Source organism: Salvia splendens, chromosome 17 (genome assembly GCF_004379255.2).
Source record: "Salvia splendens isolate huo1 chromosome 17, SspV2, whole genome shotgun sequence".
Classification (NCBI taxonomy): domain Eukaryota; kingdom Viridiplantae; phylum Streptophyta; class Magnoliopsida; order Lamiales; family Lamiaceae; genus Salvia; species Salvia splendens.
The window spans coordinates 21,035,167-21,106,667 of record NC_056048.1 but is presented as its reverse complement, the minus strand read 5'-3'; the positions used below and the strand labels follow the sequence as shown (position 1 = coordinate 21,106,667).

The window sequence follows — 71,501 nt, the reverse complement described above, 5'->3', positions numbered from 1 at the left end:
ATTTCCATACAGGGAAGAACAAGTAAAGTGATTGGGAGATGCACCCTCCTGGTCCGTGGTTCTGACCAGGAGGGTAACTCAGAATTTGACGGATATGTTCCATATAAGGGAAAAAGGACAGTGTTGGCATGGCTTATTGATCGTGGAACGGCAAAGTTAAGTGAAAAGGTGCAGTATATGAACCGCAGAAGGACAAAGGTTATGTTAGAAGGTTGGATTACAAGAGAAGGAATCCACTGTGGTTGCTGCAGTAAAATCCTTACAGTCTCAAAGTTTGAGATACATGCTGGTAGCAAGCTGCGTCAGCCTTTCCAGAATATATTTTTGGAGTCTGGATCCTCCCTTTTGCAGTGCCAAATTGATGCGTGGAACAGTCAAGAGGAGTCCTTTCGTCGGGATTTCGTCACTGTTAATGTCAATGTAGATGATCCAGATGATGATACATGTGGTATTTGTGGTGATGGAGGGGACTTGATCTGTTGTGATGGTTGCCCATCAACTTTTCATCAAATCTGTTTAGGAATACAGGTACTCATTATATTTGTTTTGGGCTCATGGTACTCTATAGTTTATAGTATAACATTCTCTTGGAACTTGAACATGATAGTTATTTCATTTTCCTTTTATTTGTGAAATCATTCTTGCTTGTGCTTTCTGATATGTAATATACTTGTATAATTGTGATATCGAGCACCGTCCATGGGTGGTCTACAAGCGTGGGAGTCGGGCGGGTTATCATTAGCTGCTGCAGATTTTCTTTAGTTGTTTATTCTTTATTTTGAGGAGTAGTGTGTTAGTATCCCTTTACGAATGAGTCCGTTCAGGAGTAGGAGTCTTTAGCAGTCTTTATATATATAGTTTCTTGATGATTGAGAGGGCATGCTTGCAATTTGTGCCTATGAACAGGTTTTCTGTCGGCCACGTTGAGGATTTCTATTTTTCTTATTTCTTTTATTCGATTGTTTTCCATCCTCTCGGCTTTACTCTATCAAATTGATGGTTTGCAGTCTCCTCGTAAAGTATCATTATTTCCTTATCCGTGTTTACAACTCTTAGATTTGTTTTTCTATACAGTTCAGGTTCTTATTTCCCTTTTTATTGCAGATGCTTCCTTCAGGTGATTGGCACTGTCCAAACTGTATATGCAAGTATTGCGGGCTAGCCAATGAAAATACAGCTGAAGAAATTGATATCAGTGATGGTGAACTTAATAGATGCAACTTCTGTGACAAAAAATGTAATTGTGTTTCTCTTAGGCTGCAGCTCTCATTCAAGCACCCACCCCCTGCCTTACAATCCTTTTCGCCAATAATCTGTGCTTAAGTTTCCTTTATATATTACTTTGTACAGATCACAACTCATGCAGTGAGAGGGCACACCCGCAACCAAATTCTTGCATTACATCTTTTTGTGGGCTGAAGTGCCAAGAGGTATTTAATAAATGTTTCTTTTCAGAATCAATAGTTAGAATCATGACACAGTGGTGTCTTATATTGCTGTTTCTGCATAAGGGTTTGAAATGCCACAGGTTGAAACAAAAATCTAACACTTAGTAGAAATAGTTTACACTCTGAAAGATGCAGTCTCATCATTAGCTTGAAATATGAAGATACTGTACTTTTTAATTTGATTTAACGATGTCATTCATTTTATTGTTATTATTAATATGGTGGAATAGAATCACCAAACTGCAGTTCCTTGCTCAATAAAACTATTCATTTAACCTTGACTATGTGTATTGGATAGAAATTTTAATCAGATTCCCATAACATCAACTTTATCCATTAAAGCTTCATTGTATTCTATCCTTGTTCTACTAAGTGGACCTGTTTGGGAAAACGGATCTTTGCTGAAATCAGCAACAACTTCTCTATCTTCTTTTTTAGTTATGTAATTGCACAAGTTGAAAGGAAAACTGATATTCATTGATCAGCACATGAGATTCTTCAGCATGATTATTTCATATTTTCATGAAATTTTGCAGGCAGTATACTACACTGAATTCAATATATTATTTTGATGTTTGAATGTTTCATATATAATGTCATATGCAGTAAAGATCAGTTTCCTCTATGTTCTTTGTTATCCTTATGGAATAGGAGTAAATTATAAGCTTCCTAATGTCTTTCCTTTTTTTGGTTTTGTAGATATATGATCGCTTACAGAAAATTCTTGGAACCAAACATGAATTGGAAGCTGGAATATCATGGTCCATTATTCAACGATCAGATGTCTCAGATGCATCGCAGCGTGGATTTCCTTCAAGGGTTGAGTGCAACTCTAAGTTAGCTGTTGCATTATCTGTTATGGATGAGTGCTTTTTGCCTATCATTGACACGAGAAGTGGGATAAATATAATCCATAATGTAGTCTATAATTGCGGGTAAGAAATTTGTAACCGTGCTAATTCAGATATACACAACCATTTTCTTCATCATCTCGTACTGTCCCACCTGGATCTTATTGGTTCTAACTAGTGCTTGCAAAAGTTTGTTTGGGTATTTATAACCTTGCACAGATTGCAACCATAGGGGAGCACAAAAATTTATTAGTCAACTGCTACATGTGGATAGTGTTGACTGTTGTCTGATTAAGTGTTTTTTGGTAACTTAGTAGATTTAGGATTGTGTTTCTTTCATAGTTCAGCCAACTTTTGCTTATTTTTGTATCAAATTAGAGCTTATACTGAGCAAGCAAAACAACATGCAATTACTATGATCTTTATATGTTAACTTAAGCATTTACAGTTGTGCTTTTAAATCTCTACTTTATTTTATAAAAGTCCTTTTCTTTCATCCCCATCTCCAAATAGTTCATTCGCTTTCCTGTCATCCCTATTCTTTCAATTTTTTCTCATTTCCTCTCCCCACCTCCACCTCAAAAAATATTCAATACATCCAATTCTTTACCCTGGGGAACAGCATATTGATGATTATATGACTCTTATCCTGCAGATCAAATTTCATTCGGCTGAATTATCGTGGCTTTTATACAGCAATAATGGAACGTGGTGATGAAATATTAGCCGCAGCGTCAATCAGGTATTGAAACAGCACTTCTGATATGGACTGTGCGTCCGTGTTTATTACCGTAAATACTATTGTCTCCTTGAAGACACAAAATATGTTTGTGGACAGCTTTCTTTGATCCTCCTGATAATGCGAATTGGACAACCAATCGATTTCCAGAACATAGCATGTAGTTGAGCAAGTAATGTGTTTGGGTTAAAGTGAATGGCTTAGTTTTCTCCTCTCTCGTAACAAGCATTCAGACAACATTGCGCTACCACCATCTATTATAGGGCTTTTATTATGTAATCAAAATCTTATTTTCAACTTTAGGTTTATATGCAAAACAATTCATTGCTACTGAGATCTATATTGGCCCATAAATTGAATTTTTCATGTCCCTGTTAGGCTCCATGGAGATCGTCTTGCTGAGATGCCATTTATTGGGACTCGCGAGATCTATAGGCATCAAGGAATGTGCCGGCGACTTTTGTCTTCAATTGAAACTGTAAGAATCATACTCACTTTTGCAGTCTGTTATGCTCATACCATCGAATAATGCTTCTCTCCGGTGTTAATGTGAATGAATGCTGCTAAAAATCACTTGAAGAAACTTCAATTTCACTGGGCACGAGCTATTCCGCACCTCCTATATTTTTGCTTTCAGGGATTCTGCAATTGTTGCTGAAATACTTGCATCAATTCTTGTCATTCTAGGAACTTGGTTCTCTCAATGTCAAGCAATTGATTATTCCTGCCATTTCGGAGCGCATGAACACATGGACTGATGTATTTGGTTTCCACGAACTTGAGGGCGCCCTTAAGAAAGAAATCAAGTCCATGAATATGTTGGTATTTCCGGGAACGGATATGCTGCAGAAACAGTTGGCTAAGAAAGAAAAATTCGATGGTAAACAGTTTTCTATATTTTCTTCGGCTTATCCTTCCCTTCTATCTGCAGCTAGCAATAATTGAATGATTTTATTTTATCAACTCCAATACACTTTTTTCTTCTATGTTGTCCGAGCTGTGTTTTAACTATATTTTTCGTGTAAGTAGGCGCCATGGTATCTGAACCAACTATGAACCAGCCTCCATTGCTTTCTTTGGTTGAGAAATCTGAGGCTAGTTTGTCCGAGGATCAGAATACACGGGTGAGCAGCGACTCTGGGGGGTGCCCGACGTCCAAGAGCTATGATGAAGTTGATGCTCTGGATTCCGAGTCTCCCATACCATCTATTCCTTCGGACTCTGTTAGTGAAAAAAAGCAGAAAGAGTCCTCTGATAATCTGAAGTGTTCTCCCATCCCTGCCGACGAGGGGCACAGATCATTAGAACCTCCTTCAGATGGTGATTCTTTCCCACCACCGGTGGAGGCCGCAGAAGAAGATGCATGCAAAATTGAAGATTCTACGGCTCCAACTTGCTCGGAGAAGGCTTCTGAAGATGCCCCCCTGTCGAAAACTGCAAGTAATGGTTGTGTCGGATCCTTGCCTGCCTCTGTTTCTGATATTTCTGTGGAGGTCAACAATGGAGCTTCAAATGGTGATGACGAAGAAAGTGTTGTGCCATCGATTGCCCATTTGGATATTGAGGCATTTGATGCAAAAACCGATGGTGTAGATCCAGGTGTCGTCCAGGACACCCCTGATCATGCTGAAAGTGATGAACCCGATATAGATGCAACAAATGATGGTGTCAGTCCAGAAGTCATTCAGGACACCCCTGATCACGCTGAAAGTGATAAACCTGATAGCAATGCGAAAAATGATGGTGTCAGTCCAGATGTCGTTCAGGACACTCCTGATCTGGCTGAAAGTGATGCAAAAACCAATGGTGTCGATGCCCAGGATGCTCATGATCGCGATGAAAGTGATAAAGCTGAGACAGATGCCAAAGCTGATCGCGCTGAAAGTGATCAACCCGACCGAGATGCAAAAACTGATGGTGTCGATCGAGGTTCCGTCCAGGACGCTGCTGATCACGCTGAAAGTAATAAACCCACCGGAGATGCAAAGTCCGATCCAGGTGTCGTTGAGGACACTCCTGATCGAGATGAAAAAACAGATTGCGTCGATCCAGGCATTGTCGAGGGCACACCTGATCGAGATGAAAAAACGGATTGTGTCGATCCAGGTATTGTCGAGGACACTCCTGATTACGCTGAAACTGATGAACACGGCTCAGAAAGCTAGATATCAGCTAAGGATATTGCAGCCACTCTGGAATCATAGACGGTTTCAGATGACATAAGAAGATGATGATTGGAGCACGAGCTTCGATTTCAGAGAGCTTTGCAACCATTTTTATAATAATTACATGATAATAGGGACTGAATATTGTGGCCTTAACTAATTTTGTGATAATTTTAGTTGTATTAGTAAGTAGTACTCCTACTAGTGTAGTGTGTGCATATGTGTAGATGATTTTTTTGGGGGAAACTCATTTTTAAACCTGATTTTCTCATACCCCTTACATTTTTTCTGTTACATCTCCACTTTTTACTTAGTTTTCCATTATAAATACAAACTTGACCAGTTTATTTTGTGTTTATTTTAGCTATGCAATGCTCATATTCAATGGCATGGTTTATAAGAGCATCCTTAAAGAGGAAAGGTAAGTAAAAGAGGTTAATGAAAGATTACCATCTATTTACCTTTTCAAAAAATGAAATACTCTTATATCTTTTTAAAAAATAACAAATTAAAAAAATAAAATACTTTCATATAATATATAATATAATACTTCTCAAAAAGTAAATTATTTGTCTTTTGTACAATTATTCAAATAAGTACTCCCTCTATTTTATTTTGCAGAAGTAGAATCTTTGACATTTTAATACTACATTTTATATTGAAGCTATTTCCTTTATCCGGCAAAATAATACATTTATTCTTATTTATTTTATTCTCTCTTAATTTATTCTTACTTCATCTCACTATCTTTTTCATTTCATATTTAATCTAATTTTTTTTAATCGTGAGTCGAAAAGAAACCCTTCATTAAATTCTTAAATGCGACTACAGTTTAAAAATAGAGTAAAGGCCAAAATTGGTCCTGAACATATGCTCATTTTATCATTTTGGTCCTAAACATTATCTTTTGAATTTTTTGGTCCTAGACATTTCAAATCGGATCACAATTGATCCTCCGTTAACAATTCCGTTAATATTTAACGGTCAACGATTCCAATCACAATTTTGACCAACTTAAATAATTTTTAATTATTTAATCATCAAAAATATTTTTTTAAATAAAATCATAAATAATTTGATTATTTAAAAATTGTTTAAGTTGTAAAAAATAATTTATGATTTTTTGATGATAAACACAATTTTGACCAACTTAAACAAATTTTAAGTATTTAATCATCAAAATTATTATTTTTAAATAAAATCATAAATAATTTAATTATTTAAAAATTGTTTAAGTTGTAATCAATAATTTATGATTTTTTTATGATAAACACAATTTTGACCAACTTAAATAATTTTTAATTATTTAATCATCAAAATTATATTTTTAAATAAAATCATAAATAATTTTGTTATTTAAAAATTGTTTAAGTTGGAATAAATAATTTAATTATTTAAAAATTATTTAATTATTTCTAATAAATAATTTATGGTTTTATTTAAAAAAATAATTTTGATGATTAAATAATTAAAAATTGTTTAAGTTGGTCAAAATTGTGATTAAAATCGTTGACCATTAAATATTAACGGAATTGTTGACGGAGGACCAATTGTGATCCGATTTGAAATGTCCAGGACCAAAAAATTCAAAAGATAAAGTTTAGGACCAAAATGATAAAATGGGCATATGTTTAGAACCAATTTTGGCATTTACTCTTAAAAATATAAAAACGTTGAACCTAAATATATATCCCTGCCACCGCGCTCCACCAGTTGCCGACGCTCTCCGCCGTCGATTCTGTTAAGATTCCACCCTCACCGTTCCCTCAAGCATTCCAATTGCTCGCACTCGCGCCTTCGTACCTCACCAGCTCACTCCTTGCAGCGCGTTCTCCCCCCCGCACACCTTCTGCAGCGCAAGGTACACATCCTCTCCACTCACCTTCCATCGTCTTCAATGGATCCCTCGGTCACTCGCGCGTCCGAAACTAACGGCTCGCCGGCGGTAACTACAGCGCAAGATTTATTTTTAGTTTTTTTAACATGACTTATTATTTGGGGTAAATTCTTTTGTAGTTCTAGACTACAGTTAACATTCCATAAGTGTACTAGATTTTTTTTTTGTTCCTGCAATTAACGCATGACGGAGATGCGTCTTTCAGTAAGACGCATGAGTGAGATGCGTCGTTTGTTTTTTTATTTTTTTTAGGAGACGCATTAGCGTCGACGAAGCATGACCGTCATGCGTCTTAGGGAGAGACGCATGAGGCTCATGCGTCGCTAATTTGCATAAATCAGACGCGAGAGGCAGTAGCTCCCATTTCTGCGGGAGAGAAAGAGAGAGACGTGAAACTCAAGCGATTTCTTGGTGAAATTGGCAATTTCCCGTCATATTCCGGTAAGTTTTCTTCAATAGACGCGAAACTCAAGCGATTTCTTGGTGAAATTGGCAATTTCCCGTCATATTCCGGTAAGTTTTCTTCAATCTATCAACATTTCTCCCTTATTTATAGTTTATTTGCATAATATTAAGGTTTCTAATAAATTTATCTTAAATTTACTAAATTAGGGCTTATAGAAAAAAAATTATCTCTAATTGTTGTTGGTTTGTATATATATTTTTGCAGAAATCATGCAAGTATTTGTGAGTTAATATTTGGGTGGTAGAATAGTTCAACTTCCTCAAGTGGGTATTTGTTATGATCCTCCTCGTGTGAGAGCCTCCATCGTATTGAATTCGTGTGTTTCATTCTCTGAATTAGTTGCAATGATATCTGCTAAGATAAGAATAGATTCATATCAACACTCCATCGAAATATCATGGAGGCATTGTCTCTTTGGTACCAGTACGAGTTATATATGTACTGAGGTTGACAGTGATGATAGTGTGATGTTTATGTTCAATGAGGCTCTAAATTCTACTCGTCATATTGAATTATTTGTTGAGTATTTGTCTGTTGGAAATTTAGAAATCCCACCAGTTGTTGATTATGGTGTTGGATCATCTACGAGGGTTGAACATATGAGCTTTGAGTGTGGTATGAATGAGCAAACAGATGTTGCAGATGCTGCAGATACTGCAGATGCTGCTGATGTTGGATTGAATACTCAAGTGAATGTTTAAGATAATGTTCAAAAAATTGTTGCTTTATTTTAACAAAAAATTAGACACTACCTCGACAGATTACCCTTTAACAAAAAATTAGACACTACCTCGACAGATTACCCAAAAACATTGATTTTCCTAAACATTGATTCATCTTAAGGTCTCAACAGATTACCCAAATTTTTTTTGCAAGAATTCATCTTAAAATATGTCACCATAAACCTGTTAATCAAGTATCAAAATATCAATATATCATGACAAATGAGCTACTTATACGACGATGGAGTGTATTTCGACGGTTCAATCCCCTTATTCTTCCTGGTTGACAATCTCTTGTACACCTTGCTCATGATCTTCCCAACCCCGCCGAGTGATGAACCCTCCGCAACTGGTCGAGGTTGGACATGGATGTTCTGAACAACTTCTTCTTCCTCATTTTCCTCTTCTCTTTCATCATTTTCTTCTTCTCCTTCATCATTTTCTTCTTCTCCTTCGTCATCTTCTTCTTCTTCTACTTGTACAGGAGGCACAAACTGATAATTTTGGAAGAATGAATCGACTGATGCTCGGGCTCCACTCCATTGCGGCACATCTTGGCTTTGTGAATAGGGGCGACGATTCCAATCAGGCTAACGTGAGTATCAAGATTAATCTGGATGATGACGCCGTTGCTGAAATAATACGGGCATTCCCTTTCTCGATCACATGCTAGATGTAAGTTTATGGAGTAATAATTATGTTTCATAACTAAAAGAAATTATATTTTTGGGACAATTTATCGTGAGTATGATATCGTTTCAATTTGAAGCATTTTATGCAACTGTGATTATGGAATTGTTGTTTGGTTTGGATGTTGAGGGTTGATTTTTATATTTGTGTCAGCAACTTGTTTCACATGGATTATTCGATGTTCACGTGAAGGCTGTTGGGGATATTCATATCGATGATCATCACACAAACGAAGATGTTGCCCTTGCAACTGGGACAGTAAGATTCCAAAAAAACAGTTTCCAGTGTTTTAGTTGAATCATTGTTGACCTTACAAGAGATTCTTAGACTGCGTTCTTTTGTTCCGGTTGTTGTGTATGATGTTTGCTCAAACTTTTAGAATCCTCTCACTGTTTGTCTTTTCATTTTTGTTCATGCAGGCTATCCCAATCAACCGTTTTGGGGACTTCTCAGCTCCTCTTCATGAAGCTCTTGTACATGTTTCACTGGTATGATACTGTTATGGTTCCAACACTGAAAGCACACAACAATGGAAGTACTTTATGGTGATGTTCGGTTGCAACAATGAACATAGTTGTGATTTGTACATCTGGTACAGGAGCACATCTTAAGGGTTAAAATGAATAATCAGTGGTTCGTTATTTACCAAGTTCTAACAATTCTGTTTCCGTCTCAGTTGGATTATAGTATTATAGGCATTCTACCATTTTGATTTGAGAATATTTTGGTAGGATCTATCTGGAAGGCCACATTTGGGTTATGATCTGCACATACCGACACAAAGAGTAGGAACTTATGACACACAGGTATCCTTTGCTCTGTATGTACTTGAATTCCCCTACCCTTCCATCACTCTCTTATGCACTCTGATATTGCCTTAAACCCTTGCTTTCCACTATGTTCTTAATGGCTTTCATTTTTTACCTTTATATTCACCTGATTCGAACATTTTTCTTTCTTTCAGTCCTTGCTCATTACTTCCGGAATGACACTACACATACGACAGGTAAACTATTCCTCCTAAGTTTTTTTTATTTTTGTCTAGATTTTAATTGCCAAATTATGTTTCACGACATTCTTGCCAGAAAACTAAATGCAATTACAGTAGCTCCTTAGGTTTAGTGGATTTTATGAACCAGATACTTTAGTTCTGTTAGGTTCTCTTAATTATGCAACAGTTTGTGGGCCGGCCAATCTCAACTCTTCATTTTATCTGTTTGTAGCTCGAAAGGCGTTCTCTCATCATCGACCGTGCCAAAAGCTTGATTAATCTTTTTTTCCAGAAAGGAAACTGCTTTAAGGTTTTTGTGTCTGCATCTGTATCTCATCTTTTGCAGCCTTTTTTCTCTAAGTATTGTTGTAATATAAAATCAATCCTTTAGCAAAATGATTTAGCCCTATATGTGGCCAGTTTCAAATGTTGGCCACTTATTGTATTGTAGTAACTGATTGGGCATAGAATTTGTTGAATAAATAAGAAAGCAATAATCTGGAGTGAGGTGTTGGTAGGCATGCACAACAGCACAAGGGTCGAAAACCGCCGGTTCAGGGTCATGAACCGGCGGTTCAAGGGTCGGGGAATGTATGAACCTGAACCGGCCCGCCTAGCTCCCGGCGGTTCCGGTTCCGGTTCAAAAAACCGGCGGGTTACGGGGCGGTTCAAAACCGCCGGTTTTCGGCTTGAACCGCCGGTTCCGGGCCGGTTCGACGGTTCGACGAATTGTTTTTTTTTTTTTTGCATTTTTCAACTTTTCAATTTTAATCAACTTACATTACACTTTTTCAAGTTTGTTTTTTGTATGAAATGTGAGTAAATAAAATTGAAAAAAATACGGATAAAGTTGCAATTTTATTGAAATTGCATGTTTACAAATTACACGTTACAAGTTACAACAATTACAAATTGAAAACATATGGCGGTCTTAAAGTCTTAAACAAAATTTAAATACAAATGAGACTACTAGTGAAGAACTAATTACAAATGACAAGAAACGATGTTGAAGTTCTTAAACGTATAAGTGTATTATATATATACTCTTAACCGGCGAAGAAGATCTTTCTACATAACTAAATTAAGGACATCTTTAGCAATTCAACTTTAAATGTTGAGTTTCGTCTAACAATCAACAAATATAGTAGAATTGTCAAAAGTTTCCCTCATTTAGCCGTATAGAGAAATATACTTCATCGACTAGAGTATATACAAATACAATTATGTAATTGTTTTTGCATATACAAAAACATATGGCGGTTCAACCCTAAACCGGCGGGTTGTCCACGGTTTCTGTCAGAAAACCGACGGTTTCTGACCGAAAACCGGCGGTTTCTGACCGGTTTTGCAGGCCTACACACTGACCCTACGACCTAGCCTCTGAAAAGTTGCCGGAACCGTCAGAAACCGGCTCCCGAACCGGCGGTTTACCCGACAAACCGGCGGTTTACCCCTCAAACCGGCGGTTTACCCCGCGAACCGCCGGTTCCAACGGCTATACTAAACCCCTACGCGAACCCTACGAACCCCTAACCTACGAAACACTATTTAACCCTTTGAACCGGCGGTTCGAACCGCCGAACCGCCGGTTTTGAACCGCCGGTTCAGGTTCAATATATTGCCGAACCTGAACCGGCCCTTCCGACCCTTCAACCCTTCTGCCGGTTCAACCCGCCGGTTCCGGGCCCGGTTCCGGTTCATGAACCGGCGGGCCCGAACCGACGGTTAACCGCCTGGCCGGGTCGGTTTGTTCATGCCTAGGTGTTGGTAGATTTCAATTCTAGTTTAAATTTTAGAATCAAATCAAGTTATAAAGAAAAGTCAAATACACGCCTTTATTAGCTGGATTGAATTTGGCAGATTTAGACGTGATACTATGAACCAGTCAGTCTGGGTGTTTGTTGTAATCATAAATGCCTGAAAATATAAGTAGATAATCATGATTAATGATAAAAAAAAAAAAAAAAAACTACTCCCTCCGTCCCATAAAGATTGTCTCACTTTACCTGACACAAGTTTTAAAAAATTAATGAAAAATGAGTTAAAAAATTTAGGGGAATGTGAGTCATATTTTTATATATTAGTTTTATAATAAATATGTGAGTAAGAATAAGTTAGTGGAATATGAGGTCCATTACCAAAAATAGTAAAAATTGAAATGAGATAAATTTTATGGGACGGACGAAAATAGAAAAATGGAACAATCTTTACGGGAGGGAGAGTATTTTGAACTCACCTAACCGATTTACGGAAAATTTTCGAATTTAGGGTGATTTGTATAGAATGAAAACAAAATTCCCTATTAGAGATGTTTTTTTTTCTATATTCATTCCAAATTCGAATTTTTCCGAATTATGCCTAGGGAGCTCTATTCGTATCGATGCCCCGCATAACTTTCCCCGCAGTCTCATACAATACTTATTTTCCATAAATTTTACCCTGCTTTAGTGTAAAAGACACGTCTAATTTGAATTTAAAAAAAAACAACTGGTTCGGTCTATATTGCTCAAAAGCAAATTAACCTGTGTTAGAACAAAATGCTAGTTCATTTCAATTCACTTTTTTCTTAAGTTTTGCTTATTGTTTTTTTTAATTTAGTTTGGTTATATACCAGATAAACAAATATAGTGTTTTTTGTATTTTCTCCAATTGAAGTAGTACATAGAGAATAATTGAAAAAAAAAACAAATATTGATTACAGTTCATATTTACGTGCATTTGAACTGCTAAAAATACTAAAGTAGATTGAATGACAAAGACTTGCACTTGCAAAGAATTTTGTATTTTTGTGTTTATTGTGACATTGATTTTGTGGAAGGCGTATTTCTAAGAAATGGACAAGAGGAAGGGTGGAAAGTATATAATAACTAGTGAACTACATAAATGGTATCTGATATTTCACTTTTGTACGCACGCAAATGGTACTTGATCTTTATTTTATATCGTTTTTGGTACCCAGTGACAAAAATAACCATAGGTATCAAACATTTTATATCGTTTTTGGTACTCAGTGACAAAAATAACCATATGTATCAAACATGTGATTTTTTTCGTTATGGAGGATATTTTTGGAAATTTCAATTAAATAGTAGCAAACATGTGATTAATTTTTTCTTCTTTAATTTATTATTCTTTCTTTTTTCTTCATTTTCTTCTTTGTTTTTAGTATTTTATCTTCCTTTCTTCTTTCTTTTTCTCCTTAGTGTATTTTTCCTCTTTTCTCTTCTTTTTCTTCTTTCTTTTTAGTGTTTCATACATACATCTAATTGCATTCATAATATAAATCAAGAACAAAACACCTAATTAAATTAATTATTTAAAATAATTAAATCAATTAAATATTTTTATTAAATTATTTTATACTCATTTTAGGATTGAAAAACCTAACTAAAAATATTCAACTCTTAATATCATTATGAATACAATTAACAATTTTAAATTTTTATTAAGACTATATTAATTCGTTATTAATTTAATGTAAAATAATAATAATTATTATTACTATATAATATTGTGTGATTCATAATTTCAATAACTATACTATAATTATTTATTAATTACAACTAATTTTTAGTGTTATAACAATAATATTATTACAATAATTAAATATAATTATACCTATAATTATAATTAAGTATATTTGAATGATATTAAAAATAAATTAATTATTAATTTATAACATCAAAATAATAATATTAATATTGATTAATAATAATAGTATAAAGAGTGAGAAGAATGAGAGAAGATATTATAATATCACATTTGCTACTTAGTTTTTTTATGCCCAAAATAACCTTAATGACACAAATGGAAAAATGTATTTGTTTAAAGGGCATTTTGGGGTGAAAATTACATCAGGTACCAAAAATGTGATTTATAGGTACCAAAAACGATATAAAATAAAGATCAAGTATAATTTATGTGCGAAAGTGAAAGATCGCGTCTCATTTTTGTAGTTCACTCTATAATAATAGGGCTACAAACAAAATATTTTCAAAAGTTGGATATTTAAGATTTGGGGTAGAATCAAATATATGCAAATAGTTTATTATCTTCCAAAACAATAATGACAATGTTAATGACTCATCTTACGATAAGGTTTGTCATTAGTTTTCTTGCATAATTGTACTTATATTATCTTAGATTTTGTTTAAATTGGTTGATTAGGTTGGGTGGTTTCACAGTGTGGGAGGTTTGAGTAATTTATGGGGATCCAAACCCGTAATTTAATGATGGCATCAAATTTAGTAGTATTAATATTTTTCTGTTTATCCTAAAGTAAGTGGAGTAGTACATCAAATTAGCCTTATTAATGCATATAACTATTAAGTTTAAATTGAATTTGTTTCATAAATATTGCTTTTACTTTTTTCATGTCGATATTTCATATTTAGGCATAATTCTTATAAAAGCATATTTGTTTTCATCTTTAATCTTTGTTACTACTACTATTTTGTCGTATCATAATCTTATCAACCACGTAATTAATTTTGCAAATTGAGGCCTCCACTCTCAGGTCATTATCATTGTATCCACCAAGAGTGGTGAATTGTAAAAAAGTTGAGAAAGAGAGCACGTGCAACTGTACAGCTTGTCCAAATTCAAGTAATTCCCCCTAAATTGAAATGGCATCCAATGATGGATTCTCCAATGTAAGTATAGTACTTCCTCCGTCCCACTTCGTCCCACTTTAGAAGTTTCATTTGAGTTTGGTACGAGTTTTAAGAAATATAAAGAAAAGTTGGTGAAAAAAATAGTGGAACGTGAGTCCTACTTTTATATACTCCCTCCGTCCGCTATTAAGAGTCTCATTTCTTGGCGGCACGGGTTTTAAGAAATGTTAAGAAAAGTGGGTGAAAAAAATTAGTGGAATAAAAGTCTCACTTGTATATATTAGTTTTAAATGAAATGTGAGTGAAATGAGTTAGTGGAAGGTGAGACCCTATTACCATTTATGGTAAAAGTGAACCGGGACTCCTATTCGCGGACGGACTAAAATGGAAAACGGGACTCCTATTCGCGGACGAATGGAGTATTAATTTTATAATAAAATGGAGTGAGAAAAAGTGAATGGAATGTGAGGCCTATTACCATTTATGAAATATTCTAATCGGGACTCCTAAGGTGGAACACCTAAAAATTGGTAAACTGAAACACCTAAAGTGGGATAGAGAGTACTAAATTTTATTGTAAAAATACATAGTTCATCGATTCATTTGTAGCCATAAATTATGCCTTCATTTCTGAATTACACTAGCAATGAGAGGAAATTGAGTAAACATCCTAAATGATGGACAAAATTGAGCAAATGCCCTAAAAATTTGGACAAAATCAAATACGCTAACACTTTTACATGCATATTACACGTTTCTACTCGTACAGGAAAAATTCTATTTTTTTCTTGCATACTAATAGAATTCCATTTTAATGAAGGGCTTTAGTTTTATTCCGACTCAGGGAGTGAGGCATAACCGTTATGAGTCTTTATTAATGAAATGTATTACAGTTATGCGTCTTTGGGTAATGACGCACAAATCTTATGCGTCTTTCTGTAATGACGCACAAACATTTGGCATTTTTTAATGACGCACAACTCTTATGCGTCTTCAGTTAATAACGCACAACTATTATGTGTCTTTGTAGAATGACGCATAAGAGTTATGTGTCTTCCAGTCGGGTTTTAAGGGGGCAGAACGCTCACAACAACAGAAGCAGCGGAGCACTCAGCAGCGGCGATTTTCAACCGTTTCCAACCGTTTTCCGGTGGATTCCAACCGTTTCCCGGTGGATTTCAACCGTTTCCAAACATATCTCGGTAATTATCCTTCAATTTGGCTACATTCATCCTTTATTGCTTAATTTGTGCAGGTCTTCCCTAATTTAGCAAAGTTAGGGTTTATGATGAAATTGATTAATTTACGGTCGATTTTTGTTGTTTTGTTGCCTATTTGTGTGTTTCACATGTATATAATTCAATGGGTAGAAGTAAGTGATTCAATTTTTGTAATTGCGCCCCTTTTTACTAAGATAAAATTTGAATCTTGATTATGTTTTCAAATTGGAATATAGCTTGTTGTTTTTCAATTGATGTTGCAATTTAAGTTGGATTGTTGAGTTTTTATGATAAAAATTGAATCTTGGTTATGCTTTACAATATTTTTCAAAAAAAAATTGGGTGAATGTTTTGAAGCAGATGGCTTCTTCAAGTTCCCAAGAACAGTTATGTTATGGACCTGAGGATCCATCATTACTCTTTCATCAAAACGAACACATTTCAGGCTCATTGTTGGCAAATGGCACATCAAATGTTTTTAGAGTTCGTCAGACGGAAAGTAAGGTTTGGGTAGTGCAAATACATGAAAATGTGAAGTATTGGCTCCTCGCACGAGGTGGTTCATAACCAATACCCATATGTGGTAATTGAACTACTCTACCACCACAATACAAACTCACAAATACTTGCATGATTTCTGCATCAAAAACTTTTTAAAAAAACAACAAGTAGGAACATTTTTCCTACAAGCCCTAATTTAATAAATTGGGAAACTAACAAATGAAAGCAAAATAAACATGAATAATGATGAATGTAGCTAAATTGAAGAACAATTACCGGAACTTATGGAGAAAACGTTGGAAATCGATCGAAATCGCCGGACATCACACGAAATCGCATACACCCGAGAGAGGAATTGAAAGTGTATTCTGCTTTTGTGCACTGCTTCTGCCTTCTGCCTTCTGTTAAAACCCGAAGGAAAGACGCATAAGGGTTATGCGTCATTACACTAAGACGCATAAGGGTTATGCGTCATTACACTAAGACGCATAAGGGTTATGCGTCTTTAAAAACGCATAATGGTTGTGCGTCATTACGTAAAGACGCATGATGGTTATGCGTTTTATTAATAAAGACGCATGATGGTTATGCGTCACTCCCTAAGTTGGAATAAAACTAAACTCCTTCATTAAAATGGAATTCTGTTAGCGACTTAGAACAAAAATAGAAAAAGCTTATACATATTACACGTCAGATATTCATTACCACGTAAATAAATTATGCAAAAAATCGATTGCCATGTCAATATTCCGATCACTGAAAAAAATAGCGGCACATTGTAGTTGTGAAAATGGTGGTAGGATACTTAATGGAGATTACCTAAATGGTGGGACATTTTAGACTAAACTTCTCAAACAATTGGACAAAATTGACTATTTAGTACCTTTGAATATATTTTTATTGCAATAAGAGATAAATTTTCAAATTCTCAAATATAGCTAATTCAATAGTAGTAATATGTATTTAAATTTATAATTAAAAATAAATATTATTAAAAAATATCCCTAATTATTTGCCAAAATTATACTGTTAAGGGTCCATGGTCTTTATGATTAATTTAGACCAATATCATCCGAAAATCAAGACTAGTTTTTTATACTCCTTATGTTTATAAAAAATAGTTTTCATTTTACTATTTTGAGATGTTTATCTAAAAATAAAAATTTTATTTTTCATATTTTACTCACTTTTTTTCATCTCTCATATTTTACAATTTTTTTTCACCATCTTTCTTACTTTATGCTCTCATTAACGGGGAGTCTAATATAATAATACTAGTATAATTTAAAGGAACAACCAAGATTCGTTTGGCATAACAAATTCTACGTGGCAATATCCGATATTTAATCTCGGTCAAATCCGCCTAACTGAAAATGTACGTATCATCAAACCGATTTGTCTATTTTTTTTACCAAATCGAAACCCCCCAAAAAATATAATCACATACTATGCTTATATGTACAGTTACAAATTTATGATAGAGGCAATGCGCTATTATTATCTACATTATAAAAGTGACAAAATTCTAGTTTGGACCAAATATATATCCATTAATTAATATTTATAATTTGATAAATGTGATGATTTTTAAAATTGGATCTCGACTTGTCCCATTACGTATCCATGAAATATTGAATGTATTGTCCAAACACATGCTTTCTATGCTATTATCATTTTAGGATGTCCAAACACATGCTTTCTACGCTATTATCATTTTAGGATATTTACTTGTATTAAATATTTCATTTCACTTCTATTATATTCAATAAATAAATAACATATTTTATATAATTCATTTCATTCATATTTTAATAAGTTTCTCCGCCAATTTTAATTACATTTTTAAAAACCAAATTAAAGTGTTATATTAATTCATGAATGGGGAGTATAGGATTTTTTGCCCACACATTCAAAAAAATTATTTGATTTCTCTGTTGAGACACAAGTCAGATTTGCAGGTGCGCATGCTCTTCCAAAATAAGTTTCGTCTTTGGATTAGTAGTGCAAGGACACCAAAAATTATTGCATCAACACTTAATTTTTGTTGTGGATTTAGAAAGTGAAAAATACTCCATATTCTAGATATTTATAAAGTATGTTGAGTTTTAATTTTGGTATGCTACGAATTGAATATCTCAAGTTATGAAAAGTGATAAATTATTACATCACCACTTAGTTTTGTTGTGGATTTGGAAAGTGAATATTACTCCATATTGTAGATTTTAAAAGATATGTTGAGTTTTGGTTTGGATAAAGTACCAAATGAATATCTCAATTCATGAAAAGTAAGAAAAGTGGAGTACCTATTATCTATCTAATGGATATTTATTTTGCCATGTTATGTAAATTTGAAACAAACTTTTATAGTATTTCATATTATCTTATTTAATCGAAATAACTAATGGAGTAATATTCTTATGTGTATACACTAATATCAAGTTTGCAAAACTATTAGTACTATTCAATTCAGGAAATAGTTACGAACATATTTTTGTGATTTGTGTTTTGAGCTTGGATTTAAATATGATTACCATCATTAGGAGCTTTTTTCACTTTTATTGCAATTAATTTTCTCACCGGATGATACCATTGTTACAATTTTTTTTTATTGAGCCACACATTCTTAGGTTGAAAGTGATTCATTTCTATTAGAGATATCCTATTACTTTTAAAATCATAAATAATTCTAACAACTTGAGGATTGTCCAGCCAATAGTAGCACACATAAAATAATTTCAGTGCTAACAACTTTTTCATTTCGTTTATCCGTATCTTATAAAGAAGATATGTAATTTAACCTAATAAGTAATAACATTAGTTTATAAAAATACTTTGCGCAGTATATATTTGAATGATACAGTGTTTATTGATAAAACTCTCGGAACTATATGAATTATTGATAAAACTCTCGGAACTATACGAAGTAGTATACTCTCTCTATCCCATAATAATAGTCTCTCTTTTTCATTTCGGTCCGTCCCACAGTAATTATCAAACGCCATTTTTTACCATAAATGATAAGTAGGTCTCATATTCCACTAATTCACTTCACTCACATTTTAATAAAAAATTAATATAAAAAATAGGTCTCACGTTCTACTAACTTTTCTAGCCAATTTTTTTTTCATTTTTAAAAACCCGTGGCCATAATAAGAGTGACAATTGTTGTGGGACGGAGGCAGTATCACTCACAGTTAAAAGAGTTTTTTTTTTATCTATTTTAATTATTTATTCTTTTGATTAAATATATAGTAGTACTACCTCCGTCCCACAATAAGCGTCGCATTTCGCCATTTTGGTTTGTTCCACAATAAGAGTCACATTTCACTTTTACCATAAATAGTAAGTAGACCCTACATTCTACTAACCAATTCTACTTACATTTTATTATAAAACTAATATTTATAAGTAGGACCTATAATCTACTAACTTATTCAACCCACTTTTCTTTACATTTCTTAAAACTCCTGTTCACACTGAATGTGATACTTCGTGGGACGGAGATAGTACTCACTCCGTCCCAAGATAAGTGAGCCAAAACTTTTTGACACGAGATTTAAGAAAATGGGGTTTTGTTAGTAAAGTAAATAACGTAAGAGAGTTAATAAAGTAGAGAGAAAAAGTAAGAGATAGAATACCAAAAGAGAAAATGAATCACTTATCTTGAGACATCCCAAAAGAAATGTGAGTCGCTTATCTTGGGACGGAGGAAGTAAAAGAATATTACTACTCCCTCCGTTTCTTCATAGTTGAGGCAAAACTTTTCGGTACGGGGTTTAAGAAATGAATGTTGAATGTGTTAAATAAATAGATAAAAAAAAGTAAGAGAGGGAAAAAAGTAGAGAGAATAAAGTAGAAAGTGAATAAAGTAGAGAGAATAAAGTAAGAGAGAGTAAAGTAAGAAAGAGAAAAAAGTTACTATATAGGAAAATGACTCAACTATGAGGGAACTTCGTAAAATGAAAAAATGACTCAACTATGGAGAAACGGAGGGAGTACTAGATTTGAATAATAGAAATCAAAATTACATGCATTGATTAGATGCTGTACTGCAGCCATTACTTTATTTGGCTGTACTGCAGCCATGTGGAGGTCAGTGAATGAGTGGGCCACCACACTACCGCCACGCCCTATCCACCTTTGCAGCCTTTCATTGCTTTTATTCTTCGATTGTCGCGAAATCCTTTTATTATTTTGGTCGTACTTCAAATATTGTCCACTTTGTTCCATCAACTAGTTACACTCAGATTTTATTATTACTTTCGTCTTATAATAATAGTCAACTTTTATCATTTTAGTTCGCCACGTAATAAGAGTTCATTTTCACTTTTATTATATAGGGTAAGTAGGCCTACATTCCACCCACATTTCATTATAAAACTAATACTTCATCCATTCCAAGGAAGATGACCACTTCCTTGGGTGACACGAGATTTTATGTAGTTTTATTTTGTGTGTTAAGTTGAGAGAATAAAGTAAGAGAGATAGAATAAAGTAGAGATAAAAGTGTTTCCATTTTAAGTAATGAATCATCTTGATTGGGACAAAGCAAAAAGGAAAATGAGTCATCATAATGAGACAGAAGAAGTATATAAAAGTGGGACTCTTACTTCACTAATATTTACAACTCACTTTCATTTACGTTTCTTAAAACTCGTGTCAAGTCAAATATGGACTCCTATTATGGGACGGAGGTAGTATAAACTAATACTCTCTCTGTTTTCTAAAAATAACAACTATTTCCATTTTGGGTCGTTACTTAAAAATATAAACTTTAAAATCTTTCCATTTTAGGACATGGACCTCACAATCCACTTACTCTATTTTCACTATTTTTTTCTCTCCTTCTCCCTTACTTTACTCATTTTTCTTTTCCTCTCTCCTACTTTACCAATTTTTGTCACTTACATTACTAATTGTGCATTAAAACCCATGTCGTTTCAAATGTTTCTATTTTTTGAATACGGAGGGAGTATATAAATATGAGACATATGAATCACTAACTTTTTCCACTCATTTTTCTTCAAATTTCTTAAAATCCGTGCTAAGTCAAACATGTATTTCGCGGACGGAGGGAGTAGGACTTGGATCCCTGTAGAGATGTTGTGCAGTCCCATCCTAATTTTTACTCTATCCGTCCCACAAGAATATGCACTCTTTCCTTTTTAATCCGTCTCATAAGAATATTGACTTTCTAATTTGGGAACTCTTTTCTCTATAATGAGGTGAGACTCATTCTCCACTAACAATACTTTATTTACCTCTTTCTCTACCTCTTTCCTACTTTACTAATTTTGCATTAAAACCAGTGTTGAACCCAAAGTGCATATTCTATCGGGACGAAAGGAGTATATATAATATTAAAATCTTAATTCCTTTAAATGGTTACGTGAGTGCATAAGGGCATCCACAACGCGTGCCTTCACGGTGCCGCGTTCCGTATCTGCGGAATGAAACCGCGGAGGCACGCGTTGTGGATGCCCGTGTCGTCCCCATGCCGTGCCGTGAGTCGTCGCCGCGAGACGCGGCACGACACGTCTCGGCACGCGCCGAGGCGACGTGGCGAGCTCCCAGCGCATGCGTGACGCCCACTCGCTGCCCTCGCGAGTGGGTTTCGTCACGGTGACGCAATAATTCATTTTTTTTAAATCGAATTACTTTTTTTAAAAAAAATTGTTTTTGCAACGGTAATGTTACCGTTTTTTTATCCATATTTTAATTTTTTTAATTTTTTTACTCTATAAATATTCCTATTTCATACTCATTTCACTCACAAACACACATCTATTCCTCTAAAATCCTCTTTATTTCCACCCTAATTTTCATCTCAAATCAACTTTGTTTTTCTTCTCCCAAATTTAATCAAACTAATGGATCCTTTTGAACAAATACGTCAAATAATGGAACAATCACTTTAAGAAGATCGACGACGGGAGGCGGAAGAAGCTGCGCCGTCCCAACGACGCTCCCGTACGTACATCCATCGTAACCGGGAAGAAGCCGCCGCAAGGTTAGTACGCGACTACTTCTGCGATAACCCGGTTTGGAGAGATACCTACTTCCGTCGCCATTTCCGCATGGGGAAACCGCTGTTTCTCCATATCGCGAATACTTTTGCAGCCCGAGAAGAGTTCTTCCAGGAAGGGGCGATCGGCCGTCCCAGCCACACGACGCTGCAGAAATGTACTGCAGCAATCCGCCAGCTTGCGACTGGACAAACGGCCGATATCTTCGACGAATACCTCCACATCGGAGACACCACTGGGCGAATGTGCTTGCTCAAATTCTGCAAAGGCGTCTGGGCATCCTTCACCGACGAATTTCTCCGGAGGCCAAGCACGACCGATTGTCAGTTCCTGCTCGACCTTCACGAAACAGTGCACGGATTCCCCGGGATGCTCGGCAGCTTCGATTGCATGCACTGGCAATGGAAGAATTGCCCGGTGGCATGGAGGGGGTCCTACACGAGCGGCCACAAAGGCACCCACCCAACCGTTATACTCGAGGCCGTTGCCGACTACCGGCTTTGGATCTGACACGCTTACTTCGGGGTCCCCGGGTCGAACAACGACGTGAACGTGCTCCACCAATCCGACCTCTTAACCGAAGTTTTGGATGGTAAAGCGCCGACCATCAACTTCGTCGCCAACAACCGGCTTTATAAAATGGGGTACTATCTCGCCGACGACATTTACCCGAAGTGGTCTACCTTCGTGAAGACGTGCAGCAGGCCTGCGAACCCAAAGCAAGCTCTTTTTGCGCAGAAGCAGGAGGCTGCTCGCAAGGATGTTGAGAGGGAGAACGCGCTTCAACATCATCAAAGCCCCGACTCGTACGTGGTTCATGGAGAGCATGGTCGTCATTATGTATACGTGCATAATCTTGCACAACATGATTGTCCAAGACGAAGGACCCGAGGCGGGAAATTGGTTCGACCCCGAATCCCCCGGAAGCTCAACCGCAAATAGTCCGCCTCGAAGTGGAGCGCATCCGTCTATACAAGAACGGTTATCTATTCGTGCAAGGACACACGACTTTAGCGCCCACACCCAACTCCAAGAGGATCTAATTGAGCACATTTGGGCCAACTTTGGGGGATGAAATTATTAAATTGTGTACTTTTATTTTTTAGGAAATTATTAAATTATGTTTTTTTTTATGAATTTTATGTTGTAAGTTTATTTTATGTAATGAAGTGTGTTTGTTTTAATTGAATTGGGTTGGAAATAAAAATTAAAAATGAAATTGAATGAATAGTAATTTAAGGAACAGTTAAGGAACGGATAAGAAACGGAGGGTTGCAGGTTCCGTTCCTTAGTTAAGGAATGGAGTAAAAAAGTACAGTGGGGCCCGCAAATAGTAGTTTAAGGAACGATTGAGGAACGGTATAGGAACAACGTTCTGGATGGCCTAACACCCCTTCCGTGATTCCTCCGTAGCAAGATATCCAAGTCCTTTAGATTTCTTCTTTTGTTTTTTATTTTTATTTTTATTTTTTATACTACTTAAAAATAAGGTGGAAGCAATGTTAGTGGATTATGAGATTCACATTTAGATTGATTTGTAATGCTGGTATCGATTTAAAACTTTTCATTTTTAGAATTAGGCTAATTTTAATGGGCGACGCAAAATACTACTAAAATTTATTTATTTTTTTATGAACGGAGGTAATATATAAACATGACAAAACAACGACTACGAATCATTGAATTCTCAATAGTTTAGATTATTTACTGGATATATATCCAACAATCAAAGCTTGCAATTAACTTATAAGAGCATCTACAACTGTGCTCTTTGCTAAGAGCATGATTGTCGACCAATCATACTCTTCTCCTAGAGTATGCTCCTCACTATTTATGGGTCCCACGATTCTATTATTCAATTTAAAAACTACAATTACTAAAAATATTTTATAATAATAAAAACTTCATTTATAAATCCGAAAATAGCATTACAAATTCCTATAAAATTAAAATTTATAAAATTTAAATCCTAAAATTTAAAATCATGTTAAAAAATTAGATAATTTCAAACCATAGTTAAATAAATACTCCCTCCGTCCCACTTTATGAGTCCCAGTTAAAATCTTCCATAAATGGTAATAGACTACACATTCAACTAACCCCATTCCACTCACATTTATAGTAAAACTAGTACTCCCTATGTCCACCATTAGGAGTCTCGGTCACTTTTGGGCATTCGTTTTGTAAAAATGATAATAAATAGTTAAAGTGGGGTAATGGTAAAGTAAGAGAGAGAATAATGTTGAGAAGAGTCTTCTCAATATTATTCTTTATCTTACTTTACCATTTCTCCACTTTAACCATTTATTATCATTTTTATAATACGAGTGCGCAAAAGTGACCGGGACTCCTAATGGCGGACGGAGGGAGTATATAAAAATGAGAGTCACATTCCACTATCTTTTTTCACCAAATTTCCTTTACATTTCTTAAAACTCATGCCGAACTCAATTCGGACTTCTAAAGTGGGGTAGAGTGAGTAAAAATTACTTTTTTGGTGGCGACATGTTCAAATGTGACATGAGGAGTGCAATTGTTTATTGATGTGTCGCTCGTTCTGATGGGAACATACGGGAAGTGTCAGCCATTGTAGCGACGTGCAACATTCCAAATAAAATAGATGTGGAAGAATCGGGGATAGTTTGGTTTGGCATGTTGATAAGTCGTGTTTTAAGCCTTGGTTACTGGTCAGGATAACTTGCTTAATTGGATAATATCTGCAAAAATAGTTGCTAAAGTGTGCAGGGTGAGGTACTAGTCAGGAGGAAAGGGTCGGAAGAGATTTAGGTGAAAAGAACGCAGAAAGGGTGCATACTGGTCAAGATGCACGCCATGAAGCTTGAGCCCAAGAGGGAGTGGATTGCTGAAAATGATCATTTATATAGAAGGGGCAGAATCGTCAACTTCACTTGAAGTTTACGGCCACCTACCGGGAGAAGGAGTCTACCGGCCGTTTCAGCCAGTTTGCCGCCGTAGTTTCAGAAGTTTCATCGCTCCGAGGAGCATAACACCCTTTTACTTGCTTTGTTTTATGCTTTCTTAGTTTAATTACTTGTTTTTACTCGCATTTGACTTGGATTCTAGTAGCTGCTCAGTTTGAACATCTTTTGGTTTGATAATCTTAAATGAAATGAAGTTTTTGTGGTTTTGCTTTGAGTTCCAGCTTGCCTTAGGTTTTATTCGCCTAGTTAGATAGATCTGGTAGTTTTACGTGATGTTCTGATGTCTTCAAGTTTAAATCTGCATAGTTAAGTTAGATCTAGTGTTTCTTCAAGTTTCTCAAGGTTTCAATCGGTCGTTTATTCTAAAATGCATAGATCTGAGTTTTCCGCCCCTTGCATGTTGATATGTTTGCACGTCTGCTGATTTTTGCCAGATTAGTTGCTGTATCTTAAGTTTCTAGCCTGGACCTGGATTTTTGATTGGAATTTGTGTTAGATCTGATTTGTTTGAGTCTGATTTCAAGCATTCATCATGGAGGTTTAGTTTTTCGATCATTTTTCTTTGCTTGGTAAAGAAGAGAACGTCGTAATCTAGTCTGGGACAACCCTGTTGCTTTTGTTGTTTTTTTTTTACTTTTATCCTTTGCTTTTTCAGCTTTTTCTGCATGTCCAGATAGTAGTTAGCCAGTGCGTCTGTTATTCCTTTTTACTTTTGTCTATCAATTTAGGGTAAGTTTTCACTTTTCAGATACACACTAGCAGTCCAGTTTTCACCTTCACGTACGCATCCCTCTACATGAGCATTAAGTTACTTACTGGTCAGGATAAGTAGTCCCATTTCATTTAATCTCCTAGGTAAACTCTACCCCAAAGCGTGGTAGCTAACCACCTTCCAGAGTGTCATCACAAGTGTATAACGCCTACATCCATCTCTGTGGGATCAATCCTTTACTCCACTATACTAGCCAGTAGAAGTGGGTGGAGATTTTTGATAGGGAAGATAGACATGGACCCAACGACACAACTAGGTCTAAGTACCATTCGGGCCAGTTGAAGCGCACACACGTATCTAGTCTAATATTCGTTCATCACCTATCTGGTCCTCTTTCTCTAGACATACTTGAATTGAGAAAAATATTTGAGAGATAGTTTGGTTTGATGTAAAAAATCGGGTAATGAATGAAGGTATTTATACATAAGTTTGGAATATAAAAAATGATTTTTTTTAAATAAAAGGGTCATAAAAGGTTCTATTTTGGGAAGAGGGAAAATATGTGATTTTTTTTTTGGATTTTTTCAGATTTTTTATGAATTTTTTTAAAATATGTATTAAATCGACGCTGACTCGGGGGGAGTGAGGGGGATTGGGTGTCACGCCACGTGGGCTGAGCGCGTGGTCCTTCTGCAAGAGCACATCTGTGCCGTCGGCGCTCTGCTGTGCGTGCTCTTGTGCAAGACAACTTGTGCATGTTCTAATCATTCTAGCAAAATTACAATTAAGTTAAAAGTATATAAAAAAATATTAATTTTTCTTACTATGCTGATAAACTTTTGTTTTTATATAAAGTACTCTCTTCGTCTTATACTAAATGATATAGTAGTATGATATATTCGTTGGTAGAACCATTTACTCGTTCACAAATATTTCTTGAACACCTTTAGAAGAAGGACAAATAGTCAATTTTGGAAGATTTCATTTTTTTTATATCTCATTCTTATTGCATGATTTTTTTAAATGGAACCGTCATTTATCTTTACTTTAAATCATTTACAACTCCAGGCTTCTCTTCAGATTAGTTCTTTCATTTCTATCACAGTATACAACTCCTACAATATCCGCTCTCTTGCCACATCCTTGCATAGTCCAAAACATTTAACTTATACTACTCTCTCCATCCCGGCTAAGATGACACATTTCTTGATCGGCACGGGATTCAAGGAGTTATTGGTTTAATTGTTTAAGAGCATCCACAATAGTGGACAAGCGCACGGACGTGCGACCAACGAGCCGCTCGCCCGTCGCACTCGTCCACTATTGCGACCGGCGAGCGCGCGACGGATGAGAGGTCGTCCATCGGATAATGCGGTCATCCGTCTGCTCGTCCGTTATTGTGGGTGCTCGACGGACGAGAGCATTTTTCAATTTTTTTTTCAAAACTCTATGTATATGGCTCGTTGCACTTCATTTTCATTTGCACCACTTGTATTTACGAGTTTCTCTCTCTACTCTCATTTCTATTCAAGATTAATGGAGCACAACCGCGACTCTTCAGCCACGAGCAAATCGCAAACTCCGACGTTCCCCGTTGGAGGTGGAATGGGCGGGAACGACGCCGGGATGGCCGGACTGATGCCCCAAGTGCCGCTATGACAGGGATGAGTCGGATGATGCCCCAAATGGCGGGCATGAGCGGGATGATGGGGAGCAGGATGATGCAGGGGAAGCCTGCCGCTGCGGGGGGTAGTAGAGTGGGGGTCCCCGAATTGCCCGGGGACAATGTCTATCGGCCCACTTTTGATTTTTTGACAGGTGGTTCCCAAACCTGTACTGCCCTGGAGTCTCAATTCACTTGTGCGGAGACTTTTTCACTAGAAAAGTTGGGTTAATCACCGATGAGGGAGCCTCCCACTCACAGTCCACCGGCGGGAGGACGTCGGGGTGCTTCGAATAAGAAGGGAAAGGGCCGCAGCAAGGGCAAGGGGGTGGCAAGTGAGTCTTCACAGGCGGGGGCGTGGGACGATGGGGAGGAGGAACGGAGGACCGTCTGGTGTGAGGAGCAGTGCGTGGCTCTATCCAAGGTTTGGATCAATGTTTGCGATGATCCCATTAAGGCGAATAATAAGAAAATCGATAATAATCAGTAAGTATTAAAATAGAGAAAGAAAGAAAGATAAACATATTTAATACTAGTGAGAAAAAGTGGTTGAGTGTATTAATTGGAAAGAGAAAGTTTCCAAAAATGGAAATGTATCATCTTAGTTGGGATAAACTAAAAAGAAAAACATGTCATATTAACCGAGACGGAGGGAGTAGTATAAGGGCACCCGCAATGGGGCGCCCGATGGCACGCCCGATGGCATCCATCGTCCTCGGGCGCGGACGATGGCCTATCGTCCGCGCCATTGTGGGCTCGGCGGACGATGGCACGGACGATAGGCCATCATCCGCGCCATCGGGTGCCCCATTGCGGGATCCGCGGACGATGACATGCATTTTTTATTTTTTGTATAAATACCCCTACCCCACCTTCATTTGTAACGTTTCATTTCACGATTTCACTCTCGAAACTCACATTTTTATTATTACTACGAAATAGATTCAAGTCCCAAGAGTCCGATGTTTGGGGAGGCGCGTCGGCCGTTCGACGCCAACACGCAGTACGATCCCGAATTCAGCCCGGAATCGTACGGTTTGTCTGACATGGAGCCGTCACCTAACCGACCCGTCGCACCCTCCCGCCGCGCCGCCGCCGAGACCGCCGCCGCCTACGCCACCCCTTCCGCCGCTGCCAAAAAGAACCCAGCACCGCGCGCAGAAGTTGCCACCTCCAGGAAATTGTGAAGAGTACGCCCCCGGCCGTACGAACTACCAGCCGGATGAAACCCTCATATTGGCGAGGTGTTGGGTGGACATATCGGAGGACCCGATATTCTCGAACAACCAGAGGCAGGTGGCGTACTGGGAGCGCATCACCGAGCGCTACAATGCGGCGAAGCCGCCGAGCGCGTACAAGCTGCAACGGGAGCAGCTCCGCAAGCACTGGGACCAGGTGAAGAAGCAAATCAACATGTTCTCGTCGGATTACGAGAAGTGCTCGAGGGAGCAGGGGAACGGCGAGAGCTTGAGCGACGTGCGCTCCAAAGCGCTGTTGTCGTACCAGTCCCTGTATGGTGAGTTCAAACACGAAGCCATCTGGGCGCTCTCGAGGGACAAGCAGAAGTTTCAAGGCGGGATTCTGCACACCGGGGCGACAAAGAGGACGAAGACCACCGAAGCTGGTGGTTACACGAGCAGCGAAAGCGAAACTCATCCGGTGGACCTCAACCGGATGTACGAGGACATTGAGAGTTCCGGCACACCGATGTCCTCCCTGCGTCCCATAGGCGTCAAGGCTGCGAAGGCCAAGGGGAAGGCGACGGCGACATCATCCTCGACCGCCGCCGCCCCATTGCTGATCCCGGTCCCGCTCCCGACCTCGAACCCGACGGCCGCCACGTACGAGCAATTGGCAACAACCTCGATGTAGAAGACGTTGTTGCAGACGCACAAGGCCCTCAAGAAGTGTACGGACCCCGCTGAAGCTGAATATCTCTGGGGGTTGATCGATGAGCTGCGCCGAAAGTTGGGAATTGCGTAGATTAGCCAACTTGAATCGTGTAACTTTTGTATAATGAATGCAATCTTCGCCGGTTTTTAGTTAATCGTTGTGTTTTTTAATTTAGTTTGCATTACATATTTGAAAACATTTAAATTAATTAACAAAACAATAGTATAACATATATGGCGCACCTTAGGGCGCCCCATTGCAGGTGGAGAGGTAGGAGTATAAAACTGATGACGTGGCGCGCCATAGGGCGCCCCATTGCTAATGGCCTAAGAGCATCCACAATGGCGGCGAGCGGACCGGCTAGCTGATCTCCGGCGCTCGCCGGTTCGCTCGCTGAACCATTGTAACCGGCAAGCTCCATTTCGGCGTAAAAATCGGCGAGCACACGCTGATCTGCGAGCGCTAGCCGATGCGCTCGCCGGTCCGCTCGCCGCCATTGCAGGCTCCGGACCGGCGAGCGAAATTTTCTTTTCTTTTTTAATTTTCGAAACACTATATATACGCGCTTTGCACGTCATTTTCATTCGCACCACTTGTTTTACGAGTACTCTCTCTATCTTAATTTCTCTACAAGATCAACAACGTGAAATGGAGAACAACAACGAAGGTACTCCAATGACGAGCGGGTCTCAAACTCCCCCGGTACCCGTGGGAGGTGTATGGGGTCCGATGCCCGGGTACTACAATATGTACCCGAGGCAGCAGATGATGTCCGGGATGGCAGCCGGGGGGGAGTATGCCGGGGGGGTTACAGGCGATGCCGAGGTGGGCACCCGGTATGCAGATGATGCCGGGGTGGGCACCCGGGATGCAGACGATGCTGGGGGTACCGGCGATGCAGGGGACGCCGGGGGGGGGTACCGGCGACGCATGGAACACCGGGGGGGACAATGTCTATTGCCCCAGTTTTGATTTTTCGACTGCTTCTTCGCACACGTCGACCCCAACGGAGGCGCAGTTCACGCAATATGAGACTTTCTCCTTAGATGAGTTGGGGTTTGATCTTCTCGGTGTTCTGGAAACTCCTGTTCAAATGGGTGGAATAGGGCGGGGTCGGGGCCCCCCAAAGAAGAAGGGGAAGGGCAAGAGGGTTGGCGAGACGTCGCAGCCAAGTGAGGCCGACTGCTCGGTACGGAAGAAGTGGACGGATGCGGAGAACGTCGCGCTGTCCAAGGCGTGGGTGAGTGTTTGCGACGATCCCCTCACTTCGAACAATCAGAGGATCGTCAACATGTGGGCCAAAATAGCAGAGCCTACAAGGCATTTAGCCCGGAGGGGAGGCCGCGTAACGGGGAGGAGTGCCGAAAGGCGTGGGACCGAATCAAGGCTGGGGTCTCTCGATTTTCGGGCTTGTACGCCAACGCCCTCCGCATGCAGAGCAGTGGCCAAACGGAGGATGACTGCAGGAGGATAGCGGAGAAAGCCTTCCCCCAGCCCGGGTTGTATAAGGAGTTCACCTACTGGAACTGCTATGAGGTGCTGAACGACTCCGAGAAGTTCCGGGCAGGTGTCGACGCTGGCTGGCCGAAGAAGCAACGACTGAACTATACCGGTGATTACAGCGGCAGCAGCGGCGGTTCCCACGACCTCCCCGAGGGTGCTCAGGAGCTTCCGTCCCTTCCATCGTTCGTTCGCCGAACTCGCCCGGTTGGTCAAAGGCGGGCGCAACGGGAGGCGAGGGGTGCCGAGGGTCCCAGGAGGTCCAGTCGGCATCCCCCCTTGGCCAGTCGACAAAGGATCTCAAATTCTTCGCGCGTCAACAAACGCGTGCTCAGATGGTCAAGATCTTAGCCGATTGGAAGGCGGCAGAGGACCCCGAGGAGAAGAGCTTTCTTCACGCATTGCTCGTGAGTATGCGTGACGATTTGAAGGCCACCGCGGCAAAGGGGGGGTACCGGCGGCGACGGAGGCGGCAGCGACGAGGGCGACGGAGACGAGGAGTGAGGCGGAGGTTGGGGATTTTTTAACTAATGTAATTTTTTTAAAATTAATGTATTTTTTTAATGCACTTTTTTAAAAAATTAATGTATTTTTTTAATGTACTTTTTTTTTAAATTTAAATAATATTATTGAATTTTCCCGTATCTGTGTCGTAAATTTAATTCTGTATTTTGTGTGATTGTCAATTATTATTTGTTTTATATAATTAGGAGTGATGTGACTAAGCTATTACTAGGCTATTGCTGGACTATTTGCTTGTCCTGATGATGTGACAGGAGGATTTTTTAGTGCTGATGATGTGGCAAGAGGAGGTTGTGGCTGGACTATGACTGTGCGAAAACCATTGTGGATGCTCTAACACAAAAGTTTATAATTTCAATTTGATTAGTTCAATTTTAGATCAAATTAACTGAATGGAAATATGAATACCGGTTTGCCACGAAATTCCCACACCGTACAAATCAAGCATCCAAAATCAACAGCTATACTTTATGGTTTATACTTTATACTATTATAGAATCAGTATGCGTAGCCAATGAATCATAACTTAAATGGCAAATATCACAACTTTCTTTTTAGAAATGGTATTCAACTCAATTTCATTTAATTATATATACAAATATATTTTCCACATTACATCTCTTGTGCCATTCCCTCAAAGGGTATTATGAATTTATGATCATGCTTGTGTTATGATCGTGCTTGTTATTCGATGTAGTTGGAGCACGTTATTTTTATTTAATAAATATATTATCATTATGTTATAGGTGCGAGACCAATCATTAACTATTTTCAAATTAATATACTCATACTTTAAAATGATGCCTATTTTAGACGTACATCTCAAGTTATATTTACGGAGTATATAATAAATGCACATGCAAATTCAGTAGCAACTACTATGTACCTACTCTATCCCTATCTATATTATCATTTGATAATTATTTTTATGCCAACTTTAAATGTTGATTAATTATATGTAGTGAGTTATGAAAGAAAGACTAATTGATGATTTGTTAGCCTATGGAAATTTCATTAAGTGCAGAACATCTTACTTGAATTAACTTAAGCTGTAACCCAAAATTTATCCAGAAATACTGATTGCGAAATTTATTCTTTAGTCATAGTCATAGTCATAGTCATAGTCATAGTCATAGTCATAGATAGCAAACTTTGAATATTTTGTTAGTCAACAAAATTTTTAAATTCCGAATTTAACGTGGTTTCCTTAATTTCAAACCCGTCTCTTTCTCAATACATTCTTATACTATAAAATACTACAATTATACTAGTTTATTTTTCATACCTACCTTTCAGAGTGTAAATTAACGTATTCAGAATTAATAAGTATTTTCTTGCGCTGTCTATACAACAAATATTTTTAGATTCAAATTACTCATGAAAAATCCCAATCAATTTAAATCAGTACTACTATAACTTGTTTGTTAACTTATTATTATAATACTCTCTCCGTCCCGGACTATTTGCACTTATTTCCTTTCTGGGCGTCCCAAGTTATTTGCACTCTTTCCAATTTTAGTAAAAATTATCACCTACAGCCGCAATTGTTGACTTTGCTATACACTCATTCCTTAATCTCCGTGCCGAAAAGGAAATGTGCGAGTAGTCCGGGACGGAGGGAGTATTTATTTGTCCTTGACTCCCTGATACCAGCTTTGATAATAAGCGGACCCCTCCCACCTCATTTGACCATCTTTAAAAAATAGTCTTAATTGATGTATTTGTATTTCTACCGACAAATCAAATGTATATTAATACTACTATTATTATATAGAGGTTCAACTAATATACGAACAGAATATATATATATATATACTAGTACAATACAATTATACTGGTGTATACTTATTCAATAGATACCGACAGCTAATTGGATGTTTACTTAGTTTTATCCGACAAAGCATTTCCTTACATTCTACTAGTACATGTGTCTGACATTCTTGTCTCCGTAGACTGTAATAATATACACCTGCAATTATAATTTATACTGCACCAGCCACCATCTACGGATTTTTCATGCTATTTTTGGTACATCAAATATAGGCATGCCGCATATGTAGTTAAGATAGATATCATTAATCAATTTAATCCTATGTGCTTTGGCCGAATCGAAATTGAAAGCACTGAGATGGAGTATATGACTTCGCCTAAACAAATGTTAAGCATAAACAAATTCAAATGCAATCAAGCACACTGAAAAATATTTCAACATTGCTCTCAATTATTCTTCTTGGTGCATCAATAGATTATTCATAATCTAAGAGCATCAGCAATGGGGCGGACAATAGCGCGTCCGACGCATTGTGGCACCGCGGACGACGGACGATGCGTCATCCGCGCCCGACGCTTAGTCCGCGGATGAAGCGCGGATGATATGGCATCGTCCACGCCATCGTCCGCCCACTGTGGGCGGCGCGGACGATGCAACGCGTTTTAGTTTTTTTTTTAATTTTAAAATTCGAAAATTTTGTGTTATATATATACCCTGACTTCACTTTTCATTTATAACTTTTCGATTCACTTTTCAACTCTCAAATTACGCTATACAACGGATTCCAGTGGATACTCAAGTCCTAATTGCCCGACGTTTGGAGATGTCGCACAGTGGCCGGGTACACAACCTGGCGAATATCGGCCGTTCGACGCCAACCAGACGTACGATCTGGACTTCAGTACGGATTCGTACGGTCTCTCCGACATGGAGCCGTCGCCATGCCCACGGTTCACGTCGCGCGGCGGCCGCTGCCGCCCCCTCCGCCGACGAGCCCTCGGCCCCCGCCCCCGCTCCCACCAGAAAGAAGCGGACCAAGCACGTCACGAGGAAGTTGCCACCTCCGGCAACGAACGAAGAGTACGCCCCCGGCCGTACGAACTACCAGCCGGATGAAACCCTCGTCTTGGCGAGGTGTTGGGTGGATATATCGGAGGACCCGATATTCGCCAACAACCAGAAGCAACTCGCGTACTGGGAGCTCATTGCCGAGCGCTACAATGAGGCGAAGCCGCCGAGCGTGTACAAGCTCCAACAGGAGCAGCTCCGCAAGCACTGGGATCAGGTGAAGAAGCAAGTCAACCTATTCGCGGCGGAGTACCAGAAGTGCTCGAGGGATCAGGGAAACGGCGAGAGCTTGAGCGACGTGCGAGATAGAGCGTTGTTATCGTACCAGTCCATGTACGGCGACTTCAAGCATTTCAACATCTGGGCGCTCTTGAGGGACAAATAGAAGTTCCAAGGCGGGATTCTGCACATCGGTGCGGCAAAGAGGACGAAGACCACCGACACTGGTGGTTACACGACCAGCGAAAGCGGAACTCGTCCGATGGACCTCAACCAGACGTGCACGGAGAAGAGAGTTCCGGCACACTGATGTCCTCCCGGCGGCGTCCCATAGGCGTCAAGGCTGAAGGCTGCGAAGAACAAGGGAAAGGCGAAGGCGACATCCTCCTCGGCCGCCGCCCCCCATCGCCGATCCCGACCCCGGCCTCGACCCCTACCCCGACCCCGGTGACATTGCCTAAGCGGATTTGGCAACCGCCTCGATGGCGAGGACGTTGTTGGATACGCACAACGCCCTTATGAGGTGTACGGATCCGGCCCAAGCTGAGGGCCTCCAGAGGTTGAGCGATGAGTTAAGCCGGAAGTTGGGGCTTTTGTAGGATAGTCTCTCTTTTTTATTTCTAACTCGTGTAACTTTGTTTTTATAATCAATGAATTTTTTTGCCGTTCTTAGTTAATCGTTGTGTTTTTTTAATAAGTTTGCATTTATATATTTGAAAACAGTTAAATTATATAACAAAACAGTTAAAATGCTTGGACGCCCCTTAGGGCGCGGCTTAGGGCGCCCCACTGCAGGTGAAAGGGCAGGAGGATAAAATGTTGACGTGGCGGTGCATAGGGCGGGCTTTAGGGCTTGCCATTGCTGGTGCTCTAATACTCTGATTAGCTTGTTAGATTAGTCTTAAATCTAATTTAATATTGTAAATCAGATAAACTTAGAGCTAGCCTAGTTAACCCACAACTGCATTGTTTTACCTAGGGCTGGGAAAATATATTGAAATACCGCACTTACCGTACTGAAAAAATACCGAAAATACCAAATTTTTGGTATACCATACTTTTCGGTACGGTATCATACCGTAACGACAGTTTTAGGTACGGTAAAGGTATGCATTTTGTATATACCGCGGTATACCGCATACCGCAAATTTGCGGTATATACCGTAAAATTACGGTATATACCGCAAATAACACGGTATACCGTAATTGCGGTATATACCGGAAATCACGGTATACCGCGGTATACCGCATATACCGAAATCACGGTACGGTATACCGACAAAAGTGGTACGGTGACGATATCTAAATTTTGGTATGCCGACTTTTCGGTATACCGCAATTGCGGTATACCGACAAAAACGATACGATGAAGGTATGGTTTTTGGTCATATCGCACGGTACAGTACGATATGCGGTATGACCATTTCGGGGCGGTATACCGTACCGTTCTAACCCTAGTTTTACCCGCTATACTACAGCCACTACTAATCAGCTCACGTGAGCCTCAACCTTCACCTTCACAATCTGCCACGTCGGTAGTCTCCGTACTTTCCCCCTTCTCCCTAACTTTATCTTCACCACCAGCACTTTCTCACTCCGCCCTTTCTCTCTCTAGAATTTCCCTAGGGTTTAATTTAATTACGAAACGACTTCTCTGACAAAGTTGTTTATCCGCCATCTCACGCAATGGGCTCGCTACCCGATCCGGGCGAGTCGACTCAGCCCCCGCCGAGTTTCGACGATTTCCAGCGGCAGACCTCACTGATGACGAGCTGCACTCTTCTCTGGAAGGAGCTCTCCGACCACTTCACCACTCTGGAGCAGGACCTCATCAGGAAATCCGACGCGCTCAAGGCCAAGGTGGAAGCCCTCTCTCACGAGACGCAGCAGTCGCTCAACGCTCTCGAATCGCGCGAGTCCTCCATCTCGAGATCGCTCTCGATCGCCTACGACACGCTCGAGCACGCCACGAAGATGTCGATCTCCTTCTCCGGCGAGGAGGCGGAGGCGGAGGTCGACGATTCGGAGGGTTTGCTGATGAAATTGAGGGGTTTCTGCCGCAGAATGGCGGCGAAGGAGTTCTGGATCTTCGTGACCTCGCGGAAGAAGGAGATCGAGCTGTTCCGGTCGGCGCTGCCGAAAGCCCTCTCCAGCTGCGTCGATCCGCCGCGATTCGTGCTGGAGGCGATCTCGGAGGTGTTCCCGGTGGCGAGCAGCGCGAGCAATAGCAATAGCTATGATTTGGGGTGGGCGTGCGTGCTGCTGCTGGAGTCGCTGATTCCGGTGATGATGGATCCTGTGCTGGGGAAGGAGAGGATGCTGGTGACGCCGAGTATCAAGGGGAAGGCGGAGGAGATAGCGGAGGCGTGGAAGAAGAGCCTCGAGGAAAGGGGTGGAATTGAGAATGTGAAGACGCCCGATGTGCACACCTTTTTGCAGCATTTGGTGACATTCGGGGTTGTGAAGGAGGCGGATGTCGATTTGTACAGGAAGCTCGTCGTCGCCTCCGCGTGGAGGAAGCAGATGCCGAAGCTCGCCGTCTCTCTCGGCCTTGGTGATAAGATGCCCGGTAAAAAAATTTGTTTCGATCGGTTCTTCTTGTGTTGTTATAGCTGCTCATTTCATGATTTTTGTGCGTGAATTTAGTGGAACAATTGTTGAGTAGAACGCGAGGGTGCTAGTTGATTTAAGAATTTGGCTTTGCTTCTGAATATCTCTATGGTGAATAAGCTTTTTAGTTAACTTGATCTCATGGGCTTAAATTTGGGGGAAATGGTGATATTTCTGAGGATTTGAGTGTTTCTTTAGAGAAACATATCGTAGTCTGTTGGTATAGCAGGGAAGGAATATGGTTATACCATAGTTGGTAGTTGTCGCGCACCTGTTTGAGTTGGCACAATCAATGTTTAGGAGGAGGTGAGGGTTGATATCAAGAAACCAGTCTTTGAGAATTGTCGTAATGTTTTACTACCGGCAGTCATGTGACTGAGGCTCTCTTGTTATATGATCTGCCTATGGTGTGTAATTGTTTATAGCATAGACGAGCGAGATAGATTAAACAGGTAGCCGAATGGCTGAGAAACTTGAGAGATTTAATATTGAGTTCTATCCTTAGTTTTCCTCTACTTGATCACTCTTGACTATTGTTGTTTTCTTTGGATTTGTTGTCCCTTCTGTTATGACATATGTCACATTCTCATAGCTCCTGCTGCCTTGGCTTGAGCACCAGGATCTTATTCATGATATTGTTTGCTTTCGCATGCCCAGATTTGTATTTGGATCACTTTTACCGTTAAGATTATGTGGTGAACAAAATTACTGTCCGTTGATATAGCCTGACTTCGCATTCAAATTACATCAGGTTCCTTGATATTCTTGACAAAAAGTGAGTATTTGAGTAGGACAAAAATAAAACCATTTTCTAGTCTTGGCATCAAGTTGCTTATGCTCTCTATTTATAGAGCGAACGCTAGGAACACCTCGCAGTGTCTCAGTGCTTTGATACCTCTTGTGCAGATATGATTGAAGAATTGATTGGAAGGGGACAACAAGTTGACGCCGTGCACTTCACATATGAAGTTGGTCTAGCCCACAAATTCCCCCCTGTCCCTCTGTTGAAGGCTTTTCTGAAAGATGCAAAAAAGACGGCCACATCAATCTTGGAGGACCCCAACAATTCTGGCCGTGCATCGGTGAGATTCGTTGTTAACTTGGAAGTTCATCTGCATTGGCAGAGTACGACTCTGTCTTTATCTTTTATGAAAATTTTCGTCGTTCTTTAACTCCATTTCTTCTAACAGCATATGGCTGCAAAGAAGGAGCAATCGGCCATCCGTGCCGTACTCAAGTGCATTGAAGAATACAAACTCGAGGCCGAGTTCCCACCACAAGACTTGAAGAAGCGCCTCGAGCAATTAGAGAAGGTCAAGATCGAGAAGAAGAAGCCAGCTAGCCCAGCAGCCAAGAGAACACGCGCCAGCACCGGAGGGCCCATGCCTCCCGCCAAGGCTGGCCGTTCGATCAATGCCTACGTTTCGTCGTTCCCGTCTCCTCCGACGTACGTGAGGTCTCCTCCGTCACACACCCAGTATTCTCCCGCTGCAGTTCCCGCGTACCCAGCGGTACCGGGCGTCTACGGGCTTGGCAGCAGAAGCCCCTCGTATGTATACTCCCCGGACGCCCCTCCTCCAGCCATTGTCGGTTCGTACCCTGTCTCTCCGGTGAGCTTCCCGGCATATGGCGGATACAGTAACGGGATGGCACCAGCTTACCAGCAAGCTTACTACTGATCCACATGACTGGGAAGGTGACTACTGATATGATGATGACAACAACAATCAATCCAAATCCAAATCCAAATGTTTATTTTGCAATCGGTCTGTAATCACTAACCTTTAATGGTAGCTTTTATCGGTGTGTTAATCCTTTAATTACTGACCTTGACGAAGGGCAGCCTGTATTAATCTTTCTGATTGTTTAAAAAACTTGGTAGTTTTAGGTGTTTGTGAAAAGTAACTAAGAATCCAACGATAACGAACTACTAATACTAGGAACCATCTTTCTTCTTACTTGATGCAGCTTATTACATGCATTTTGATAACATTTTTAATACTACTTCCAATCTTGTTATTTTAAGTATAAACATTTTCATTGCTGCAATAATCAACAACCGAGTGTGGAAGTTACATTTTCTTTAATATCGAGGCAATTCAAATGTGGGTAAAATCGTTTTTTATAGACGGATTGAACCATTGCGAAGAATTCAAATTTCGTGGTGTAATATTTGTTTTCAAATTTCATCGTTTTATATGCGCATTGGACCATTGAAAATTCAAATTTCGTCATGTATTATTTTATTTTCAAATTTCATGGTACTTGATCAAATTTTATGATTTAATTGCGAATTATAGTAATTAGTTTCAGTATAAATCAGTATTTGTTTTAAAAGAAGGTTGGCACATTTAAAAGTGAACGAGATAGCAATAGCTGTTCTTAATCTCCGGTGACTGTTTATACCGCTAATTCCCCGCCGTCGCCGGCGTCTAAGCCGTAGCCTTTGGGCGGAGACCTGAGTCACCATATGATATCACTAGGAGGCAGTTTACTGCATAAAAAGTAATGGGGCACCAACTGTTCGACGAAATGTCTCAGCGGAAAATCCATTCAAGAATATAGGCTGTTAGTAAACCTCTGAATCGCGTTCAGCAATGGCGTTTGCGGTCATAAGAAGGGTCTTTATTTTGAGATCAACGACGAATTCTCTGCTAGCATCGCAGCACGGCAGGTTCTCTACTCAAAGAGCCTCTACATTTGTTGATGATGACTGTAGACGTTCCTTCACTGACAGAATCCATCTGTCGCCTCTATTTCAAGAAACCGGCGAGGACTGCATCATGGACTGCAGAATCGAGATCGTCAACGATTCGACGTGGAACGTGTCTTCGGGCTTAGCTGATGCTTGGAGAGGCAGCAGTGAGGCTGCAGCAATGAGAATGAGGTCGCGTTTCAGTGATCGTGATGATGATGATAACGGGGTGGTTGGTTCCGTAGGTGAAGCCGTGGAGGATCTAGATTTCGACGAGATTGAGGATATGAGGATTCGCGGGAAGTTGTTCTACAAGCTCGACCGGAGTTCTAAAGAGTACGAGGAGCACAAATTCGACTTCCATGGCAGGAAATCCGCAAGGAACGAGAGAGATTGGAGGGGAAGCAGAAAGGAAGATGCCAAGAAAGACGCTTCCAATTCGAAGAAGGATCGTGTGATCGAGATAGAGAAGAGTGAAGAGAGCAAACAAGCCTTGTTGCTGAGCAAGAATTCGTCTTATTTGCATCGTGAAAGCAGCAGCATTACTGCTACCAAGAAGCAGAGGACTCCGACTTTCAATCAGCTCACAGCTCCCTACCACGAGCCTTTCTGCTTGGACGTGTTCATCTCAAAGGGCTCAGTTCGCGCCTGCATCATTCACCGCACCACCAGCAACGTGGTGGTGGTGGCGCATTCGATCTCCAAGGACATGAAGTTTGATCTTGGGTCGACCAAGAACAAGGACGCGTGTGCAGCCGTGGGGAGGATCTTGGCGCAGAGGGCGTTGGATGACGACATTCATAACGTGGTGTTCACGCCTAGGAAGGGAGAGAGAGTGGAAGGGAAGCTGCAGATTGTAGTGAAATCTATCATTGCTGGTGGAGTTGATGTCAAGGTGAAGCTCAAGCAGAGGAGCTTCAAGCAACCTAAACACCTTCTTCCTAAAACCCAAAATCTGCATTGATTGGGTATGGTTCTCTGTTTGCTCTCTTCTTGTTCTTATTCATTTCATCTTATATATAGAGACTTGTTAGTAGTTTGAATGGGGTCATAGTCAATGTCGAACTAATGTATAGTGCCAAACTGTCGAACCAGTCATTGTTAGTTTGTTTTAGGTCATTTTATAAAATCTGGATTTGAAATTAGGGATGTCTTAGATCATGTTTACTATCATGACCTAAAAATAGACTAAGAATGACCTCTGTATTGTCTAAAAATGACCTTCGTAGTGTGGTTTTGTGTTCTGCAATAAGATTGAGTTTTGCATATATCACAACTCAGTTTGAATGAATACTCTATCTGAGTATGAATATGTAAGCACAAAGTAGTTATATGGAAGCAAGAAAAACATAGAGAATGCATATAGTAAGACTCAAGTTCCCAACTTAAATGTTATCAAAACAAATGAGAGAGGAGAGGAGAGGAGAGGAGGTTCTAATCATTGGCAGTGGCTAGCTGGAGAGAGAGCAGTTCCTCCTCGGGGATGATCTTGATGTGGCAATCGGAGCGAGGGTAGGCGGCGCAGGTGAGGGCGTATCCGCGGTCGATGACGTCGTCGCTGAGCATGCCGTCGCTCTGATCGACCTTCCCGGAGACGAGCTTGGCCGGGCAGGTCATGCACACGCCCAGCTTGCAGTCGTGCGGCACGTCCAGGCCGACGTCGAGGGCGCGCGACAGGATCGTCTCGTCCTCGTCGACTTCCACCTCGGTCAGCTTGTCGCCCTGCTCGATCACCACTTTGTAGGCGCGCACCGATCCCCGGAGGCTGCCGCGGCGGCTGCTGGGCCAATGCGGGTTGAGATGTGGGTAGAATTGGGGGGATTTGGGTTGTTGTTTGTTTAAGTTGAAAGGGAGAGACGGAGTTAAGCGGAGGGCTGCCATAGGAGATTCAACACTGGCTGCGTGACTGCTTGTGGAGTGAATGAGAGGATAAGGTTTTTCTTGGATTCAAAATAATAAATATAAAAAATTTCTCTTTTTTTTATAAATTATCTTTTTTAAAGTTAGAAACTCGCTTGGAATACTTAGTAATTTTTTTTGAGTAATCAATTTTCATAGAAACGAATTCGCTTTAATCTTTCGAATTCTGTATCTCCTATTTTAATAAAAATGGGAACAATTCATAATGTGTGAAACCCAATTCATTATGCATCTTCAATCTCCACGATTCCACCTCATCTATCTCTCTTTCTACCCTTTCTCTTTCACTCACTTTTCTTTCTTATTCTCAAATGATTTTCTTTGTTAGATAAAACATTAAATTAATACATTAAAGTATGCACTTTTTTTTATTTTTTTCTTTTGGCTCTACAAACCAGGCTGTTTAAATTTTTTAGAGTCAGATTATTACATGAGGAAAACAAGAACCATACCAAAAAGCATAAATTTACAAGGAATGTAGGAATTGCTGCCATTTCCAACACTTTTCACTTTGTTAGAATTAATTTAACCAAAATATCACTCAGTTCGAATTAATTTAAATTTACTCATGCAATTTTAAATCTAAAACCTACTAACATAGATATTTAAATCAATTCTTAAATATGCGAATTAATGCCTGTAACAGAAAAGATGGCTGTATTGTGCATTTATTGAAAATGGTCTTTAAAACGTGATTTGTAATATCACAAGTAGGTTTGTAAATTATAGCTATAAAATGTTGTAAAACAATATATCTAAGCTTTATTTTGAGAAAATATATTAATGAATATAGTCTACTGTCTACTCGTAGTTTTGGAGTTAAAGATACAAAAATAAAGACCCACAACATGTGCCTGGATTCATGGATGAACAAGGAAGAAGTATCGGGACGGGACGGGAAGAGACCTCAATTCTGAGAATGTAAAGGTCACATTAGGAAACAAATACTATATAAGGCTTGAGCTATGGAAAAAATGGATCTTGAAAGCACCAAGCATCTGTGCCTCTTAAGCTTCCATAGCCACCTTCTCTGTCTTTTCCTTCTCTTTCTTTGGAGGAGGCAGAGGCATAGTATTTTCTGGCTTCTCGATCCCTTGTATATCCGTTATCCTTAGTTTAGTTAATTCCTAAAGCATGAGACCAGTTACAGATAGATAGAACAGCACCACATCTTTCATGGCTATGATAATTGGTTAAGAAAAAGGAAACATATAATCTCATCTCAATTACCTGGCGATGACCTTTCGTTCTTCTGTAGTTCTTTCTTCTCTTTTTCTTGAATATGATAACCTTTGCATCTAGAGCCTGCATACCAAAATCAAATGAAAACACAGTTATAAACTTTTAGCTCATCATAAAAAATAGAAATCCTTTACTAAAATTGAACAATAATTTACTTCTTGTTAAAAGATTATCTCATTGTTATTCGATGGTCATATTATGCCTACTTGTAACTTCAATCACAAGTTGTCACAATGATCCAATGTCTAGAAATATAAGCCAGGCAACCAACTTGATGCTTTTCTAAATTGTTTTAAATTATTAGGAATGGAAATAGGAAGCACTACAATTCTTTGCTAGATCACCTAGTTTGTAGCTTATTAGTCCCCTGCGACTTACAATTACAAATCCCTTATCTTGGAAAAGAAGAAGAGTGAATGTTTGATGATCTTAAGTGGGTGAAGTTTGTGTGTTCTCTTAAGTATAGCCATACCTTCCTAATATGCCACAGAAAGACAGTCATAGACATTAGACACACGGCCCTTGTGCAAACTGTAACTCAAGATAATATACTAATCTAGAAACAAGTTACAACTTACGTGCTCCTCAACAACAGCATGAACAGCTGCTTCAGGCAAAATTGGCCTACCGATGATTGTCTGTGTTTGTGAACCTAGCATAAGGACCTTATTGAGGACCAACTGCATGAAATGAGAATACAAAGGTTAGAGATGAAAACAGTCCAACATCATTTGCATAACTAGAGCCACTCAACAAAATATCTAACTAGACAAACAAGTTGTTAACAGAGCTGCTGGACTGATTTATATTCCTAATGGCTGGATTCGCAATGAGTAATGAGTTCTATAAGACGGTGTTTACTTTATGTGAAAGGATATATAGATAAAACATAAGACTTGAGCATTTGAAAGGTTAGATGATAAAAAGTTCAAGATTAGTTAATCCAGCAAAGTAAATGGTAAATAACAGATAGTAGTATTTTGTACTAATATCTATCCTATATATCCCTAAGAGAATAAATTTACAATCCAACTATGTGAACTTCATAGGCAATTTTAGCAGTACTTCAAGGCAAATGAGTATGAGTCGAACCACTGAAGGGGCCAACAACCACAAGATGAGTATCAGAAAACCCCTTGAGCTTTGAAAAGGGTTCAACCACCATCGTCAAACGAACTTCATTTCACACACATAAATCACCTATTTGTAGGACTAAAGCTACAGTTGAGTTATAAGATAACCTAGCTGAATTTGTTATAAATGAGTCGCCTTTTGTATCAAGAAGCGAACAGAGGAAATATAAATTCCCAGCAATTCAAAACCAGCCAAATAGCTACAGCCAACAATAGAATACTCCATTTAAGAAAATGACAGACCTTATCATTGATGTCACAGTGCTTCAACCTCTCTGTGTAAATGGTATCCCCATTGCTCACCTTGAATTGATGCGATCCAATCTAAACAATTAAAACGAAGAAACATTAAAAATTCATTCCATCATTCAATTTACCACACTTTCCTATCAGAATCAAATCCACACCTGAACAACTGCGAAAACGGGCTCATACAATTTGAAAACCCTGTCCGATTTCTGAAGCGGGCCGAGGACCGTGTAGCCTATCTCAGTGGCTTCTTTTACTTTTTCCTCAGCAGACAAATCAGCGACGTCTTCTTCATTTTCACTATAATCCTCTTCTTCTCCACTTTCGTCTTCATCATCTTCACTCTCATTGTGCCTCGAGCAAAAGCTCCGCGCGGGCACTTGGTAGACGTTAAATTTATTGAGGAAAATGTAGTTTGGGAGTGTTTGGTTGAGAGCGGGGGCGGTGTAAGGCGCTAGGCTTTCTGAGATTGGGGTTAGGGTTCTGATCGATCGCAGACAACGAGTTAGGGTTTGAAAGCAACGCCGATTCGCCATTGATCCGTGACCCCAATTTCTTCAATCTGCAGGTTTAGTCTAGGGTTTTACGGATCCCCTGCTTCAAACACAAAACGCAGTGTTTTCAAACACTTTTTTCATTCTTTTTCAATATTTTAAAAATTAAATGCACATACATAATTGTTTAATTTATTATTATTACTATTATTATATTTATATCTATCTTTTCTACATACATTATTTATTTTATCTGGGCTCTTTATTTCAATTCAAACACTATGGCGAACGACGACGTTTCCGCCAAACTTCCACCGATAACCACCGCCGCCACCGGTAGCGGCAGCGGCGGCCTTATCATATCAATTAGCGATGAGATGCGCTCCTTCCTCACCACATCTTCCACCGATTCACACCTATCGGAGGATCTCCGACGCCTTTCTTCCTCGCTTAGCCTCCAATCGTCCGCACCTTACCAATCCCTAAAATCGATCTGGCTCGGATCCGAATCCGATTCAAGACCACATTTATCCTCTCTCCTCGCCGGCTCTAATTTCATCTTCACCAGCCCCACGCCTCGCCAAAAGGTGGATTCATCTGTCCTGTGTTTACTAGTCCAATGTCTCTGTGTTATTTTATTTAGAGTTTTGGTGATTGATTTGATTTGATAGAGCGAGGAGCTGAAGGCGAGATTGAGAAAGCTGGAGGAAGCAGCTGAGAGGAAAGCCTACGATGAATTGGTGAAGGACATTACTCCGCGGAAGCCTGTGAATGAGCCCTTTTCTTCTTACAAGGATCAATTAGGCTTCGGTAATCCTTTTCTTCTCTTTTGATTTTTCGTTATGTTATCAACTCTTCAAATCAAAGCTGCTGAACTAGGATACAACATGTTAGATCAAAGTTTAGAAACAATAGAATGTGTATCAAAATTATTTCACAATAGCTCCTTGAGAAGTTGAGAGTATTTAGGACGTCTTATTTTTTTCAAATTTACTTCCATTCACCCATTACTTAATTCTGTTGTTTCCATTAAGAATTTCTGTGGAAACTCTTCAAATAGTCCCCCAATATGATAATCGTGGCAAATTCGAACAAATGTAGTACTCCCGTAGTTGAGTCATTTCATTTTTTGGCAAAAAACTTTATTCTCTCATATTATACCTCTCATAGTTTATTCTCTATTTAACCTTTAAACATCATCAAAAGAAACGTCTCAACTACCTTGCGATGGAGGGAATAATTTTTATGCAGAGTAAGTGTAAAGTAACAGATATACGTAGGCAAAACCATATTTGTATTTCTCTCTACCTATTATGCTTGATGAAGCTTTGCTTTTGCTCTCACAATTTGTGGGGGCTTTTTTCTGGAATAGCATAGAGTTCTTATGTTTTAACCATGAGCTTTTCTTGTTCCCTATCTGATTTCTCTATGCATTTCTCTGATTATTAGTGAAGCAAAACTTTTTCCTGATTGTTCTTTCTAGATTTTGGTGTTATGTTTGTTGCAGTTATCTGTAGCTTGCCTTTCTTATGTATGAAGTTGACTAATTCATAATGATTAAGTTCAACCCTTCTCTCATTATGTCTATTTGATATCATTTCCTCTGAGAATTTTAAATCTGTGATTTTCTTGTTGTCCACTACTAATCGTGATAACCGTACAGGATTACATGTTGTGGTTACAATGTTTACTGGATACTTGGTTGGGTATGCAGCATTCCGAGCCCTGTTTGGCAAAAGTCCTCCAATGGTAAGTTTTGTTCTGCAATTTTATTATTGTTTGTGGACTTTAAAGAGAAAAACAAGTCAAATCTAGCTTCTGTGTGCGTTCTATGACCGTATGCATACTTCCTTGATGGCAATTGATTTAGCGTTTCTTTACTGTTTAGAGTGCTGCTGGAGGCATCCTTGGTTTGGTCGGGGCCATGCTAGTCGAGACGCTTCTGTTTATACTCAGATCTTCGGACCTAGGTGGTGAATCCTCCTCAGCTTCTGCTTCCCGCTCTTCCAATTTGAAGATAAAGAAGAATCAGTAGGTTCCAATTAAGACATAATTCCTGTACTCAGTTTATTTACACGATAGAGTGTTTTTTTTTGTATTTCTTGAAGATTGTGTTATAGGTAAATAGTTTCAAATGAAGGCTAACTTGTTATGGATTTTCCTAAAGTTATTTGTATGTAAATTCAAAGATGGTTATTGATATTTATTCAAAATTTATTTGCATTGTACATGGTTGCTACAATTACCTTTCACATATGACAAGGTTTGTTCTATGTGATTTCACAACATCAATTCTATAAGTATATATTATCATGATGCTTCTGCTTAAATCAATGAACTAATATTCTGATTAGTTATGCCATTATAGAGATAAAAGTTAGTTCACTAATTTGAAGCTCACCTGTCTGAATTAATCATGTTTAGTCCATAATGGGGCTGTTCAGTTTGCAAGATTGTCTCTTGGGATTAAATATGTAGTGTGTTTGATTCATTAGATTGAATTTCACAACTTAATCCTAGATTATATCTACTGTTTTATCTAGGCAACCGAATACCACCAATCTCACTTAGCTTTGAATTGATCAAAGTTAGTCCACAATATTTATTAAACGAGGAGAAAATTGTTACGTATTTCCATTTTCTCCCTAAAAATTTGTCACCTTTCATTTTTACTATTTTTCGTAGTGGACCCCACATTCCACTAACTCATTCTCACTCCATTTTATTATAAAACTATATAAAAGTAGGACCCACATTTCTTAAAACTCATTTTATTATAAAACTATATAAAAGTAGGACCTACATTTCTTAAAACCTGTGTCGGATCAAATAGTGACAAATTATTAGAGACGGAAGAAATATTTCACAACATAAGTTTTAAGAAATATAATGTATCCTTCTTCCATATGCCATAGCATTTTTAGCCGACTCTATGGAAAAATGAGGGCCCTTCTATTGATATAGGGTTGTGGCTATGTCTATTCACTATACCCCCGATTAATTGTATCGGGTTTTTTTCAAGATTTGGTTTATGATGTGGTAATCATTATTCAACTTAAGTAACCATCCATCCACCAATACAAGGCCAAGTTTAACCGGGCACAAAATGATTGACTCAATACTAATAAAAGAAAATGTCAATTTTGATCTTAAACATATGGCCGATATACGAATTTGATCCAAAACATTCACTTTTTGAAAAACGTGTCCATAGCAAATAATATTCGTGTCGATCCAGTCCATTTTTTACGGTTCCGTCAATTTTTAACGATCAACCGTTGATCAGCAAAATTTTGACCCGATTAGGCTTGATCTCGGATTATTAGTCATCTAATTAGTACTTTCTAATTATTTTGCTAATTAAACGGTTTTTAAATCTTTTTTTATTTCCTTTTCCATTTCCATTTCTAATTCAAAATCATTCCTCCACATCACACTTGGAAACTTAATCGACTCCCTCCCCAACTCTCCAACTCTCTCTTCTCATCGTCTACACACAATCCACAAAAACCCTAAGTCCGATTCCGACCGAGAACGCCGCCGCCGATTATCTCTTGTTGGCTTCCACGGATCTCAATGATCCAAAATGGGAAGTAGGGCTGCGGTTTAACACAAAGGAAGAATTCACCTGTTTTTGGATGGTAGGTACTGGTTTTTGGATGGTGGGTACCTTTTTTGATGGTGGAGTACTTGTTTGCCATATGGTTTTTTGACATCGATCGGCACTGGCCATGATTAGAATTGCAAATGTTCAGGACGTATTTGATATTGATAATGAATATGTTGGACTAGTTTGACGGTATTTTGTTCTATTTTTCTGCTTCATCTTCGACGAAATAGTAGTCCATAATGCTATGTCGATGTTTCAAATCCATGTTCAGAACCTTAATATGCACTTCAACTTTGTCGGAATTCAGGGACTTACATTCAAGATTCAAAATTTAAAGATCTAAATTCAAAATCGAAATTCAATTGCTTCGTCGGAAACGACAATTGAGGTTGACGGTGACGACTGCATCTCGTCGATGGGCCGCCGCTGTCGCTGGAACTCCTTCAACACCGCGACCTCTCCATATCCGAAGTGTCCGACTGGTTTTGACCAAGTTGCAGAGAAAGAAAATTAGGTTATTGGTGGTGTGGGGAAGAAGAAATGAAAGAGAAGGAGAATAAAAAATTTTGATTTTGATTCATGTTTTTATTTAAGGGTTTTCTATTTTACAAATATTTCAGAAATTAAAAAAAATAGCTACAGTAATAAAAAAATGCCTAATCCGGTCAACAAAACACTAATTAACGGTTGACCATAAAAAATTGACGGAACCGTAAAAAATGGACTGGACCGACACAGATTTCATTTGTTATGGACCCGTTTTTCAAAAATCAAATATTTTGGACCAAATTCGTATATTGGTCATATGTGTAGGACCAAAATTGAAAAATTAAGAAAGTGTAATAATATCATCAACATAAATATATAAATAAGCATATGCATCATTCTTCAATTCGTATCGGTTCATCGAATAATCAGTCAATTCGTATCGGTTCATCGAATAATCAGTCAATTATAACCGATTGGTTAATATGCTAACCCACAGCCAGAACAGTTCAATATCGATACCATGAGTTTTCCTTAGTCAGTTAATCAATATTTTTGGTTCGCTTAGAACCGAAATAACTGACTAAGCATCACTCTTGAAATCAGAACCTTGGGATCGAACCAAAATCGAAACCACAACTGGCGATTAGAGCATCCACAATGGTTTTCGCTCAGTCATAGCCCAGTCACAAACTCCTCCTGCCACATCATCAGTACTAAAAATCCTCCTGCCACATCATCACGACAAGCAAATAGCCCAGCAATAGCCTAGCCACATCACTCCTAATATATAAAACAAATAATAATTGACAATCACACAAAATACGGAATTAAATTTACGACACAGATACGGGAAAATTCAATAATATTATTTAAATTTAAAAAAAAAGTACATTAAAAAAATACATTAATTTTTTAAAAAAGTGCATTAAAAAAATACATTAATTTTAAAAAATTACATTATTTAAAAAAAACCCAACCTCTGCCTCACTCCTCGTCTCCGTCGCCCCCGTCGCAACCGTCGCCGCCGGTACCCCTCGTGCCGCGGTGGCCGTCAAATCGACACGCATGCTCACGAGCAATGCGTGAAGAAAGCTCTTCTCCTCGGGGTCCTCTGCCGCCTTCCAATCGGCTAAGATCTTGACCATCTGAGCACGCGTATGTTGACGGGCGAAGAATTTGAGATCCTCTGTCGACTGGCCAAGGGGGGATGCCGACTGGACCTCCTGGGACCTCCCGGAGCCCCCCTTCGCCTCCCGTTGCGCCCGCCTTTGACCAACCGGGCGAGTTCGGCGAGCGAACGATGGAGGGGACGGGAGCTCCTGAGCACCCTCGGGGAGGTCGTGGGAACCGCCGCTGCTGCCGCTGTAATCACCGGTACAATTCAGTCGTTGCTTCTTCGGCCAGCCAGCGTCGACACCTGCCCGGAACTTCTCGGAGTCGTTCAGCACCTCATAGCAGTTCCAGTAGGTGAACTCTTTATACAACCCGGGCTGGGGGAAGGCTTTCTCCGCTATCCTCCTGCAGTCATCCTCCGTTTGGCCACTGCTCTGCATGCGGAGGGCGTTGGCGTACAAGCCCGAAAATCGGGAGACCCCAGCTCTGATTCTGTCCCATGCCTTCCGGCACTCCTCCCCGGTGCGCGGCCTCCCCTCCGGGCAAAATGCCTTGTAGGCTGCTGCTATTTTGGCCCACATGTTGACGATCCCCTGATTGTTCGAAGTGAGGGGATCATCGCAAACACTCACCCATGCCTTGGACAGCGCGACGTTCTCCGCATCCGTCCACTTCCTCCGTACCGAGCAGTCGTCCTCACCCAGCTGCGGTGACTCACCGACCCTCTTGCCTTTCTTCTTTGGGGGGCCACAACCCCGCCCTACTCCCCCTGTTTGAACGGGAATTTCCGGAACACCGAGAAGATCAAACCCCAGCTCCTCTAAGGAGAAAGTCTCATATTGCGTGAACTGCGCCTCCGTTGGGGTCGACGTCTGCGAAGAAGTAGTTGAAAAATCAAAACTGGGGCGATAGACGTTGTCCCCCCCGGCGTTCCCTGCGTCACCGGTACCCCCGGCGTCCCCTGCATCGCCGGTACCCCCCCCCGACATCGTCTGCATCCCGGGTGCCCACCCCGGCATAGTCGGTAACCCCCCCCGGCTGCCATCCCGGGCATCATCTGCTGCCACGGGTACATGTTGTAGTACCCGGGCATCGGACCCCATACAGCTCCCAAGGGTACCGGGGGAGTTTGAGACCCACTCGTCATTGGAGTACCTTCGTTGTTGTTCTCCATTTCACGTTGTTGATCTTGTACAAAAATTAAGATAGAGAGAGTACTCGTTAAAACAAGTGGTGCGAATGAAAATGACGTGCAAAGCGCAAATAAAAAAAAAAAGAAAATTTCGCTCGCCGATCGCTCGCCGGTCCGGAGCCTGCAATGGCGGCGAGCGGACCGGCGAGCGCATCTGCCAGTGCTCGCGGATCGGCGTGCGCTCGCCGATTTTTTTGCCGAAATGGAGCTCGCCGGTTACAATGGTTCGGCGAGCGAACATGCGAGCGCCGGAGATCGGCTAGCCGGTCCGCTCGCCGCCATTGTGGATGCTCTTAACGATTCAAAACAGTTTGGTTCCAGTTTAATTTTTTGGCACCCGGTTCGCAGCGGTTTAAAACAAAATCAAGTACACCTCCGGTGCTGGTAAGGTCGGGACCATGGTCGTCCCCAAACCCTGAGATATCGTCCCGAAGCGTTCACTTCACTGATGGCAACTCATCAAACAGTGCCACTGAAAGGAGATACTACTATTTTTAAATTACATTATTCAATAGTCTATTAATATTTAAGAATTCACAATTAAAGCTTGATTACATTTTAATTATATGGGGTTCAATGGTATAGTTTAATAGGGTTAATCGTAGCTTATAAGAGAGAAGGGTTATCCAGTCATATACTGATATACAGAAATATTGGTTTTAACACCATTGCTACTAATTTTACCATCTCAACATGCATTTGACATTCTTCACTAGCTTTGGTCTTGCATTTTATTCGTTATGTATATAAGGATTAAAATGATTAAATGAGTATGAGAACCTCTAAATATCATGAAGATCTATATGGAAATATACAGGATGAAGGTTCGAATCACATGATCACAGGTAAAATTTGAGCGCAGTTAGTTTCATTATGTGAATGTAGTAAACCTATATATATATATATATATATATAGTAGTGATCAATGACAAATGCCCCTTAACCAAATAACTAGAGAACAAATCATAGCCACAAGATCAAAAAAATCAAGGGCTAGTATTAATTTTTGAATTTAATGAGATATTAGTTCCCTCAATCACAAATTTACTCCACAATAACAAGGCGAGGGTATAATGGTCATTGCATAGCCAAAATTAGGTAGGTGAAGGTAGGAGATCTCCGGCCACTCGCCGGATGAGGTGGAGGGGAGCACGCTAGTCTGATCCCGCTGCTCATCCACGCCGTGAAGAAACAAAAGCCTCAGCACGCCTATCGGTGCCTCTCAGTCTCAGAGAATTCCACCGACGGAAGCTACCACCTTCCGCTCGCCGATGGCTCCTCACACCGCCGCACGCGATCCGAATTCAGTCCATCGGAGAATTGCACCACTAGAGGAGTATAATCGTTAAGCCGAAGATTGGATTCTGACATTTCGTGCGTCGAATTTAGATAAAATTGGGGAATGATATCAGGTATTTGGGATATTAATGGTTGAAAATCGAAATGTTAGTGCATTAATCAATGGAATGATACGAAGCAGCACCTATTTAGCGCGGTTTCCATGGATAGCAGAGCTCGCTCCCTGCATCAGTAGCACAATGTTGTTCTGGCAAAGCTACTGTTGTTTGATGCTTACCACTTGTTTTTGCCGAGCTTTGTATTTTTGTGGGGCCCTCTTGGTTAATACAAATTCTTCTTCTTAATTAATTATTATTATATTTATGCTGTATTTTTGTGGGGATCTCTAATACAATTTATTTATTAAAACCAATGAAGTAAAATAATGCTAAGAGTGATGTGTTTTGTAAACAACAGTGAAGTAAAATAATGCTAAGAGTGATGTGTTTTGTAAACAAGAGTGAAGTAAAATCATAATAAGAGTGATGTGTTTTGTGAACAAGAGTGAAGTAAAATCATAATAAGAGTAATGTGGTTTGTAAACAAGAGTGAAGTAAAATCATAATAAGAGTGATGTGGTTTGTGAACAAGAGTGAAGTAAAATCATAATAAGAGTGATGTGGTTTGTGAACAAGAGTGAAGTAAAATCATAATAAGAGTGATGTGTTTTGTGAACAAGAGTGAAGTAAAATCATGCTAATAGATCTACAATTATTTCTATGCTAGTAATAATAATAGTAGTACTATATATCACAGTACATACCTTTTTCTTAAAAATTATTATATTACAGTAACAATATATAAAAAATGATATATATATATATATATATATATATTTTTTTTTTTTTTTAAAAAAATTAACTTCATATATTTATATCATATATATGAAGGAGGAAATTACAAATCAACTCCTATAACAAGGAGGAAATACAAATTGCGCCTCCCAGGGTTCGAACTCGAGACCTCTAGGATGGACGCGATATCCAGCGCCCTTTACCGCTAGGCCAAGGGGCTTGGATAAAAAAAAAAAAAAAAAAAAAAAAAAAAAATGATATTGTTATCATGCCAAAATTTACTGATATAATATCAATCACCTATGGGCGGCATCACCATCCCCTGCAGCAAGGACTTATTCTTTGATGTCGTCTCTAGTTTGAGAAAAACATGATTAATGTAGAAGATATGTGTAGGAAAATCACCATTTTGTAGATTAAAATCTCTTAGAAATGTAGTCAATGACATACTACAAATGAAGATTATATATAGAGCCAATTTCAGATTTTTCTAGACAAATGATATCCTTGAAATATCTCATTATCTGTCATATGAAACATCATAAACGGTCAATTTCCCTAATCCATTAAAGAAAAGTTTCCTTACAACTTCAAAATTTATTTCTAGTATGAAATCTGTTGTTTTAGTTGCCTTTTAGTGAAAATAATAACGTTGTAAAATCAGTGAAAATCATGCTAATAGTGATGTGTTTTGTAAACAAGAGTGAAGTGAAATAATGCTAAGAGTGATGTGTTTTGTAAACAACAGTGAAGTGAACTAATGCTAAGAGTGATGTGTTTTGCAAACAAGAGTGAAGTGAAATAATGTTAATAGTGATGTGTTTTGTAAACAAGAGTGAAGTGAAAAAATGCTAAGAGTGATGTGTTTTGTAAACAAGAGTGAAGTGAAATCATGCTAAGAGTGATGTGATTTGTAAACAACAGTGAAGTGAACTAATGCTAAGTTGAAGGTGATTAATTTTTGTGGGTCCCAAAATGAAAAAAAAAACGATAACTTTAAGTTGCTTATTAAAGTGTTACAAATGAGTGGCTGTATTAAAATATAGAACTATATCACTTCATTGTAAAAAGAACAGCTGGTAATACCCAAATGAAAAACCGTTTTTATGGATCCATTCTTCACGTTCCAAAATCCGAACTTTGTGTTATCATTTTATCAATCAGAATTTTGAGGCAATAAAGAAATCTCATTTTCCTAAACACTCGTTCCTCCAGTAATTACCAGTTCTACATGAAAGAATGTGGATTAAAAGACTTAATTCTAAATGAATTAATGTAATTATTTTATTAGACAGTAAAGTGAAATCATAGGTTCAGCTGCCGGCGGCATCAGAGGCGTTCGCCAAGGACGCCATTATCGCCTGGTTCCGCGGCGAGTTTGCTGCAGCGAACGCGATTATTGACGCGCTCTGCGGCCACCTGACGCAGCCGGAGGACGGGGCGGCGTACGAATCGGCTTTCGCGATGATTCACCACCGGAGGTTGAATAGGATTCCGATTCTTCAGATGCAAAAGTACTTTTCTATCGCCGACGTGACGACGGAGCTGAAGAAGGTGGTGGAGAAGAAGATATCGGAGAATGACGCGGAGGCGAACAAGACTCAGGGTGATTGTGCGGCAGCGATCGACGGGGAAGAGAAACAGAAATACAATAATCAGGAAAATTCGTTGGTGAGTAATGAACCTGGCGGAGGTGAAGTAGTTCTCGTCGGAGATCACAGATACATGTAACCTTTCTGGTTCTTAGATCTTAAATTTCCTAAAATACCCCTATGCAGTTTTTATTAACTAAAAATGTTTACTTATTTTGTTCATTGGATTAAGATAATGTGTGGCTGAGATTTGTTCTCTAGTTATACACTTAATATTAGTTATATCTTGATCACTAAACCTATATATATATATATACATATATATATATATATATATGAAAACTAAATTTCGAGAGATTAATGCAGTGCCAAGTAAATATGTAGGATTAATTGAAGATATATATTGTAATATATGCTGAAGAAACACATTGTCTGTAGTGTATAATGTATCTCATTCGTGCCAAAGAAGCAACAAAAAGTGGTGGCCGAAAAGAAAACTAAAAACAAAAGATTTTACCAATTAATGAACTCAAATTACAATAACATCTAAACAATAACTCATTTAAAAAATTCACAGTTTAGAGTAGCTAAAAAATTTGGATATGTAAATGATTCAGTCACTAATAAAACTATGATAAAGCAAATATGCCTGTTGCAAATTCATTCTCAATTCTATACAATTTCGGAACAATAAGAATCAAGAATTCATTGAAATACATAATCTGAAATAAACATACAAACTATTAATTGTACCATATATATAATATATATACTTACGTTAATTAATTTGGGCAATTTTTGTGCCACCACTGCATTCGATCGATCACCATAATCGACCGAGACGAAGCTCTAAATCCACTTCTTCTTGGTGTTCATGATCTTCAACGCGCATCAGACTCGGATTCCCATGTGGAAAATTATCAGGCCTCCAAATAGGAAAAAAGCACTGCTCATTATTTCCTGTTTGGAGGCCGGGGTTCACATGATAACCTGGTAAAAAACCCCATATCAACGGATCTGGTTCTTGATTCTTCTCCTTGGCCTTGGCCTTTTCCTTGTCCTTCCTGTGTATGTTCATGTGGCCGCCTAGGGCTTGCGCGTTTGTGAACCCGCGCTTGCAGTAGGAGCAGTCGTACGACCTGCCGTTGTTCTTATCACTTTCTGCTGTTGATGTGTCCGAATTGTGGCTCTTTTCTGGATCCATTTTTTGGATGGATTTTTTTTTCTGAAGACTTGCAGTGAATGGAAGTCTTCTTAGGGTTGAAAATAGTAAGTTTTATTAGGGTTTGAGAGAGGAATGAGACCTTATAAATTAATTGTCTTTGTCTCTACTTGTATCAATATATATAAAAATCAGATACATCTCTTTTACTGTGTGTTTTCTTGCTTCATTTTTATTATCTGGCCGGCTACGAAAACCCTCGTTTTCTATGATTTTTTTATATGTGTGATTGATAAGAAAATCGACTCATATGCATTTAAATTATTTGTTACCTTTTCTTGGAGTTAAAAAATGATTTTATAGTTTACAATTAACATTGAGAACTTAGAGTATTCTTTAATTGCTGCTTATTTTTATTTATTTTTCATTTTGGGAGATTCATTAAGTGGAAATGGGTTGCAAATTGAAGTGATCACGAACTAAAAGAGAGGATATTTTTTAATGATACATCAAGTTGTAATTTCATAACGCAAATTTTGAGAATTCAAAACGACATCGGTTAATGACTTAATGTCTTCAGGTGAAAACTAGGCCCTTCTGGTCGCGTCTGAGTGGCGGTTGCAATTTTCCGCGACAATGTAACAGATTAAGGTTGTGGAACACTGTTTCACTTTGTTCTAATTTAGTGTAAGAATTTTCACGGCAAGATATTAACAAGACACAAATCTATATGAATATGAAGTTATTCCTATTATTGTGTTTTAAATTAATAATCTGCAATTCATCAATTAAATTATGACAGCTTAGGTACTGAGAATTAATAGATGTAACACATACGAATTATTAAATAGCAATTTAAATAACATTAACATATGCCTAGCTAGTTATGAGTTATGCTTAGCTTCACTAAAAACAAACCGACGGCTATTACGCGCTTATGGAAGCTAAAAAGTCTCCATATTACTTTTTGACCATTTCTAGATAACTAACTAATTAACTATATACTAATACTAATAATAAATAAATTCAATAAAAGACGGCAATTTTTCATTTTTTCTGCACAAAAGAAATTCAAGTTTGATATTTTTGGACAAAATAACAATGAAAAGAACGTAACTGGCTTTCTTGATAATGCCACCACTGATAATTTGTTATTATTTGCTTAACAAATTTGCGTGCGACCATATATTAAAATTTGAATCGCAATTATATATATATATATATATATATATATATATATATATATACGGGAGCGTTATTCTCATATTCATCCCTTAGATCCTTTATTCTTCTTAATATGGGCCGTTAGATCTCATTCATCAACGGTCCAGATGATCTGCATTATTACACTATAATGGTGCATTCTTAGTCGGTGTGCATTATTCAATTGAAAATCTGCATTATTACACTATAATGGTGCATTATTAGTCGGTGTGCATTATTCAACTGAAAATCTGCATTATTAAATGACACGTGGCACCAATCTAACCGTCGGATGACAAAATTGTGGGGCTGAGATTAAAAAGAACAAAGAACAAAAGATAAAAAAAAAAATAAATACATCCCTATATATATATATGCATGACCAATTGTAACGAATTTAGTCGGTTAAACAATACCCCACTAATCTAGCTAAGAACAGTTAAGAGTTATACTTACCTAAATAATAATCGACACATTTGGAGGCTATGCGATATTTTGTACTCATTTTATTAAGAGTTGCTTCATTGGAAATAACATCATTACATTTATTCTTTATTTATTAATAGTAATACTATCCAATATTTTTTGCTATACAGCTATCCAATCTTATATTAAGTCAAACTATTACTTAATTTGAGAGTTAAAATTCAATTTTAAATTTTTTTAGTTAGAACTCAATTTTCTTTTAGCTACCATGCAGCCATATTTAATTAGATGCATTCAAACTGCATCACATGAGATAATACCGGTGATAACATCTTGTCTTGTTGGTCATGGCTAAAACAATCTACTAATTAACCTTTATTCATGAAAAAATCCCAAAAATATAAGAGATTCCATGAATAAAAGCCGATAACTTTTTGAATTTCAATATTCACATGATGCAGCAGAAGGTGTTGCACGATTATAGAATAAAAGACTTGATTTGTTATTGTCCACTGCGAATATGGCAAAATATATGCCATATTTCAAATTGGAAGTTTAGAATTTAGATTAGATGTTGTTCACAAGGGTGTATCGTTAGTGGTCTATGTCTAATGCAATATCGAGCCACAAGTTTTATATACTAGGGGGTGTTCGGTTTGCAAGATTGTATCCGGGATTAAATTTGTTGTGTGTTTGGTTCATGAGATTCAACCCCACAACTCAATCCTAGATGGATAATCATCACTACTAGAAAAATAGGCTATCCTTACATTTATCTTATCACACTTTGTAAAAGATGACATCACAGATACCTTATCACTACATCATCCTTTGGCCACATTTATATTCAATACTAATATTACATAACTAAATAAATGTGAGAATAAGACTTCTTTACTTACACTGTCAACTTTCTTACAATTCTATTATTAAAAAAAATTTCATGCGTAATTCTTAAAACTAATCTAATTAAAAAATTATGTGAGTAAAATAAATTTGGTATTTGAACATAAAATATAATTAACTTAAAAAATAATATTTACGGAAACGGCATTGGACATTGGTACCTTTTATTTATAACTTTATTTAAAACAAATGATAATTCTCATTTAATTATATAACAAGAGAATTTATTTATATATCATAGAAATAACTCAGTAATAATAAAATATATTCTTAGAAAAATTTGAATAATTTAAGAAAATCATCAGATATTATTTTAAAAAAAATTAATAATCATTAATTTTTATAAAATATATATGTATGATTAATAAACTAGTGATATCTTTACAATTAAGTTAAATTTTAATAACTCTTATTTTAGAAATTGAGAAATAAGCGGCAAATGAATAAAGAAACTAGCTCCAAACCTAATTGAAATAAAACTGCCGCCCACTCCTCTACAGCTATCGGCAAATTCAATTCTAATTCCCTCACCCTAGAAACCTCCATTCAATCCATTTAATTCTAATTCCTTCACTTCAATCGCGTTAGAAAACCTTCTCGAGCCTAGAGTTGCTGAATCCCTCTAAAAGCCAGGCGTCGATGGCCGTTCCTGGCACCTCTACATATCCCCGGCTCTCTATGCCACGCCGGAGCAATCGCCCATACCCGACTACTCCTTCCGCAACCCGCCCTCCCCTTCTCCTTACGTTGCTAATCACAAGCGTCACGGCGGAGGCAACGTAAGGGTTCCGGAAACTGAGAGTTTTAATCTGGATGAGGAGGAGGATAAATGTTTGATTGAGTGCGTAGGCAGTGTTTCTGAGGTGGATGAAGGGTGTTTCGATCCCAGGATTCAGGTTGATTCATCCGATTTCAGCCAGATTCAAATGGAGAGCCGCAGCTTCGTCTCAGAACAAGGGGAATTTTTCGACGCAATTGATGGTATAATTCAATTATCTTTTTAGACTGAGAATTTTTTGCAGTTGTAATTTTCATATACATTTTGGAATTGTAGCGTAGCTGAACCTAGCCCCCAAATCTTCTTCCTTGCAAATGTATGAATATGTAGCTCCAATTTTGATCGCTGATTATATCTTCCCTGCTTTGCCAAATGCCAATATTTACAGAGAATCAACGGCTTCACAACTATCAAATTAAATGGATTTCCTTATTATTTACCTTTAATCTTGTGATAATCTAATTTATTAGTACTGATTTGGTATTGTTTCATTTTTGGACTTCTTTTAGATTTATGGCATAGATATTCTTACATATGATGGTCGAGGTAGGGTGGAGCTTGAGGAAGGGCTGCTGGTCGAGGTAGGGGTGGAACTTAATATATTTCTCTAGCCATGTGTATAGTCACTAGGCATCTGCATAGCAATTTAGAATTCTTAGTGATTGAAGCTATCAAAAGCCTTGATAGTACCTAAAACTACCACTTTAATTGAAGCTTGTAGTTGGATAGATACCAGTAGGTGATATCTTCACTTGGGCAATTACTTATTTTTTTCCATTGCATAATGGAGCAGAGATTTTTAATGGAGCAGATGCTGCCCACCCGAGAATCATATTGCTGACCAGAGTAGATTGCGCCCAAAAGGTTCTAATTCGATGCTTCTCTATGTTTTTATGAAATTAAGACCCTTGATGTTTTGTGAAATAGGTTAGGGATTAAAGAAATAGGTTTAACTTGTAATTTTATTCTGTTAACATTAATGTTGAGCAGATATTTGTCATACTATATGTTCTTGATCGTGTCTCCAACGAAAGCACGGGTATTCATTAAGACAATATTTCGTCATCTAGTGATAAGCATGATGTAGTTGAGAATCACCACTGCATCCTTATACAAATTTGTATTATGATGGGGAAAGTCATTATGTCATGGAGTAATATACAGTGTGCGGTTGTTCCCCTTCATATTTATTTCATATATAACTTAGAATATGTATTATTTGGAGTGCTAATAATTTTTTTGGTTTACCTTTTTTGACAGATATAAGATGCCTACTCTTGAAAGAGATAAGCAATGCACCTACAACTATGTTTGTCTCTTTTGAATAGATTAGGACTTTTACAAATTTTAGTAGTATGGTTTTTGTAGTTTTAGAAGTGTAAAATCATTAGATACTTGGGGATTTTTGTATATTTAAATTTGGCATTGTATATACATTTTTTTGCTGGATTATTATTAATAGCTTATTATGATTTTTTTTATGTTGCAAGTGAAAATATAATTATATATATTTAAAATAAAGTGTATAATTGTATAAATATTTGAATGATGAGAATATAAAATACTATAAAAACTTGCAGGTTAAATAACGTATAATTAAAGGGGGAGTTTGTAAATATAAACAATTATAGGAGGCATTCTGTAAATTTTCATTTAATATAATAGTGTAAGTTAAGATGACGTTTTGTCACAGTTTTGAATGTGATTACATGTTGCTTTGTGTGTCATTTTAAAGTGTGGTAATATAAGTTTTATGCTTACATTTAACCTAATATTACATCTGTGAATATCACACTTGCTACACGTGTGACTATAGGTAAACTGTAATATGAGTATATTTATCTTGGCATTTTCAAATGTGATGAAACATCATTTTTCTAGTAGTGCAGGGGATAATTAGTCATAACTAACCCCCTATGACTAAAATAATCTCACAACTCAATCCTAGATTGTATCTTTGTATTATTTTATCTTGCAAACCGAATACCACTCATGTCTTGGTTTGTTTGGTGGAATTTTTCAATCTCTCCTTGCTAGAGAGTTTGTCACAAATTTTCATTTTTATTCGTGTTGCAAAAATTTTCATATTTGATTTGTACCATTTTTTAAGTAGATTCCACATTCAACTAAATCATTCACACTCATATTTTATTAAGTATTATAAAACTAACATACATAAAAATAGACCTCACATTTAACTAACTTTTTCAACTTACTTTTCATTATATTTTTAAAAATCTATACCAAGTCAAATATTGTAAACTTATGAGATGAAAAGAGTGATATATATTTAGATCTTTTGATGTTTAGTACTCCCTTTATCTCATTCGGGATGATCACAAATTTGACCATCTCATATGTCCGTAAAGTAAACAGTTAAGCTGATCCCTACAAATTTGAGTTTTTAAAATAAAGACACTCATAAAATTTACGTATCGAATTTTTCTCTTTAGCTCCTTTTCTGCATTCTTATTATGTAAGATTATAAAGTAGGCCAAAATCCCATAAAAGCCCAATAAGCTTTTGGTCTGAAGCGATAGTAGATGGCCCATCAATGAAGAAAGAATATAAATGGCAACTTTTGAGCTAACTCATTCTTTTATCTCATCTTATTTTAGTAACTATTTTCATTTTAAGTTGTCCCTTAAAATAAAATTTTTAAAATTTTCTATTTTAGCACGTGGATCCCACAATCAACTAACACTATTTCTACTATTTTTTCTCCTCTTGTCTGTTACTTTATCCATCCTTCTTTTCCTTTCTCTTACTTTACCCATTTTTTTTCCGCTCACTTACTTTACCAATTCTTCTATTATTCATGGATCTCAGAATCAGAATCGGAATCATTTGGTTCTGGTTCGAAACCAGCCGGGTGAGAACTGGTCGGTTCTGATTTCAAATAAACACACCAAAAAAACAAATCAACATTCATCATTCAATTCCTAAAAAATAAATAAATATCTAAAAAAATCTAACACCTGAAATATTCAATAAATCAATATCTCAAATTTAAATTAGGACACGACAAAAGTTACAGAATACAAATATACAACAATTAATTTTATATCCAAATCCAACCTAAAATTTGAATTAGGGTACATATTAGTAGTAGCATTTAAGAATTAGGGGGTGGGCGGCGTGAGTGGAAATTTAGCATTTAGGAATTTGGGTAATTTGTTTATTTGATTTTATTAAAAATTTAAATGTTATTAAAATCTAAAATTGAAATTGATATAATTTGGTTCCGGTAAGAACTGGCCAATTCCAGATAGAACGAGGACCAATATTTTTTAAAAAATTGGTACTGGTCCCTCAAATACACGCCCGGTTCTAATTCCGGTTATCCGAGAACCAGTTAAGCAGACTTTCTTTTAATATACTACTCCCTTCGTCCTTCATGAGTTCATTATGTGTCTTAGTTTTTATTTTGGTTCATCCCTTATTCATTGTCTCACTTCACTTTTACTACTTTTAGTAATGGATCATACATTTTATTAACTCATTTCTATTTCTCTTGATATTATGTTATATTCCCTCCGTCCCACTTTAGGAGTCCCAGTTAACCATATTTGAGTGTCCTACTTTAGGAGTCCCGATTGACATATTCCATAAATGGTAATAGGTCACACATTCCACTAACCCTTTTCTACTCATATTTTATTATAAACCTAATATATAAAAGTAGGACTCACATTCCACTATCTTTTTTCTTCAACTTTCCTTTACATTTTTTAAAACTCGTGCCGAACTCAAATGAGACTCCTAAAGTGGGACAAAGAGAGTAAAACTAATACTTCCTCCGTCCCACAAAGATGTCACACTTATGGGACGGCACGAGATTTTAGGAGGTTCTGATTTATGTGTTAGGCAGAAAGAGAAAATATGGTATTTATAATATTGTGAGAGACAACTTTTTCAAAAAATGGAAATGTGACATCTTTAAAAGGATAAATTAAAAAGAAAATTGTGACATCTTTTATGAGACGAAGGTAGTATATAGAATTCACATAATCACTCACTTTTTCAACTCACTTTCATGTACATTTTTTTAAAATTCGTGCCAGAACAAAGTGGAACACATATTAGGAGATGAATGAAGTATAAATTAATTTTATTTAATTTTAATCAGTATTTTTGTTTTTCTTGAATAGAATCGTACAAAGTTGTTTACCTCGTCGATTTCATAGTACCACCATTAGGGCACCCACAATGGGGCGCCCGATGGCGTCCATCGTCCTCGGGCGCGGACGATGGCACCATTGTGGGTGCCTGCCATCGGGCGCGCCCGATGCTCACGACCGATACATCGTCCGCGGCGTATAGCGCGGACGATAGCCTATCGTCCGCGCCATTGTGGGAGCGGCGGACGATGTCGAGGATGACAGGCTATCGTCCGCCCATTGGGGGCTCCGCGGACGATGGTGGCGGACGATGACACGCGGTTTGATTTTTTTATAAATACCCTTCATTTGTAACATTTCATTTCGCGATTTCACTCTCGATACTCACATTTTTTATTACTACGAAATGGATTCATCAAGTCCCAACAGTCCGATGTTCAGTGGTGAGGCGCGTTGGCCGGGTACAGAACCCGACGAATATCGATCATTCGCCGCTAACACGCAGTACGATCCCGAATTCAGCACGGAATCGTATGATTTGTCTGACATGGAGCCGTCACCAAACCGACCCGTCGCCCCCTCCCGCCGCTCCGCCGAGGCCGCCCCATCATCCGCCCCCGCCAAAAAGAAGCGTTACCGGCAGCGCGTGTACAAGTTGCCACCTCCGGAAGTATGTGAAGAGTACGCCCCTGGCCGTACAAACTACGCGCCGGATGAAACCCTCATATGTGAAGAGTACGCCCCCGGCCGTACAAACTACGACCAGTTGGCAACAGCCTCGATGGCGAGGACGATCTTGCAGACGCACAAGGCCCTCAAGAAGTGTACGGACCCCGAAGAAGCCGAATATCTCCGGGCGTTGATCGATGAGCTGCTTCGGAAGTTGGTAATTGCGTAGATTAGCCGGTTTTTTGTGTAAACTTGAATCGTGTAACTTGTTTTTTAATCAATCTTCGCCGATTTTTAGTTAGTTGTTCTTTTTTTGTTAATTTTCGTTTGCACACTATATTTGAAAACATTTAAATTAAACAATAGTACAACTGATGACGTGGTGCGCCATAGAGCGGCGCGCCTTAGGGCGCCCCACTGCAGGTGGGGGTAGGAGGATTAAATTGATGACTATGGCGCCCCAGTGCTAATGCTCTTAATGAAACTTGGCTTTTCGAAATGGTCCCAACTGCATCCATTAAAGTGATTAAACTCATGTCACATCTAGAAAATGACTAATTATTCTATTCAAGATCCCTAAGGCCATCCACAACGCTGTTCCTATACCATTCCTAAACCGTTCCTTAAACTACTATTTGAGGGCCTCACTGTACTATTTTACTTCATTCCTTAACTAAGGAACGGAACCTGCAACCCTCCGTTCCTTAACCGTTCCTTAAATTACTATTCATTCAATTTCATTTTTTATTTTTATTTCCAACTCAATTCAATTAAAACAAACACGATTTATTAAATAACAAACACACTTTATTAAAAAACACACAACATTAAAAAAAATTACAACTAAAACTTAAAAAAATAAAAACCACACAATTAAAATCCTAAAAAAAATAAAAAACACACAATAAAAAACACACAATTAAACGTGGGAAAATTAAAAAACTACTCCGCCGGCGAATCATCCTCCGGAGGCGGTCGAGGTTTAGGGGGAGTCGGAAGGTCAAGTTGTGCTGCCATAGCAACAATTCCGTTCCACCAGGCCGTGAATTGGGCGTACGAGAAGCGGGAAGTGTCCGCCATTGTGGCGGTGATGTACGCCACCATAAGTGTGTCCGAGCGTCCCCGCGAGCCCGATCCCGATCCCGAGGCCGGCTGGCTTGATTCGCCTCGGCCCTTCCTCGCTCTAGCCGCCTTCGCCGCCTTTGTCCCTTGCGGCCGACGGCGCCCACGGCTGGATCCGCCGTATTCGTCGGGCGTTGGATACCCCGTACTCCCAAACACCTGCGGTTCACCCTGGCTGGCCTCACCGGTGTCACCAGACGAGGAGTTGCCGGTCGCCGTGTGCTTCGTGCGCTTTGAGGTTGAGCCCGAGCTGGAGCGGAGCCGAACACGTTGAGATCCCACCCACCGGAGCCGCCACCGCCGTAGTTGCCGTCGCCGGACATTTTGTGAAGATATTGAATATGAAAATTGGAGAGGAAATGAAGTTGATTTAGGAAGAATAGATGTGTAGTTGTCTGTGAAATGAGGATTAAGTAGTATGAGTATTTATAGAATAAGAAAACAAAAATAAAAATTAAAAAAAAAATGAAAAATGTTAAAAAAACGGTAATATTACCGTTAAATTTTTTTTTTTTTTTTCAAAAAAATCTAATTTTTTTTAAAAAAATGAATTATTGCGTCAGCAAGTGACGACGCCCACTCGCGGACCGGCGAGTGGGCGTCACGCACGACGCGGGGAGAAGCCACGTCGCCGAAGCGCGTGGCGGCGCGGACCGTGCCGCGGGTCGTGCCGTCGGCACCCGGCACGGTTTGGGAACGGTTTGGCATCGGAACGGAGGCTGCAACGCGTGCCGCCGCGGTTTCGTTCCGGCAGAACGGCCCGCGGAACGCCGACTGCCCGCATTGCGGATGCCCTAAACCCTAAAAAAAATATTGAATTCACTTTTATCATCGGAAATTCTGGCACTCAAAACAACCACATCTACCAAATTAACAATCCCACAGCCACATCCTCTACCAAATTAAATCAATTCCTTGATTTTCGTTTAAAACTAAAGCAAATTATTTCCTTTTATATGTAGTTTGTTTTACATTGGACGCTAAATTTTGATTTATGAAGTCTTGTCAATATAAATAAAAATACCACTTCTAACTAGACTCTTTATTGCAGAATCGTAGAACTAGACTAAATTAAGATTTTTAGATCTAGGTTTTTATAGATGAGATGCGCAAATGTATAAATTATTTTCATCTTCATCAGGAGCCTATTTTACTTCAGCTCAGGGCAAATAAGTCATAACATATTAGGAGAATTTAACTTCATTTCAAAATATATTACTTCATTCCAGTAGGTTTTTACTTCATTTCAATAAGATTATTCCAATCATTTTCTTGTTCTCGGACGTCAGCTTTGGCCCAATCATCAAGTAACATCACGGCTTCCATATTTTTCGCCGAGAGCTTACTTCTTGATTCATCCAAAACGCGCGAGCCAACACTAAAAGCGGACTCGACGGCGACGGTGGAAGCCGGAACAGAAAAAATCTCCTTGGCCATTGAAGCAAGGATGGGAAAATCTTTCTCGTGGGTTCCCCACCAATCGAGGACGTCGATTTGGGCGGGAGGAGTAGGACCTTCATCACCAAAGAAAAAGAGTGATTCAAAATATAAATCTAATTCACTGACCATACCTGAGGACCTTCCGCCGGTGCTGTAGTTGTATAGGTCGGCTAGTTGGGATTGCACGTCGGGGTCATCATAATCGGTTTGAAATGCAAAGCCATAGTTATGTTGTGGAGGAGGGGGTCTTCTGACTTGGTGAGTGGTGTTATACTTGGTTTCATATTCGGTGTAGAGAGAGCGCAAGTTATACTCGAGGTTTTGTTGCAGAACTGACCGGTCTGGGAGGTTTATTTGAAAGGTTTCTGAGAGGTCGACTCCAAATTCGTCACTGGTGTCCGATTGGATTGCTTGAAGGGGACCAAGATCAATTGAACTCAAATTGTTATAATAAAAATTTAAAATTCTAGAGGTACCTGCTAATTTCCATTTTGGATCCATTACCTTTGCAATCAAAAACACGTTAGGAATCTCACTGAAATACTTGAGTCATTTTTCAATCATATAATACAAAACGCACATTAACTCGGGAGAACAGGAAGCATTTTTCATTGCAGTTTTAAAACCAAGGGATATGTACATGCAATGCTCCAAAACACGAACAGCAGTGCAATAATAAACACCCGATAATTCAACAGTAGCATTTTTGAAATATTTGAACAATTTAAATAAAGCCAAACTGTTATCCCAACAACTATGCGAAAGATATAAATCACGGTAGGGGTTAGTTCTATAAAAATCACATAAAGCATCTTTATGTGTCAAAGTAGAATTCAGATAATCATATTTTGTGCATGTGAATTCAGACAAATATTATGTACGTAGAAGTTAAAAGTATGAACGCAAAAAAAAATTAATGAAATTTTGTGCATGTGAATTGGAAAACAAATTTTTCATTACTTACTTGCATGCGTTCGGCTGCCAATCGGGAAACCTCTTCCATAACATCTCGACGACTAGGTAGTCGAGATTTTGAGGGACGCATAGTGCTTTGATCTTGGGCTATTCCCTTGCCCCGATCACCACGTCCCGATCCACCACGAGAAGAAGACATATTGAATATATTGATAAATGAAAAGTAATATGGACTTGGAATGAAATATGTATGAAGTATAAAAGAAGTGGTAAATTATGAGCACAACAAATATAGTAGTGAGTAGAAAGTGTAGAATTAAACTTGCGCAATTAGAGAGAATGAGGAGAGAATAGAGAAATGGAGATTGAGAATGAAATTCCGAAAATTCAAGGAATGGGGCAAGGAATAATGAAGGAGAAGTGGGGTATTTATAGGAGTAAAATTGGATGAAAAAAAAAATTGAAATTTTGAAATCTGCCGTGAACCGCCGGTTTACCGCCGAAACCGGCGGTTCAACCCTAAACCGGCGGGTTCGCCACGGTTTGCGTCAGAAAACCGCCGGTTTCTGACCGAAAACCGGCGGTTTATGACCGGTTTTGCAGGCCTAAACACTGACCCTACGACCTAGCCTCTGAAAAGTTGCCGGAACCGTCGGAAACCGGCTCCCGAACCGCCGGTTTACCCCGACAAACCGCCGGTTTACCCCTCAACCCGGCGGTTTACCCCGTAAACCGCCGGTTCCAACGGCTATCCTAAACCCCTACGCGAACCCTACGAACCCCTAACCTACGAAACACTATTCGACCCTTTGAACCGGCGGTTCGAACCGCCGAATCGCCGGTTCACGGTTCAATATATTGCCGAACCTGAACCGGCCCTTCCGACCCTTCAACCCGCCTGCCGGTTCAAACCGCCGGTTCCGGGCCCGGTTCCGGTTCATGAACCGGCGGGCCCGAACCGGCGGTTAACCGCGCGGGCCGGGCCGGTTTGTGCATGCCTAATTAAAACTTATGGCATTTTAAATATTTTTTATTTTTTTAGGGACAAAGTGAGTATTATGTATTTATTTCAATTTTATTCTTAATAATCCGTGTTTACGTAATTCAAATAATTATTTTTCATTCTTTTTCCTTATATTTGATCTTCATAAATGATCTTTGAAGTATATATAGTTCTAAAGTATCCTTCTTCCTTTTTATATACTTCTTTCTTTTTTTTATTAATTATCTCATTTTGTTATTTTCATCCGATCCTTATTAACTACTCCATTTTATTTTATTTTTACTAAGTAAACTTCATATTCTACTAAAATTAATTAATTTTTACTAAGTAATACTCCCTCTGTCCCATAAGAATATGTACTTTTGGTCGGGCACAAGTTTTAATAAACAATCGGTAAAGTAAGAGAAGTTGAAAGTAAAAGTAATTAAAGTAATGTTAGTGGAGAATGGGTCTCATTTCATTAGAGAGAAAAAAGTTTTCAAATTCAGAAAGTACATATTCTTGTAGTACAAATTATAAAGGAAAGAGTATATATATTCTTGTATAACTAAGGAAACGAGGAAGTAATTGATTATAGAAATATTAGGTGAATAGTCCAAATTTTGAGAAATCATAGAATCCAAGAATCGGGAAATGGAGGAACAAAAATTGCAGATTCCAAAACTTATTCCCAAAAATACATAGAACATCAAAAACAAAGTCACTCCCAAAACACAATGAATATTTAAAATAAAAAAATAGGAAACACCAAAAATTGTGGCCACCCACTATTGCAGACAAAGAGTCAAGAATACCAAAAAAAGAAGAAGAAAACAATGGCCACTGCTCAATATATAAATTTCGTTGTTGTCTGCTTATTAGGGTGCCAGGTCTGTGAAAATTCATGAAGTAGAAAATATATGAATGAGGATTGAGATAGAAGAAAGAATACTTCATTAAACTTCAATCAATCGGCAGATTACATGTGCATCTCTTATTTATACTAAAAACAAGATATTTTGCAGAAGCAACTAACTAACTTCCCAACTACTCTCCTAACTAACTCCTTAACTAACTTCATGCTGACTGGATGCCAGCTAGATGATGAGTCAGCGGGCTTCCATATCATGTAGCAAGTCTCTCATTCCATATCGCCTCTTCTTTATCACCATGCACACGCACTTTGATCTTCATTTCGTGCATGGCTCTTTCTTTGTTCTCCACTTTTCACAAGGTCCATCTGGTTCGGACATTCTTGCCTTCCTTGCTTCTTCGGACTTCTTGATAACGTCTTCATCTTTCCAATGGTAAATTTATCCACTCCACATTTCCTGAGCTATGTAAACTGGTTTCGATTTACCGTTTGTGTACATCTTCTTCAAGGAACTAATAAACTCGAGTATCTTTTTGCAGCTTTATCATCCCACATCTTCTTCAGCTCATGCTCTCAGTGGGAAGGCCATAAAAATCATTTCTGTAAAAAAAATGATACATTTGGAAATTAGTAAAACTCAAAACAATCTTCTATGTAATAAAAAATATACTGACTCGAAATTCTTGATAATAATACTTAACTCCCTAACTCCGCCAATAGAATTTAAGAGTCCCGGTTTATCATTTTAGTTATACTGCTGTTACAAGTTTCGGTTCATTTTTACTATAAATGATAGGTACACCTCATTTTAACTCATTCCACTCACATTCTATTATAAAATTAATATATAAAAATGAATCTCACATTCCACTATTTTTTCCACTCACTTTCCTTTATAGTAATTAAAACTCGTGCCGAACTCAAATGAGACTCCTAAAATTACCCACATCTACAACCCTCATTCAACCCGACCTCAATCAATTTTTTAATAAAATATTTATTTCTCTTTCATCACATGCACAACCCTCAATTTAATACTCCCTCCGTCCAAGGAATGTTATCAACTTTTGAATTTCGGTCCGTCCGCGAAATAATTATCCACTATGCTTCCATTTTTTATAAATGAAGCTCACTTTCCACTAACTCATACACTCACATTCTATTATAAAATTAATACCCCATATAAATGTGGAATACACATTCCACTAACTTTTTCCACTCACTTTTCTTCACATATCTTAAAACACGTGACGAGTCAAATGTGGACAATATTTTGCAGACGGAGGGAGTATAACTTTCACTCCCATTAATGACCTCAACTCAACATGATAAAATATTTTCCACCTTACATATTCTTCATAAATAGTTAATTTGTTATTAATTTTATATTATATACGTATAATTTTTTTTATAAATTTAATTAAATTTAATTTACACCATAATTAAATTACGAAAATAAGAGAAATGAAATGCAATATAACATTGCATAAAATAAGATGAGTGTGGGTGGTTTAGAGGATTTTGATAATTTTGAAATCAAAATGATAATTTGGGTGATTTGCAAAGAAATTTATGGAAGAAAATAACTTGGATAGTGAACAAATTCAATAAAAAATATTATATAAATCAGATAAATAAATTTATTAATGAAAGTAAAAAGCTTATGAAATAAAAAAAAAGTGAATGCCAATTTCTCATTAAAAAAGAAGAAAAAGCAAAAGAAAAAGTTTCATCACAACCGGTGGAAAGAATGCCAGCCACATCACAAAACAGTCTCCACTCATTCAACCCAGAGATGGAACTAGAAAATTGA

The 71,501-nt window shown here is 38.5% G+C and overlaps 7 protein-coding genes, 1 long non-coding RNA gene and 1 pseudogene across 9 annotated transcripts in view; 6 read left to right on the top strand and 3 right to left on the bottom strand.

Moving 5' to 3' along the window:
• The window catches only part of LOC121774698, a 7,511-nt gene extending 1,961 nt beyond the window's left edge, over positions 1–5,550 (top strand). The window contains exons 1-8 of the mRNA XM_042171566.1: positions 1–528; positions 1,105–1,237; positions 1,351–1,430; positions 2,148–2,383; positions 2,955–3,041; positions 3,417–3,516; positions 3,726–3,918; positions 4,068–5,550. The exon at positions 1–528 is cut by the window's left edge and continues 1,961 nt beyond it. Of these exons, the coding sequence (XP_042027500.1) occupies positions 1–528; positions 1,105–1,237; positions 1,351–1,430; positions 2,148–2,383; positions 2,955–3,041; positions 3,417–3,516; positions 3,726–3,918; positions 4,068–5,203 (2,493 nt within the window). The 3' untranslated portion in view covers positions 5,204–5,550. The remainder of the gene's footprint in view (positions 529–1,104; positions 1,238–1,350; positions 1,431–2,147; positions 2,384–2,954; positions 3,042–3,416; positions 3,517–3,725; positions 3,919–4,067) is intronic.
• A 37-nt stretch (positions 5,551–5,587) lies between these two features.
• LOC121774453 lies at positions 5,588–10,437 on the top strand (annotated as a pseudogene).
• Positions 10,438–36,160: 25,723 nt separating this feature from the next.
• On the top strand, positions 36,161–39,187 carry LOC121775202 (FRIGIDA-like protein 4a). Its single transcript, XM_042172236.1, has 3 exons — positions 36,161–37,188; positions 38,136–38,311; positions 38,420–39,187. The coding sequence occupies exons 1-3, from the start codon at positions 36,306–36,308 to the stop codon at positions 38,906–38,908; spliced, it is 1,548 nt and encodes a 515-aa protein (XP_042028170.1). The 5' UTR covers positions 36,161–36,305; the 3' UTR covers positions 38,909–39,187.
• An 81-nt stretch (positions 39,188–39,268) lies between these two features.
• LOC121775203 lies at positions 39,269–41,106 on the top strand. The gene has a single exon (XM_042172237.1). It carries the CDS (start codon positions 39,827–39,829, stop codon positions 40,886–40,888), a length of 1,062 nt encoding a protein of 353 aa, XP_042028171.1. The 5' UTR covers positions 39,269–39,826; the 3' UTR covers positions 40,889–41,106.
• Positions 41,107–41,255: 149 nt separating this feature from the next.
• LOC121775207 (ferredoxin C 1, chloroplastic) lies at positions 41,256–41,863 on the bottom strand. The gene has a single exon (XM_042172240.1). It carries the CDS (start codon positions 41,803–41,805, stop codon positions 41,359–41,361), a length of 447 nt encoding a protein of 148 aa, XP_042028174.1. The 5' UTR covers positions 41,806–41,863; the 3' UTR covers positions 41,256–41,358.
• Positions 41,864–42,600: 737 nt separating this feature from the next.
• LOC121775204 (50S ribosomal protein L21, mitochondrial-like) lies at positions 42,601–45,025 on the bottom strand. The gene is made up of 5 exons (XM_042172238.1): positions 44,627–45,025; positions 44,463–44,543; positions 43,665–43,766; positions 43,075–43,149; positions 42,601–42,971 (listed from the first exon to the last, which is right to left on the bottom strand). The coding sequence occupies exons 1-5, from the start codon at positions 45,002–45,004 to the stop codon at positions 42,852–42,854; spliced, it is 756 nt and encodes a 251-aa protein (XP_042028172.1). The 5' UTR covers positions 45,005–45,025; the 3' UTR covers positions 42,601–42,851.
• Positions 45,026–45,089: 64 nt separating this feature from the next.
• On the top strand, positions 45,090–47,190 carry LOC121775205. The gene is made up of 4 exons (XM_042172239.1): positions 45,090–45,549; positions 45,634–45,772; positions 46,626–46,711; positions 46,851–47,190. Exons 1-4 carry the CDS (start codon positions 45,244–45,246, stop codon positions 46,995–46,997), a joined length of 678 nt encoding a protein of 225 aa, XP_042028173.1. The 5' UTR covers positions 45,090–45,243; the 3' UTR covers positions 46,998–47,190.
• Positions 47,191–55,913: 8,723 nt separating this feature from the next.
• LOC121774452 (zinc finger protein 8-like) lies at positions 55,914–56,294 on the bottom strand. Its single transcript, XM_042171325.1, has one exon. The coding sequence runs from the start codon at positions 56,292–56,294 to the stop codon at positions 55,914–55,916; it is 381 nt and encodes a 126-aa protein (XP_042027259.1).
• A 3,012-nt stretch (positions 56,295–59,306) lies between these two features.
• On the top strand, positions 59,307–61,014 carry LOC121774122. Of its 2 annotated transcripts, XR_006044927.1 has the most exons (4): positions 59,307–59,768; positions 60,075–60,146; positions 60,359–60,429; positions 60,826–61,014. It is a non-coding gene; the product is annotated as an uncharacterized LOC121774122 (long non-coding RNA). The 2 variants fall into 2 exon arrangements; XR_006044926.1 differs by having other exon boundaries at positions 60,359–61,014.
• The last annotated feature ends 10,487 nt before the right edge of the window (positions 61,015–71,501 follow it).

Bases quoted from the DNA above. Each gene is read 5' to 3' on its own strand.
- LOC121774452 (XM_042171325.1), bottom strand. From the start codon at position 56,294: ATGGATCCAGAAAAGAGCCACAATTCGGACACATCAACAGCAGAAAGT.
- LOC121775203 (XM_042172237.1), top strand. From the start codon at position 39,827: ATGGCGTTTGCGGTCATAAGAAGGGTCTTTATTTTGAGATCAACGACG.
- LOC121775205 (XM_042172239.1), top strand. From the start codon at position 45,244: ATGGCGAACGACGACGTTTCCGCCAAACTTCCACCGATAACCACCGCC. The intron at 45,773-46,625 runs GTAATCCTTTTC...ATAACCGTACAG, and splicing joins CAAGGATCAATTAGGCTTCG to GATTACATGTTGTGGTTACA. The intron at 46,712-46,850 runs GTAAGTTTTGTT...TTTACTGTTTAG, and splicing joins TTGGCAAAAGTCCTCCAATG to AGTGCTGCTGGAGGCATCCT.
- LOC121775207 (XM_042172240.1), bottom strand. From the start codon at position 41,805: ATGGCAGCCCTCCGCTTAACTCCGTCTCTCCCTTTCAACTTAAACAAA.
- LOC121775204 (XM_042172238.1), bottom strand. From the start codon at position 45,004: ATGGCGAATCGGCGTTGCTTTCAAACCCTAACTCGTTGTCTGCGATCG. The intron at 43,767-44,462 runs GTCTGTCATTTT...CATTTCATGCAG, and splicing joins ACTGTGACATCAATGATAAG to TTGGTCCTCAATAAGGTCCT. The intron at 42,972-43,074 runs GTAATTGAGATG...CTCATGCTTTAG, and splicing joins GAACGAAAGGTCATCGCCAG to GAATTAACTAAACTAAGGAT.
- LOC121775202 (XM_042172236.1), top strand. From the start codon at position 36,306: ATGGGCTCGCTACCCGATCCGGGCGAGTCGACTCAGCCCCCGCCGAGT. The intron at 37,189-38,135 runs GTAAAAAAATTT...CCTCTTGTGCAG, and splicing joins CCTTGGTGATAAGATGCCCG to ATATGATTGAAGAATTGATT. The intron at 38,312-38,419 runs GTGAGATTCGTT...TTCTTCTAACAG, and splicing joins ACAATTCTGGCCGTGCATCG to CATATGGCTGCAAAGAAGGA.